The 70,962-nt window shown below is 35.0% G+C and overlaps 6 protein-coding genes and 1 long non-coding RNA gene across 10 annotated transcripts; 1 reads left to right on the plus strand and 6 right to left on the minus strand.

Moving 5' to 3' along the window:
* Positions 1-7,194: 7,194 nt before the first annotated feature.
* Positions 7,195-8,962, minus strand: LOC126719537 (uncharacterized). Its single transcript, XM_050422292.1, has 6 exons — positions 8,873-8,962; positions 8,449-8,502; positions 8,054-8,176; positions 7,757-7,897; positions 7,543-7,671; positions 7,195-7,278 (listed from the first exon to the last, which is right to left on the minus strand). The coding sequence occupies exons 1-6, from the start codon at positions 8,960-8,962 to the stop codon at positions 7,195-7,197; spliced, it is 621 nt and encodes a 206-aa protein (XP_050278249.1).
* Positions 8,963-9,086: 124 nt separating this feature from the next.
* On the minus strand, positions 9,087-10,103 carry LOC126717123 (uncharacterized). Its single transcript, XM_050418509.1, has 2 exons — positions 9,272-10,103; positions 9,087-9,177 (listed from the first exon to the last, which is right to left on the minus strand). The coding sequence occupies exons 1-2, from the start codon at positions 9,699-9,701 to the stop codon at positions 9,128-9,130; spliced, it is 480 nt and encodes a 159-aa protein (XP_050274466.1). The 5' UTR covers positions 9,702-10,103; the 3' UTR covers positions 9,087-9,127.
* LOC126720366 (serine/threonine-protein phosphatase 7 long form homolog) lies at positions 9,733-11,864 on the minus strand. The gene is made up of 5 exons (XM_050423145.1): positions 11,023-11,864; positions 10,827-10,914; positions 10,208-10,603; positions 9,878-10,115; positions 9,733-9,758 (listed from the first exon to the last, which is right to left on the minus strand). Exons 1-5 carry the CDS (start codon positions 11,670-11,672, stop codon positions 9,733-9,735), a joined length of 1,398 nt encoding a protein of 465 aa, XP_050279102.1. The 5' UTR covers positions 11,673-11,864.
* Positions 11,865-12,782: 918 nt separating this feature from the next.
* On the plus strand, positions 12,783-13,998 carry LOC126717129 (uncharacterized). The gene is made up of 2 exons (XR_007652438.1): positions 12,783-13,527; positions 13,858-13,998. It is a non-coding gene; the product is annotated as an uncharacterized LOC126717129 (long non-coding RNA).
* Positions 13,999-22,064: 8,066 nt separating this feature from the next.
* Positions 22,065-29,973, minus strand: LOC126717135 (uncharacterized). Of its 2 annotated transcripts, none has more exons than XM_050418519.1 (10): positions 29,025-29,973; positions 28,321-28,451; positions 28,144-28,206; positions 27,917-28,006; positions 27,489-27,651; positions 26,713-26,902; positions 25,032-25,867; positions 23,863-24,477; positions 23,715-23,780; positions 22,065-22,435 (listed from the first exon to the last, which is right to left on the minus strand). In XM_050418519.1, the coding sequence occupies exons 1-10, from the start codon at positions 29,580-29,582 to the stop codon at positions 22,328-22,330; spliced, it is 2,820 nt and encodes a 939-aa protein (XP_050274476.1). In that variant the 5' UTR covers positions 29,583-29,973; the 3' UTR covers positions 22,065-22,327. The 2 variants fall into 2 exon arrangements, with proteins under 2 accessions (XP_050274476.1, XP_050274485.1); XM_050418528.1 differs by having other exon boundaries at positions 28,144-28,203; positions 29,025-29,972.
* Positions 29,974-44,050: 14,077 nt separating this feature from the next.
* Positions 44,051-50,027, minus strand: LOC126717147 (exosome complex component RRP45A-like). 2 transcript variants are annotated; one of them, XM_050418540.1, is made up of 9 exons: positions 49,708-50,027; positions 49,391-49,600; positions 48,775-48,870; positions 48,570-48,684; positions 48,081-48,161; positions 47,766-47,954; positions 45,638-45,912; positions 45,328-45,386; positions 44,051-44,619 (listed from the first exon to the last, which is right to left on the minus strand). In XM_050418540.1, the coding sequence occupies exons 1-9, from the start codon at positions 49,842-49,844 to the stop codon at positions 44,402-44,404; spliced, it is 1,380 nt and encodes a 459-aa protein (XP_050274497.1). In that variant the 5' UTR covers positions 49,845-50,027; the 3' UTR covers positions 44,051-44,401. The 2 variants fall into 2 exon arrangements, with proteins under 2 accessions (XP_050274497.1, XP_050274506.1); XM_050418549.1 differs by lacking the exon at positions 45,328-45,386 and having other exon boundaries at positions 44,420-44,619.
* A 7,559-nt stretch (positions 50,028-57,586) lies between these two features.
* Positions 57,587-64,311, minus strand: LOC126717162 (transcription initiation factor IIB-like). 2 transcript variants are annotated; one of them, XR_007652447.1, is made up of 8 exons: positions 63,883-64,311; positions 62,198-62,222; positions 60,123-60,252; positions 59,907-60,037; positions 59,502-59,590; positions 58,265-58,341; positions 57,850-58,185; positions 57,587-57,791 (listed from the first exon to the last, which is right to left on the minus strand). XR_007652447.1 is itself a non-coding variant. In XM_050418558.1 (7 exons), the coding sequence occupies exons 1-7, from the start codon at positions 64,266-64,268 to the stop codon at positions 58,052-58,054; spliced, it is 972 nt and encodes a 323-aa protein (XP_050274515.1). In that variant the 5' UTR covers positions 64,269-64,311; the 3' UTR covers positions 57,587-58,051. The 2 variants fall into 2 exon arrangements, 1 of the variants encoding a protein (XP_050274515.1); XM_050418558.1 differs by having other exon boundaries at positions 57,587-58,185.
* Between the last annotated feature and the right edge of the window lie 6,651 nt (positions 64,312-70,962).

Raw genomic sequence — 70,962 nt, forward strand, 5'->3', positions numbered from 1 at the left:
GCAGTTGGTAGCACTTCCAACTCTTGGCATGCCGACATTTTCCCTCTTCGACTCTTCATCCACGGTGAAAGTTACACCACACACCTGACCAGAAATTTCCACCCTTGGCACAGGCTTCACCTCATTAAGGGGGTGTGCATAACTCCTCAAGCCTCCAGACGATGTGAAGAAGCATCCTTTGGAAAACAACAGAAACAGATAAATCAGCAACCTAGTAGTCATGCTCATGATGTAATATCAAACAAATAGACTATAGTATTAGTATCTGGAAGTTCATTCTAATAATTACACAAAATCAAAACAAGTCCTACTTTTTTGAACTTTTTTTAACAATGTGGTAGATAAATGACAGCACTTGATAAATGGGAAAATGAGTTGATTAGAATACCATCAATTGTTGAAATATTTTGCAAAAATAGGGACTTCAGCATGCTGAATTTGAATACTTATCACTTCATTCACATCATATCCTATTTTTTGTTTCAATCCAATGGATGATACGATTGAAAAACACTTGTAAGAAATGGGCATTAGCATTTTACACATAATGATCCAACACATACAAAATCAACACTAGAAATAATGCAGTCATCAACACCAAGCATAAGAAGAGAAAGTCTTAGTCCCAAAACTTTGGAATTGGAATGAACTACATGTACACAAGCAACGATGATATTTTAACGATATATGTCATAGTTGGTCCTTCAAATTTTTTCCAATCTTTCTTAAGTTATAAAAATACATAATTGAATGGCATATAGCATGCATTTTGTTTCAAGTTGCATTTAGAAGAATGCCACGGTTTAAAATTAGCGTACCTAGTCTGCGACACCACCACTTGTCGGTACCTCATTCCGCTTAGGGCATGTTCTTCGGTTATGCCCCTCTTGGTCACACAACCCGCATTGCACCTTCCTCCCCCCCTCCTTCCACGGTGTGGTTCTCCGCCGTCTCCCACCCTCGTCCATCTCATTCCTGATTCGTGTTGAGACAGGGCGGCCTTTCTCTCGAATCAATCGGGGGTTAGGGAGGACCCTTCGAGTTTCTTCAGGATCCGGCCATGATAATCTATCTTTCAACGCAGGGAAAACGGGAGCATAGCTCCGAAACAGTGCATCCACGCTATAGCATGGGTCAATGTATTGCTCTGCATCATGTCGATACCTAATACAAACTGCAATGACATGTGAACATGGTATCTTGTACAACTTCCATTTTTGACATGTGCAACTTCTTTGCAACAAATTAACTCCATGTGTGTGATCCCCATGTCCAGCACTCTCTGGATTATGCGGTGTATCTACTTGATATGATTGTTGTTGCGCGCTCAATCTTGTCACCCTATGACGCTCCGCCTTCGCCTTATTTCTCATGAAGATATCCAAGGCATATTTAGTCCATTTTTGTCCCGAATTTGACTGTGCTATGCTCTTATTGCGACGATCATCGAAGTAAGAATTCAATTTGAACCATGTGTATTTCACCATTGCCGTAATGGGCAAGCTACGAGCACCCTTTAGAACACCATTGAAGCACTCAGAGACGTTTGTCGTCATTGCCCCATAACGATAACCCTTGTCAAAACTTAGAGCCCATTTCTCTTTGGGCACATCCTTTAGATATTGGTGCGCATCCCGGTTGACATTCTCAATTAACTCGAAGGTGGCATTGAACTTTCGCTCTTGGGTAGCACTTGCTGCCCTCCATACTAGATTCTTTAAAGTTTCATTCTTCCATCTAGTGTTGACGTTACTACATAGATGACGAAGGCAGTAACGATGTTCTGTCATGGGAGGCCGCAGGGAAAAGTCTCGATTATTGTCTCTAAAAATAGCTTGTATCCCAGGGTGTCTGTCAGATATGACACACAGGTGTCTCCGGTCAGTAACATACGTTCTTATACAAGCCAAGAACCAACCCCAAGTCTCTGTGCTCTCGCTCTCGACAACGGCGAAGGCTACTGGATAAATTTTATTATTAGCATCTGTCGCCATTGCAATCATCAAATTCCCTTTATATTTTCCATAGAGGTGGGTTGCATCAATGCTAATCACAGGCCTACACTTCTTGAACCCAACAATACATGGACGAAACGCCCAAAATACGGACTTGAATGTACAGGTTCCCTGTTCATAATTATCGTCCACTATTAACTTATACTCTGTACCCGGACTTGCGTCCTTCAGTCCTGCCAAAAAACGCGGCAACTCCGCATAAGACTCCTTAAAATCCCCGTATATAGATGCAACGGCCTTTTGTTTGGCATCCCATACCTTGTATGTGAACCATAATGATTACGTTAGAAATGAATACAAGTTAAATAAAGAAACTTGAAGAAAACAAATCAAGACTTGTAAGACTATATTATTTCTTCGCTCCGCATTCCTTTTTTTCTTTTCTTTTTTCAATTTCAATTTTCATAATATAAAGTATTCATGGGTTTTGGGAAAAAAAATATCATGATTATACTTCCCAAAAGACTGATGTCTCTATGTTGTATTGAAAATATAATGCAAGTTAAAGAATAGAATACCTTGTAATAAGATATTTCGTGTTTTAACTCTGCCAAAGCAACGTGGCGTAAGTTCTTTATCTTATACGCAGGGTCTTCTCGTATATAGCGCTCAAGTACATATGATAAGAACACCGAATCAATCATCCGACCATCATGAGCATTCTGAATTTTGTCGCACGTGTGGGGGCCCTTGCATTTTGCGATCTTCCAGATATTGTCTCCCTTGCAACATATCGCACGGACTGACCATGGACAGGAATCATCCTCGCAACTCACCATAAGCCTCTCTGAGTCTGAATGCTCAGTTTTGAAGCTAAAATTATCTCGCACTGCGTACCAAGTCAACGCACGTCGCACCGCCAATTTAGTTGCGAATACCATCCCTTTAATTGGCTGCTCCCCAGGCGTCCATGGTAATACTTCCGCTTGCATAACCGGTGATGGATCAAACATATTATCCCAAGTGTTTTGGGTGAACCATTCCGGCGTAGGATCGGGACCGGGGCATGTCTCTCTATTTTCTTCTACAACCACATCTTCGATATGATCAACATCCTCATGTTCACCCATGGTATCTAGGAGCTCCTCGAAGTCATCCCTAGTAACATCGATATGGGTTGCATCATCACCAACTCCGTGATCATTAGGGTTATTGTCGGATGTGCCCCTATGGAGCTCATCATCAGGTAAATGCTCTCCTTCATGCACTTGCTGGGGCCCTTCCTCCTCCTCAATCGAGTTCCCATGGGCAAATGTCTGCCACGATTCATTGCCATACCCATCTCCTGTGTTCTCTACACACCCTTCATAAGATCTTTCTGGTATTGACTCGATGTGCTCATCTACTCTTCCATCCAAAACAGTATGTTCTGAACCCTCTCCAGCCTCTACTGTGGCGGGCTCAACAGTGACATAGAGATCCGAAGCAATGAATCCTCGAGCCACCATTTGTGCAACCATTTCCCACATCATCTTCACTTCGGTGCCACCCGATAATTGTAGTGAATTGTAGAAAACCTGTGTGTCTACAACCCGTTGAGGTGCTCGATACACGATGGAAATCTTATGCCTAGAGTGGTCTAACCCCATCGCCTTCAATATTCTTCGTTGCAAGTTCATAAGCCCTATCCCACGTTTCACCTTAACGTATTTTTGCTGTTGGTTCGAGCCTTGGTATGACAACCCATGCAAGTCATGATAATACATCTCCCCGTCGTAGTACACATAGAAAAAGTGAAAATCCATCACCGACCTATTATTAACAATATAAAAGTTGTCATCATCTATAACCACTTAAATAAAGATGACGTATGATAAAAACAAATTATATTCAAACTCAACCTCCTAAACTTTCTGTATAGAGATATAAATAATTTTCAATCGTTTTAACCACATATCTATAATTTATAATATATTTAATTACAATACTTGGCTGCCTGCAAATTGTAAACAAAAACTGTGTTTTATTTAATATTTAGATAACTTGTAAATTATAGAATAAACAATATACAATGACATAGTATTCTTTTACATCTAAATAAATAAAATACATAGAAAAATAAAATATTAAATTTAAGATTCAAAGCATAGGCAAATATAATGACAATGATACAAATTCTTTTACATCTAAATAACTAAATACATAGAAACATAAAATATAAAATGAATTCCCCAAAGCATAGGCAAATATAAGTTTTAATGATACGAATTTCTTTCTTCTTCTTGAGTTTTTTGTTATTTAGATATAGTTTATGTTAACTGTGGCTCCCCCCAAATGATTTTTGATATTGTATAGACGTTCATTTTCTTTACCAATATCACTATTCACATCACTTGCCTTTCTTGCTTATCTCATAAATGAATGTGAACAATTTCATCATATATGTATAAATTTTTTTACAATTTTAAATTCTGAATTTTTGTTATAAACTAAGTTTTTTAAATATTTAGAAGGATAGAGAAGTAAATGACGAATGGGGCATATTGTGAGAAGCAATCAGACAGCAAACAATATACACAACTTTACAAGTATTTGCTATATTTTTAATATTTTTAGATTTCACAATATACACAATTTTTAATATATCAGCAGTTGTACATGGACCTGCGGTGTTGCAAAAAACTGAACTCATGAACTGTGGTCATGCAAAATTAATGTCATACGAACCACACATGCACACACAATCAGACAAAACATTTAACTTACCTCTATGTATACAATAGGCAGGACCCAAAGGTGAAATGCTTTGCCTGCAATGGAAAAAACTGACACACTTCACACTTCAGCTGCAGATGGTGACCCAACTGTAAATAGCTTCAGGAATATTTCACACGGCAACAACAGACTCTTCACATGGACTTGTGATGTTAGTGCAAGAGTCATTATGGTCATAAAGTGTACAAGTAAGCTGGTGAGGGAGAGTCAGAAGGTACCATTTGCCTTAACTTAGTGGTTGGCGTCAGACAAGTGGGCAGGGAAAAAAAAAAGGTGAATTTCACTTAAATTTGGAAGATCAAATGCTCATTTATAGCTCTTTTTTTTTCATTTTTGTTTGAAGATTAGAATAAGTGTTTGTAGATTGTAAGTGTCACTCTATCATAAATTTATATTACAGTAATGTTACAACCATAATTAACAATTTGTACAAAATGTTGATGTGGCCAACTTGTTATTGGTTTTTTATTTAGGCCTACCACTAATATGCATTTTTTCATAATAGCTTAATCACTCACCACAACAGCAGTTTGTAAAAAAATTTGATTGACAGTTTGTCGTCTCTAGCATTATTATTTATATTATATGTGTATGAGAGTATATGTAATATTGATTGTGTGCATTATTTTTTGTTATAATATTATTTGTGTAAATAATAATGTGTGTGGAAGTTTGTGTGTACAATATAAAAATAATACTTATGTGGCTAATGAAAAGGTGACATGACATTTATAATTTATTTATTCTCATGACAAAAATAAAGAAAAAAAAAAAACGTTGGCTTCATTACACATTGATTTATCGTCAATAAAAAAAAAATAATAATTAACGCCAACCAAGTTCGCGTAACTTGGTAGCGGTCTTTGTGAAGTACCCGAGCCCACCATGCTCGGGTACTAGGCAGACTTCATATTTAAAAAAAAAAAAAAGAAAATGCCAATTTGCAAGGTACCACGAGCTTGACAATTTGGAAGTTGGCAGGTTGGTACCCGAGCTTGGTACACTCGGGTACTTCACAAAGTACCCGAGTTCACCAAGCTCGGGTACCAACCTGCCAACTTCCAAATTGTCAAGCTCTCGCATGTTCAAAATTTGCAGGTTGGTACCCGAGTATGGTAGTCTCGGGTACTTCACAAGGTACCCGAGTCTAGAAATCTCGGGTACCCACCTGCAAATTTTGAAAATGCCACTAGCAGAGTACCCGAGTTTGGTGGACTCGGGTACTTCACAAAGTACCCGAGTCCACCATGCTCGGGTACCAACCAGCCCAATTTCGAAATAGTCAAACTCTCGTATTTTCAAAATTGGCAGGTGGGTACCCGAGCTTGGTGAACTCGGGTACTTCACAAGGTACCCGAGTCTTGAAAGCTCGGGTACCCACCTGCCAATTTTGGAAATTCCACTAGCAGAGTACCCGAGTTTGGTGGACTCGGGTACTTTGCAAAGTTCCCAGGTGTGGCCCAGCGCTATTACACACAGCTCCCCCTAAAAAAAGTTTTTTTCCTACCTCTAGTTTGTAAGCTCTTTGCACCACCAATGGCTTCCGTACGAACAATTACAGTATAATTACAAGAATATTCAAATGATATTCGAATTTATTTAGTGACAATTGAAATGCTATTGGATTTTGCTGTATTACTTTTAAAAATCTTGTTGAAAAGTAGTTCAGGAAAGTAGACCTACTCCATTTTCCCACATTATAAAACATTATACTTTGGGGTTTCTTTCCTTATTTTGCCTGCTCCTTGTTTGTATAAAAATAAAAAATAAAAGAAGAAGAAAGAAAGAAATTAAGAAAGAAAAGGAAAAAAGAAAACCATTTTGTTTTATTTCTTTCACGTCTCTATGCTGGGCTAGGGGTGTATTATTCTTCTTTACAATAACTCACACTCTGGAATATACGTAAAAGATTGAGAAATCTTAGATACTTCAAAAATTCGTGGAACAAGCTACCTGAATTGGGGAGACTGAAAAAGTACAAGAAATTGCTTGTTTATGGTCATGAGTTCATTAAAACCATCTTTTTACATTTTTGCTAGCCCTGAGCTTCATCACAAGTTCCTCACGCTGAGCTTCTACCTCAGCGTATCTGAGGCTCATGTGGAGGTATCGCTCGCGAATGTCTATTAACTCTGCCTCTAGTGATGATTTGGTGCGTCCATTACTTTCTTTTGCCACTATGTCATCTTCTGCTATTGATTTTTTAGGAGAGTGTGCATGGTTGTTTCGGCTTTTAGACAACCTGCAGCAAAGATGCAGAAAATTCTGTTCAGAATGAAAAGTAGAACTAAAAAAATTAAGTAGAGTTTTGCATGCTTAAGGCCTATGCTAGTTTCCTGTAATAAACAAAATTACAGTTCTTTTATTTGCTATTTATTGTTGAGTAATAAGATTAAAAATCAGACTCCTAGACTATGATGATTGTGGTTAAGAAGTTTGTTTTTTATCACTATTTCAGAAAAAGTCAAGGAATCAACTGAATCTTTGAAGCAGGATCGACTCCAACAGCAAGAGGACTTTCATCAAGAATCTCATTGCCACTACCATCCTTTAAGAATTAAACAACAGAGTCATATGTTGTGAAAAAAAGTTTAAGATGAGATCATCCAAACTAAAGGATTCCTTTGCAATTCAATATTCTCATGCAGATATAACAAGAGATATATGCATGATGAAAGAGATGAGAAAATGTTCTTTTGGTGACAATCAGCAGATTTTCCACCATCCGTTTAGCCCTATGTAAATAAGTTGAGTCTAATGTACAATAGCTATGGGGCAATATTTGAATAAACCAAATATTCGGATACCCTACCTCTCTTTGATATTGGTTGCTACAAAGCTTCTGATGATCTTTTGCAAGTTCTTGTACTTGAGCATTCTTCAAGGATTGCTTATTTTTATTATCACGTTGCTGACTAGTGTTTTTCACCACTTCATTCTTCTAAACCAATGTACAAGTAAAAAGGCTATTTAGTTAGTGTTGACACTGAATATTACCATGCAATTGCAGAACAAATGAAACTGACCTTTGAGGGCTTCATATCTTCATGGACAGGAGTAACTTTAGCATGGGTTTTAGACAAACTAGGAACCTTCATAGTGCTGGACTCCCTCTGGTTCTGCTTCCCGTCCTTCATCAGCTTTAATTCTTCTTCAAGGGCTTGAACCTTTCATAATAAAGACATAAAATATCTCTCCCAAAAGGGGGAAAAAGAATCAGATAGGTATAAGAAGAAGGTCCTAATTTTTTTTCTAATGATGTGTAACGTGGCAAAGTCTAAACAAACACCAAGAAACAAATAGCATACAATTGTACAACTCACTTGTAAAATTGTCCCATGATTGCACTTTTTCAATCTTAGTGAAACTGGAACAGGAGCAGGTGAACTCATATAGCCTATCATATTGACTGTAGCCTCTCCAAGGATGCCAGATGGGGCTGAACCCTACAGTAAGAAAGTCATCCAAAATTATTTAGATAACCAGAATGTTTAAACAGATGGAGCTGATGACTACAAGTCTATAACACACACATTCTAATAGATAAACTGAAATAAAAAAGAAGTACAAGAAGCACAAGGTATGTTTTTATTTAGAGGCTGGAAAATTGGCAAAGAGATAATGTCATGAATCATATCTCATTTAGCAGGAAAGAAAAAAGGAAGATGAACAAAGGTTAATGACCAAAAGAAAGAGTATGTGGTAGAAACAACAATACCATGGAGACAACAAGCTTGAAGAAACAATCCTGTAGCTCCTTTGAAGAGTCATCCTGAAAAAAACATATAGTTTCTGAAATAGAATCCGTCCACTGACAATATGGCAGTAGCTGACCTTTACAATAAAGGGTTCCTCATAATTTGCAAAGGTGAAAAATTTGATAAATATACAAGTACACAGTTTCAATTCCAGCCCTTGGCAGGTGAGATTTGAAAGGTTTGGGTTGCCAAATCCACTCTACATTGGACCTAAATCTAAACAATGTTAATAATTCCACTTCGTAGACCCTTTCTAGAGGCTGAACACACAATTAATAATAAAATTCACAGTTATAATTGCATCTACATTCGCTACGCCCAACTTCAACAAAAAGTTTCCTTCTATTGCATTTCTAAACATCCCACATTCATCTCTACAATTACCAAATACCCATTAATAGAAACATCCCATAACAACTGATTGTTGCCACAATGCTTACTAAAGCATGCACAATGCTTATCAACCACTACCATGAAATCATCTATATAAGAATGCCTATAACATTCCAGTCTATATCTTGTAATCCATGTGGATTGCATAATAGTGGCTCATCATATAAAATATATACAAGAAGATCTTATACATGACAAAAAGATCCTATACCATTACAAACCCAAAGCACAAATTCTGCCCTTGAATCATTCTCGTTTTCTTCTCCTCACCGGTTCCTTGACTGGTCTCACCTTGCCTGAAAAGAACACAACACAAACAAATATTAATAAGCAAATGATTTAACTATAAAGCGATGTATATGTAATCGGTATCGAATCAAACTATAGTACCATGTCCAGTCCCACAGTCAGGAGGATGTGTCCGTGTGCGTTGCGGCCTTCGTGGCCGATCCTCGATGTGCGAAGGCTCTGATGGGGGGGTGGGTATCTGTGTCTGGATAAACTCGGTATGCACAAACTCAGGGGGGACAGCAACAGGGGTGGGTCGCCCAGGAGTGGGCATGAACCTCATCTCATCTCTACCATCTAAAACTGCGGGGGCAAGGCCGGCAGTCAGTGGGGGAGACGTACAGGTGGTGGGCAACAGAGATGTACTAGGGGGTGTGGGTGGGCAAGTACCATCGCTCCTCATGGATGGGGACCCAAATGTGTCTCTATGGGCAAACGTATGGGATGGACCCGTATCATCGTGTGCCATGGAGCCTACGTCATAAGCGGTGTCGTCTGACATCTCATCTGTTGTCTGACTTGCTTCCTCCATGGTGTGGTCATGCACGGGTGTGTGGCGCCGACTAGATGTGGGCACGGGTGTGTGACGCTGACCAGATGTGGACACGGGTGTGTGACGTGAACCAGATGTAGGACGCCGAGCAGATGTGGGACGTCGAGCAGATGTGGGACGTCGACTAGATGTGGGCACGGGTGTGTGACGCTGACCAGATGTGGGAGGCCGACTAGATGTATGACGCTGGCTAGATTGACAGCCTCCACGCCCTTGACGTCCACTTGCTTGCCGACCACGTCGTACAGCTGGTTCACTTGTGTTGCCCACGTCACGTGCATGGTCCAAGGATAACCGACCGATCTCTTCAACAGCTTGCAAGGTATTAATACAATCGGTGTAGATCTCAGACCCTGGTTCGCACTTCGTTATAATGCGCAACTGTGATTCAACCTGTCAGAAATATACAAGAGTAATGTTAGTAGGTTTAACTAAACTATGCGAAGCAAAGTACATTTATAATGAAACAGTCTTTGTAAATTTACCATAGTGTCCCAGTACGAAGTCTCTTTTGTAATATGGCGAATAGTGCGGGGACGAAACCAAACCAAATACTCGTCATTGTAATTCATCTCCCCGTGAAAGGCCGGTGCATCGGCAATTTTGGCGTGCGCAGCCCATTTAGCAATATGCGGGGCATGTATTTGGGCCCAATCTTTTTCGTGCTTGCCCTGGAGGGTGATCTTGTGCAGTTCAATTGAAGTATCAACATTTTCTGGTATGCCTTGCTTCATCCCAAACTGTCGGAGAACACGTTCGGGATGATGGCCTTCAACCACCCAAAAATGTATCAGCGGCACAATAGACCTCCATATACGTTGGCCTGCCGTACAATATGCGGGTAGAGAACGCAAATAATTTCTGTACGGCTCCCAAACAATCTGCAATGATTCATCAGATGCAAACAACCATATTAACAATATAATTAGAAAAAATGTGTAACGAATGTGAACAATACATGTAACTCTGAAATTAAGAATGTTTTTTTTTTTTTTTTTTGATAAGTAAGAAAGATATATAATTAAGAATGTTTATTCACTCCAAAGTGAATTGTAAGTACAAAAACTACATGCCAAAGCGGTTTCCACTTATAAGACACGATACCTGATTTGGCCGCAGTGAAGTAAACGACACACGATAGGCACGTAGGACGTGCATCGAATGTTCAATTGTTATCTTAGCCCCTTTCCATCTAGCAAACAACACAGACATAACCTTCATATTAGTTACTTACATAATTCTCATGCGAACAAAGTGATTGAGGAAATGTAAAACGATAACTATCTAAGATGCTACATACCTGACAGCAAGTGGACCTGGAGGCAGTGCCTGGTGTGGATGCCTCATCACAGGACATATGTGGGGAAACCTCGCCCACGCCCACAACTGCACCAATAGTAGTGCACCCCCAATCTGCTTGGCTGTCTTCTCTGATGCGTTACAGAGGTGTCTATAGAGCCAACTTAGTGCTGCACTACCCCAACTATACTTCTTTCCATTGCTGATTGGATCGAAATATTGCAAATACCTAACTGAGATCCGTTCTCCAGACTTATCCATAAATAGCGTACCACCTAACAACTCCAATATGTAAAAACGAGCATACTCCTGCACAAACGCCTCAGGGGCGTCAACCGGGAGAGGGTCGCGAAACTGATCCTCAAGCCATTTGGCTTTTATGCTCGCCCCTTCCAGCACTCCAGTGTTCTTTCTTGGGTTTCTAAGTTCTCTACTTGGCGGATTACGCCCTAGCAATCTTCTGCAGACTTCACGCCAACTGCCCGTCGAGGGTATAGATTCCACCAACGGCAAGCCATCTACAGGTACCCCCATTATAACCTCCATATCTTGTAGTGTGATGGTCATCTCACCGTGGGGCAAGTGAAATGAGTGCGTCTCCGGCCGCCATCTCTCCACCAACGCTGTGATCAATGCGTGGTCAATGTCCATATGTGGGACCCGAAGCAGCCCATCTAACCCCGCATCAGTGATATAAGCGAGAATTCGTGGATCTAACCCATCTACCCCTCCTTCAAGCAGACCTTTGTCTCGGTGACGACAAGTCAATACACCTGGCACTTCCTGCAAATAGAGCAGCGTAGTATTAATAATAATTACAGTACCACATAATAAGTACGCTTCAAAGTTAAATTCCGCCCATCTTTCGACTACATATATTGAACAAGTGCATACCTCGCCTTCCAAAGGAGCATCGAAAAGCAAACTTGAACGATGCTTATCCTGCCTCGTGCACAAAGTCTGTATAGCTCCATGTGGGTCCATATCTGGCATTTGGAAACAACATCAACACAGTCTTATTTATTTATTTTTAATTATAAACAAATTTGTCTGAAAATGGCAACATTATTCATCTAATATAGTCTTTCACTGATTTAATAAATTATTTTAGAAAAGTTAGTTATCAAAGCATGTGTTTCGACAATTGATTCATTTAACAAATTAACATTTCTTTTGATAAATTAACATAGTATCAAAGCATGTGTTTCTACAATTCAAACTTATCTCTACACTACTAAAATAAATTATAAATAACATAAAAACGTGTTAAAATAATAATTACATTAACTATTTTTTAACATGAGACAGAACTTTTTATCTTGCAATGTGTGCATGTGCGTGAGTGCGTGAAAAGATTTGTGCAGCTCATGGGTCCGGGATACAATTATAATTTTCCGATTAACATTGGAAAGATATACATTTGGACCACAATACCAAGTTCCCATTCACATTGGCAATCAGTATTCTCAAAACCATATCAGTTTCCTTAAAGAATAAGAGATTGCAGTCATTAATAAATTTTAATTTATTTAATTAGTACAAAATCTTGAAATAAATTTTGATGCTGTCACTTTTCGCCATTTGGGTTATTTACATACCAATCACACCCAAAAAATGCCAAAAATGTAAGCGCATCATGGGTAGTTCAATTTTCTTCTCAAATATAGAGTTTCAATGGCTTATTGACTTGAATAAAATGAATTACAAAAAAAATTTGAGTACGCGATTGTGTGGTGCAATAACATTCTTCACAATACAAATTGCATAAATTCTCTTTTTAATAAATCTAAAATATTCAAATAAACTTGCATATTCACATTTGCATTAACCTAGTACGCTGAAAAAAATATTGGAGACAAAAGCCACTGCCATTCTTGAACAGAAACAAGCAGCAGAAAGAATGAAAGAAAACAAAATCAAACAGAAAATGAAGAAACAATAAAATTCCAGCAATTATGAAATAATAGCACCACAAGTATGGACTGAGGTGTGAGCCTTGTCTTCCTTAACTATATTTAGCAGAAAGAATAACATCTTCCATGATATGCGTATTGAACAATGCGTATTCAAATCCAATTGCAAGAATTTTTGAAGAAAAAAAATGTTTGGAAGTTGGAACCAGCAATGCTACAAAATATGTTTTATGGATTTGTATTATATATTTCTCATTATAAAATTAAGTGCCAACAATGGTCAATCTTGCACACATAGAATTGATAGGTTGGCTTAAACCTGGGCATAGTAAACTAAACAAAGCTGAAAGTGTGCTTATATTCAGGCAGATTGTGGAGTTAGTGGATTCTGCACACTCTCAAGGAGTTGTCTTAAATGACTTACGGCCATCTTGTTTCTTTTTACTGCAATCAAGTAGAGTTAAATACACCGGTTCTTCTACTTGATGTGAGAGAATTAGAGGGTGTGATGTGTCAAGAATCATTTCGGAAAAGGCCATTGGAACAAAATGAGCATGCCTACCTTAGTTTGGGTGCAAAGCAGCGAAGAATATGTGAGGAAATGAATTCTATTAAACAACAGCCTTACTTCATGAGTAATGGTGGCTTCAGTACTAAATCAATGAAAGAGACTGAAATTTCAATCACTGGTCCAGAAGATTCAGGACAAACTGAACTTCAGTCTCAAAACAATTCCAGCTGCCAAAATAAATCACTGGCTGCACAGCAGACTAGATTTTTATGATTCATGTTGTTACTTTCAAAAATTGAAAATAACCCAGCTGCTAAAGTACAGTTGAATAAAGTTTTTTTTATTTTAATTTTATGTCTTGGCCTTTTCAAGTTCCAATGAATGACAATTCCTTGTTCATTTCTTTTCTCAGAACCCCAAGTTCTGGTAATGAAATTTTAGGACGATTTGAAATTCTGGGTTTTGTGAATTTTTCAAGAAAGCAGTGTGTGAGGCGGCTCCAACTAAGAAAGCAGACTCAGCTGCAAAGAGGGCTCGTCAAGCTGAGAAAAGGCGCATCTACAACAAATCCCGCAAATTTGAAATCAAGACCCGCATGAAGAAGGTGCTTATTATACATTCTTGTAAAGAGGACTATGTTTAATTCTATTTTTGTTGTGGGCTCGCACTTTATCTGGTTTTAGGATAGTTTTTATGTTCGATTGTTCAATAAAAGGCTTCTAGATATCAGTGATGATATAATGATATTAGAGCTAATGAGCTCTGGCTCGAATGGCTTCTTCCCTTGTAAGAGCAAGGTAGGGGGTGTGGTTGTGGGTTCAAGACCCATACAAGGTGTGTGTGTAAATTACCAATATATAGAAAAATTAATGGTATAATGATGTTTTATATATTATTTCAAACTGAAATTTTCCTTTTAGATTATGAAGCTATGTATCAAATCATCTTGATATGAAACTTCTCTTTTTGTTTAAGAATCATTAACAGGGTCACGATAAAGATCAAAGATCTGCTTTTCTTCAAATTAGTGTGATCTATCTACTATAACATGAAAGGCACTTCCTCCTATCAACATTGGTAGCCTGACGATTCTCAGCACAACTTTGGAGACCTAAATTCTTATGTTTTTTATTTCTTGTTTTTGTTGTTGTTCTTCTTCTATATTTCATGTGTGGTTAAACTAAATCAAATAAAAGGGTAAAGTTTATGCACAATATGTTAGGTGCTTAGGTGCAATATATGTTTCCCAATTATGTTCAAACACAGCTGCATTGAAGTTACTTGTCTTTGGAAATATAATATTGTTTGTGTTTCATTGGTCAATGCAACCATGTGTTTGTATTAATTTGGGGAACTAATGTACAAAACTTATTTTTGCCTAAATTTTGTCCCAAATTAAAATATCCTTTCTAATTTTTAATTTTATGTTTGGTCCATATCTGAATGAAACATCCATGTCGATATCTAGATTGGTATCATTCCTATATCTTTAAATTATTCAGGTAGAATTTGGGGTTTCAATCCGTAGGCCTCATTATTTGCTGACTTTCATGGACAGAACCTTTCATGAGTGAATCCAGAATTGAACCCAAAAGACAAGCACAACAAGACCAACATTCTAGTAATCACCGAAAAATATAAATTAACTAACTAACTAAATGATGCCCCTCTGTTTGAAATACCCATAAAAATACCCACAAAAATACCCATAAAAATACCCACAAAAATACCCACAATATGGCTTAGTAAGTTTAACATTTCTATGCATAAAAATAACAAATTTACAAACAAAAATACCCACAAGCTAAACATGCAAGCTGAGCGAGACATACCTTGTGAGAGGGAGACCGAGAGCGAGACGGAGACGGAGAATGAAGCAGATCGCGAGATTGAGAGGGAGAATGGGAGTATTTGCGAGATTGAGAGGCAGAATGAGAGTATTTGTGTGGAAATAGCTTTAGATTGAGAGGGAGATAGCGAGATTGAGAGAGGGAGATAGCGAGATTGAGAGGTTTGGTTTGTGGGTATGTTTTGCTCTGTTCTTGGTTGGGTATTGTGGGTAACAGAAGGTTTAAGTGTGGGGTAATAGGGAGAGATGGCTGAGCAGTACTCGAGCTTCATGAGCTCGGGTACCAAGTTTATTTTTTAAATTTTTCTGTTCCAACGTTCCAACGTCAGGTGCGACGCTGGAACAGAAATATGGGGTACTCGAGCTCTCCAAGCTCGAGTACGCCCAAAAGTGGTACTTCCCTAAATATTTCCCAAACAGTGTTTCGGGCCTAAATATTTTAAAAAACAATGCTAATGGGCCAAAATCGCCCAATACTACAATTGTCAGAAAAAAGCCCGGTCCAATACAATTGAGACCCTTGGGTAGTTCACCAGACTCGTGAGCCAGACAGTGGGCTGATCACTATGTTTAAGGTATCTATTGGGTCGGCCCGTTAACTCAAATTTATGAGAAAATTACTTAGCAAAGGGATTTAACTTGTGAAATGAGAAAGGGGGACTTTGAGAGACTGTGAACCTAAGGCTGTGTTTGGTAGAGTGGATTTTAAGGAGGATAAAAAAATAAAAAATAAAAAATGAGGGAGGAAATTTTTTTTGAAGGTGTTTGGTTGGAAGGGCGAGAGGGAAAACACTCGTGCCTTACCAAAAAGTTTCTCCCCAAAATGGGGAGAAAATTGGGGATGGGAGCGGGAGGGAGGGGGAAGGGGCCAGGGGAGAGAAAATGAAGCACTTGGGCTAACAAAAATGCCCATGTGCACTTTTACATGAGTTTCATCCATGCCCATTTGCGTTTTTTTGTTTGTTTGTTTTGTCCAATTGCTCTCTTTTTTTTCTTTTTTTGTCCACTTGCACATACATAATTTTTATGCTAAAAAAATTTGTTACTTTTTTGTTTGCACATAGTCACATACACAATTTATTTGCTAAAAAAATGTGTTGCTTTTTGTTTTATTTAATGAGGACATAATTGTAAATTTATACCAACTTCATTTTTCCATCCTCTTATAGTCTCATTTTTCTTCTCAATTAAATAAATAAGTTTTCCATCTTTCAACTTTTCCATCCTCCCCCCCAAACACAAATAGGAGAAAACTAAATCTCTTCTATATATCCTTCCACTTTTCTATCTCCTTCCCATTTTCTATCCTCTCACTTTTCCACTCTTCCAACCATACGGACCCTAATTTCTAAGATATTTAAGTAATTGTGTTTAAGCTATGATGAACTGTTGTTTGAGTTAATTTAATAGCACAATTTAATATTCCATGTTTTGTGATATGTAAGATCGTTTGGTTAAGCGTTATAGGAGATTAAAAGAAACGTTTTTAAAATTCAAAATTTTGTTTTACAATCACAACTTCTAATAACTTTTTTACAAACGCTTATTTTTAACTCAAAACATAATTTTCTAATAGCTTATACAAATAAACCCTTAATGTTTTTATAATTTATATATTTAATTTTTTTTTATAAACCCATTAAAGGTTTGTTAAAATCTCATGAACAACCTATTAAAAACCCATTATGCCCACTAAAAGGAAATTTAAATCTCAAATATTTTCATTGGAAATACAAGAATATAAAACACGATTTTATCTTTTATAATATCATATCATATATACTATATAATAAAAGTTGGGCTTAAAAATTGTGGTTGCATTAAGTGGCTTCACCAAATTGCAGAAATTTTTTAGATTAAAAAAAAAAGATTTTACATATACATAATCATTTTTATTGCGAGATAAAATAAGTGAAAGAAATATGTTAACGGGTATTCGATTACACTTGATAAGGAAGAGGGTAACCATTATCCATCTTTTTAAAGCAAGGAAAGATAGAAGGAACTAGAGTAAAAAAAAAAATCATTACATACTATATTTGTCACATATGCTCTTTTGGTAGAACTTAATACTTCAAAGATATGGCTTAGTTTTAGTGCATTGGACTTGTTGGGATGATGATACATAATCAATTGTGAACACTTCTTTGTTGGGATGATGACACATAATCAAAAGTGAATACATGTTACTATGATGATGGGTCCAATGCATTTGGATTTTGAACCCAATCAATCAATATATTACTAAAAGCTGAAGCGTAGCATTTAATGTTGCTACGCTTCCATTGAGCCACGTCAACAGCCATGTCATTATCAATTTTTTTATACAATTTTTTAACATTTAAAGTGAATTAAAAACTCTATTATATTACAATCAAAATATCATATTTAATTTATCTTATTTTTAATTATTCTTATTTATTATTAAATTTTCAATTCTATTTTAACTTTTCATATCCCCACTACTCTCTACCTTAACTTTCTTCAACCTTTCTCATTCCATTTCAACTTTTCATATCCCCACTACTCTCAATATTAATATTATTCTATCTTTTTATCTTCCTTTATTTTTGACTCTTCTTATTCTTATCCTCATGCTATAAAATTGTCATTCTCCCTCTTATTCCATGCATAATTTCTATTTTTTCACACACAAAACCCCCCGCCCCTCTCTCTCTCTCTCTCTATATATATATATATATTTTTTTTTTTTCCTTCAATTTTTGGTATATATATATATATATATATATATTTTTTTTTTTTTTTAAATTTAGTGTAACAGGTTGACCATCAAAACATACTGATGCAGTATTGAATGCTCCACCAAATGCATCGCAAAAATCAGTTTTAGACTACTAGAAGTCAGTTAGTTTGCTAAAATTGGAATTGACAGGTAATCCAGCTTGATACGATTTAGTTTTATATTTTATGTTGTTATCTTTTTTATTCACATTGGTTGTTAAATGTTATATTATTGCATTATAAAGATAGTATATAAAAATATAATATTATTTTATTACATAGCATAACTAAAATAATATGGTGTTTATTGCTATACATTTCATTATTTTATTCTCATCTTATTTTATTCAACATTTAAATTTAGCAACATCCTTCATATCATAATTATTTATATTTTGTCTCATTTTTTTTTTAAATTAAACGTATAATATTTTATTCAATAAATAAAAATTGTTTTTATAAAGTCTTCCCATAAAATGTTACAATGCATCAATGGAAAAATGAAATACAAAACAAATATCAATTTAGAAACACTCAATTTTAAAAAAAAAAAAACAAAAAAAAAAAATTTCTTATAAAATATTCCCATAAAAAGTTACAATTCATTAATAGAAAAAGAGAATACAAAACACATGCTATTTTAGAAACACTAAATTTATAATAATAATAATAATAATAATAATAATAATAATATCTAACCAAACATATCATAAAATAATAAACTAATAGTTATGGATGTACTAACTTCATGGTAGCAAAATGGAGTAAAATAAAAATAAAAATAAACGTTACAATATGCATATTTAGTACATTAGAATTATCATCAAATTTGGAAAAACAATAGGATGTTAACAAAGAGGGAGAGAAAGAGATTAGTAAAATAAATCAAACGTCAATTAAATAAATTAATTAGTAACCGTTAATTGGAAAACAAAGAGACCGACGGCTAAAGGAGTAAAAAATTAATTAGAGATGACCCAACGAATATTATTATAAACTTTACAATGCAAATAAATAAATCGTTAAATTCACTTAATTAAATCATATAATCAACAATTAAATAAAATCATACAAAATTTAAACTTGAAACTAATCAAACTCTAATCTAGAAAATCATATTTACTATCAAAACTAAAAGGAAAACGTTCTTCAGTAATAATAGAAATATATAAGAAATAAAAATGAAAATTTTCAAAATATTTTTTTTTTGACATTTCATTTAACATTATTTATAAATAATAAAATATATAAAAAAGTCCTTAAATGCTTATATTCTTCACACACCATGGCTTTTAAAATCTAATGAAAGGTTCGAAGAATTTAACTCTCATTTAATGCCTCTATTATGAAAATCAACAGCCAGTAAAATATGATAATAGTAAGAAACGTTATAAATGAGAACATGAAAAAACTAATTAGCCACTATTATTATGGAATAGATGTCTTTTTTTTATGCATCTAAGAAAATGAAATGTATAGGGTTTACTTATTAAGGTATGTGTAAAGATTCACGTTAAAAAAATACGTAAAGGTTTTTTGAAAAAAAAAAATAGATGTAAGGTTTTTATTAACTTAAAAGACAATGAAAACCACTTTTAATTACTACAACCATGGCTACTCTATAAATCACACACAATACTATATTCAATATCCTAAACAACATAATTAGATTCTTTTGGATATACACCACCATATTCAACTTATAAATTACAACCCAAATCAATCATACAATTACACAATCAAAGCATGAACATGTAACATGTATTACCTTCTGAATTATTGCTTGGAATTTTCACAATTATTGAAAGAGAATCTCCAAATTTAATTTTTAGAAAACATCAAGACAAGGTGAATTTTATTCTTTTTAACTTCCATAGAAAAAAAAATATTACGCACATTATTTCGACCCTTATGGAAAAGAAGGTTTACATGTAGCATGCAAAACGTGTTTAATTGACTTAGAGATGTAAAAATTAGTCAACTAACTATGGTAGAATTAAGGTTTCAAATTTTAAATAAAACAATTCTACAATAATAAAAAATTATTTTGTGATAAATATGATTATGAAATGCATTACTTTTCATTAAATTAGTTCAAATTACAAAATAATAATAATAATGAGATCACCATAAAAAATAATTACGCGCAACGCGCGGGTATGTGATTAGTTTGTTATTACATATCATGCATTGAACTCATTGGATTTGTTTGGTCTTTTAATTGATGGTTTATATAAATAGTTTAATTATTGCATATTTGTGTACTTTGATAACTCACAATGTTGTTCCTATTAGGATCCTCATTAATCACTTGTAGTGATCTTTGTTTTACCGACTCCAATGCTATTCCTGTTAGCATTATATTTATATTCTGAAATGCTGGTTGGAATGTGGCTTAGTTATAATATGTTTTTATTCTCTTTGGTGAGATTTTAGTGACTGGGTATGGACAAACTGATGTTTTATGGAATTTGAAATCAGAAGGGGAAAAGAAAGGATTCGTCTTTTACCTGTTATCACTTGTTTCTCTGGATCAAACTCTAACTCGGCTTTTCTCATTTTTTGTCCCTTTTGCTGCAAAGAGAATATTTTTTCTAACATATGCATGTAACACTCTCCTTTCATGTGTACATGAATCTATGCGTGAAGACCACCATTCCCGAATCTATGCATGAAACCACCATTCCCGTTATGCCAAACTACCTCTGTTTGTTGGTTGTGAACTTGTAAATATGCTTGGGTTGAATAGCCCAGCCCAGTGAATACTTTCTTGCAAAGCTTGCCATTTATATATGCTCATATCTTCTTCCATGTTATGGAAGACCATTTCTTCTGTTTTATCTTTCAGGTTTTTAGCTATCTTATGAGACGATATCTCACGAGGTCACCTCACAGAGAATGTGTGGATATTACATGTGAGAGGTAGTCTAATAAGACTATCTCATAAGATTCATTTTTGTTCTAGTAGGTAAGTCGAATATACGAACATCTTAAATAGAGAAGAAAGTCTGCTCGAAATGGTATCTCATGATATGATTTTATAAGATCATGCTCATATAGAATGTGTGGATTTCACATGTTAGAAAATTTGTCTCATAAGATAATTTTATGCTTGAACAGATATCTCAACTACAAACAACATAACTAGAGAGGAAGGATTTTGGTAAACTAGTTTGAGGCATCTTAATTAATTAGTAGATTGAAAGATGGACTTAAGATCAAAGGAAAACCAATTTCTCAATGTACATATCTATTAGAGCTAGCAGCAAGGTTGCAAACAAAACAGATCTTTGACAGTAAGTTATATGCATTAGGTTTATTTTCGTCGTGAATTTCAACCAGACTTTCTTTTCATCCATCTTTGGCTGGATGGAGGTTTTTGACTAGCTCACTTGGATACCTCATTTGCCTACTGGACATCTTTTAGTTGCATGCAACGGAATTTAATCATTTTAATAGATATTGTATTGTAGTGCCATCCAAGCTGGTATATATATATATATATCAATATATGCAGTAAATTACTAAATTTGGAGTCTCAAATAAAATAAAATAAAAGAGTAGTAACTTTGGATGGTTTCATTATGAGGTGTTGTACAAACTCCAAATGGGCCAAGAGTTCCAAAAAAATTTATAGTTACTTCATAAGCTAGCTAAAACAAAGGATAAAATGTATAACAATGTAATAGTATAATCTCATCTAATTGATTAAATAATAAAGATATAAAGCGATGTCTGAATATAATCAATAAGGAACCATCAGGAAAAATATTAAATATTGAATTAATTATTAATTTGAAAATTAAAAAATTATCTTAAAAAATGTGATAAAAAAAAAGCAGAAAAATTAGGAAAGGAATTTTTAGAAAAAAAAAATTGTAAAAAGAAAATCAAGCATATGCTGCCATCTTGGGATATTCAAATTCAATTATATCTATGTTCACTCTTTTTGAGACGTTTTTGATTGAGTTTGGAAACGTTGATCATGTTACTAAAACTAGTTTTCACTCAGTACCTTGTCATGATAATTACCACAAAAAAAAAATGCCATTATTTTTTTAACAAGGGCATTATTTTGATTGTTGATGTAATCAAGAAAAGTTTACATCATTATGCTTTTTCACTTTGTATAAGTGGTTGAATCCTACTTTCTCCATGTAATGAAAAAAAAGGGTATACTGCTTGTTCAGAATGACTCCTCTGTGCTAACTGAAGAATGCTGTAGATGTGTAGTTTGTACCATGACTACCATCATGTTCTTTCTAAGTAAAAAAAAAGATTGTGTTTTGTTTCATGATGCTGGAGCAGTCCAATAATTTTCCATGCAGAAGCTTGTTGGTGTGCCAATGGTACGAGACCATACCCAATGCGTGCCCTCCATTCGTTGCATTTCTGCTAGCTGCCATGACATAACAATATTAGCAATAGTCTGATTCTCATCTGTTGTTTTCAGGTTGTGGTTTCAGTTGTTCCTATTAGTGATGCATTCCATGAAAACTCTTTTCAAAATTTAGAAGCTGTAAATGACTAAAAGAAGCATGAAATGTTCATAGAAGGAATAGATGTTTAAATAAGACATAATATTTGAAATAAAATTTCAATATAACTTGGCACCAAAATAAAAATTGATGACATTTTGGGAAGCTTCCATATGGAAGAGATTGAATAGGTTGAATGAAGTGGAAATGGATATCCTATAAATCTTTGAGAAGAAATTTTAGGCCACCACTGCTCTATGGTGCAGAATGTTGGGCAGCAAAGACAGAACAACCTCAAACAAAGAGTGTAGCCAAAACAAGACTGACTGGTAATGAAAAGATAGAAATAGAACCAAAGGAAACTAGATGAGGGAGAATCACCTATGTGGTAAGCAACTTTCAGGACTTGTAAATGCATCATTTAGAAGTGACTTAAGTCAGGTTGGAAGTGCTCACAATAAACAAGAAAAATACCAAAAGTTGGTGGCTGAGGCAGTGAGAAAAGACATAATAGCTAAGAATATAAATGAGGATATGCAACTAGGTAAATCAAAATGGTTTAAAAGGATTCATTTAGTTGACCTTAGTTGAACATATTAAACTACCACTTTGTCCCAAAAGCTTAAGTTTTTTTTGGAAATGGTGAATTTAAAACATGGGATTTTTAATTTTTTACATGGAAGGAAGGGTGAAGATATGGTTCAAACTTAGGACCACTTGCTCGTTAAACTATCTATTGTCCCAAAAGCTTTTGGAAAATGGTGAATTTATCAGTTAACCATTCTTCTAACAGTGCAAGTGGTCATTGGACCAAATAGCTATCTCCTCCCACCAGTAAACAAGGGGTAGAATGTCATGGTTGAATCCCCTATAGGTGCAGTTGTGTTTAACTGTGAATAAAGAAACTCTGGATAAAATATGAACCAAAGTAGTTGTCATTAGGGCTCATTTGATTTGATTTGAATGTTAATTAAGAAAATTTAGATTTCTCTTCACAAGATTTATGTGATTTTATAAAGTTCATCTTTGTTGGATAATATCGCATAGCTTTGTACTAAAATCCATCTCAATTTGTATAAACTGTATGTCTATGTACAGAGCTTGAGACCTATCAGGAAGGAGTTGGATTTAACTAATGTTGCTTGGATTCGCTATTAGGAAATGAAATATAGTAATCAATATAAGATAATGATTGCTTACTCTGCCATCTCTTAGCTCAAAGATTACTGAATCTTCAGTAAAAAGAATTGGTCGAGTAGATGCCATCTGCATATGTTGACAATCCTCACCATTAATATTAGTTCAATGATATACTAGCAATTAGTGCAGTTTGATATTAACAACTTACCTTTGGGTCACAGTAACTGCTAAGATCATTCAGGGTTTCTGAATTCATCTCCAAGCTAGCTGCAAAATCTTCGTCAACACAAATTTCTTCCTTCCTGTCATTGCCTTCCTCTTGTCTTTGATTCTCAACAACATTATTTCCCATATATGGAAATCCAAGACTTTTCCATTTCCATGTCATTTGATCCATATACCTCAGATATACTTTTCCATCTGAACCAATTAAAAACAGTTGATTACCTTCAAAGCATGGGCCAGGTGTGCCAACCAAGGTCACACCTCTATATGGAGTTCCATGCTCCACCCAATTCCAGCCATCGAATGTATTCCAATGATATTCAACTAGTCCACCATCTTCTGAAAGCATGAAAAGTGAGCCTGCAAGTGATAGTGACGATGACCTCATAGCAGTTCCGGGAAATCTTGATAGAGTCAAATGCTGAGACTGGTAATGATCATGCCACAATTCAGTCACTTTGTTATACTGATATAGCCGACCGTTCCTTCCAACTACAAACACTATATTTTCCCTGAACATTTCCTGATCTACTATAGATGCAACTTTGGTGTTTGGAGGGTTTCGGCAATCTTTCCATTTAAATTTCCTCAGGGCAACCTACAGAATGATTTTGGTTATCAGTCAGTCATCTCCATTTGTAATATCATTTGAGAAGCCTTGTCAATATTTTTGGCTTATGTAGCATTTAGCACTGTTTCTGTAGTTTGAAGAATAGTTCTCCAGTTACTTGTACGATTCTACATTTTCTATCAAGGTCACTGCTAATACTTGTTTGCCCTGATCTTATACAGTATCATATATATGGATGATGATTTAATTGATACTGACTATAAGTTATTTTCAAATGTGATACTAACATTGGTAAAATAACTACGCGGCACTTGCAATGTTAATTATGGTGAAGGATTGCTCTAGATGTCATGGATATGTATGTGATGTGGTCAAAATGGGATGAGAAAAGTGAATTAAATAATAAATTGATATCCTTGTATATTTCTTGGATTTATTTTAATGTTCTGAAAAGCTGTCTACCAAAATAGGGGAAGAATTGTCAAAATTTTATTTACCATTATGATAATTATTATATTTTCAATGGTTTTAAGTAATTGAATCGATATATGCACTCATATGGTGTGGTTCTTTTAACTTACTGTGAACTGTAATAATCTTCCTGTTTTGCTCACAAAGAACAGTGCATCTTCTGCTGTTACTCTCATAGTTCTACCTGGCATTACATCCCATGGAGGGCCTCCAATAACTTGCCTTCCTTTCCTCAAAGCAGTACAATTTATCCACGCCAAGTCATTGCTGCTCCTTTCCCTAATAAGCAAACTGCCGTATGTGTCAACAACATATAAACTTCCATTGTAATTTCCTAGTGCACCTTTGATAGCTGTTGTGTGATCATGTCTCAGCCACAGCCATACATTTTCAGTATAAAGATATTCGAAAGTCAAACCACCATCTGTTATGAGGAAAAATGATCTGCCTCCATGCATCACTCTTAGACGGAAGTTTGTGTTGATCCAATTGACTGGGAAAGTATATTCATCAATAGCTTTTATTGGCTCACTGACTGATGCACCTGAAGGTAAGTAAGCTTGTTCTTGGGTTCCCTTCCGCCTTCTCGTCATTGGTCTCATAAATCCTATACCATTTGAATCATCTTTTACACCTGTGATGCAATTTGTTGGTCCACGATGTTCTGTGCAATACTCAGCATTCCATCCTTCAGTCTCTGGGGCATCAATTATTGACCATATATATTTAGTTGATGCTTTTCTTCGAAAATTAACTTGATATGTTGGCCCTGAATTTTCACCACCTAGGCCTGGTAGATGCAATTCTGCAAGTCTTCCATCATCCAGTGGGAACAGTATCTTGCCAGGATAAAATTGTAGGCCAGCAATACCTCTTGCAGCCTTTGCATGTAGGGGATGCATATGACTAACCCATGCATCTGGAATTTGATTCTCTTGAGCAATACCTGTATTCATGTGAGGCATTTTACATTTAGGATGAATTCCTAAGTTTTCTATCAATAAAAATTTGTTGGATTCTCCTGTAGCTACCCATAACTCATGTACATTATGACAAGAGAATTATGACTTCATTTTTAGATTTAAAAAGGATAGCTGATCATTGAATGGGAATGAAAAAAATTATGATACTTTGACTATATTTATGACATGGTGTAGGAATTTAATTTGATTATATTATGAAAAATGAGGCTAACGAAGTTTTTTCCAAAGTAAGAACTGAGTTACTCCTTTTCTGTCAAAAACATTGTGAAACTGAATTGTGGTTACTTCAAACTGCTTTCCTCCCTACACAATTTTTTCTAGTCAAGCAAAAAAAATGATTAAATATAATCTGTGTATAAAAAGCTACTTCAATGTATATTGCTTTAGTTTTTTCCACTCAAATTACTTTACTTTGGGACTGATATATACTGTACTGCCTCCTTGCAACCTCTAGTGGACCATTTTAGCTTTTCTAAAGGGGCAGACTGCACCTGCTTTGCCTACTAATTACTTCAAGAATATCCATTAATTTTGTGAGAAAAAATTAGAAGACTATTCCTAAACTTCTTTCAGATGTGACCTTAATGGAGGGTAATTGTTTTTAATGTTTTGGTGTGTGTGAAAATGTTGAAATATGCAATTTGGATTCTCAAATCATCATTTTCAATTAAGGCTATAGATGGTGAACAAAGGCTTTAGCAGGTAAGATGCTTGTTCCTGTAAAATTCAAATTGGGAAACTGCTTCCAAAGTTATATAATTAACTGAAATTAAACAATTAGTTTCCTCATAATGCCTGCTTGACTCACCTGATTGTTTTGGTATTTGATATTCATAAATGGATCCAGAAGATGTGGTGAGAAACAATGAGAAGAACTTATCATTTAGCTCATCTTGCAGAACTGGTGTGATAGATGTCAGGTGCTGACCTTTTGGACTTCCATGGACTACCCATTTCCACTTCCTTTGATTTAGTCGTCTCTCTACCAAACTACCACCCTGTATATGCAAAATCTTGTCAATGGATTCTGTTAAGTTTTGAAAAGAAAATGTAACTTTAGGTCTACAAGGAGATCCATGCATGTAAAAATAGCCTTTATTGATATATATAACACAATTAGACAGAATTCGCTAGCCATGGCAAACAGAGGACTCTTGTAGCTTATAGTATAGTGGATGCAGTTCATTGTATAACATGTTCTTTATATGAACCTTGAAAAATTCAAGGAGGCTGCAAATTTTGTCCCAGGACACAAAATTCATGCGGCATCAGTCATAACTTTAATACTAACTGCATGGATCTTAAGTTATTCCCTTTTTTTTTAATTTATATTATTCACTTCATCAGCCTAGATATTATCTCTACCACTGGCTGCTGAATTTTGTCTCCTGATGTATTTTTGTTTGTGCGCGTGTGCACATGCATGTCTTTTCCTTCTGTGGGGGGTGGGGGCGGGATCAGGGGTTGTTCTTTTTTATCATTCTTCCAATCATAATAACACTTTTCATCCTTTTGGTATGCTCTAATGCTGAATATAGATTATCACTATTTGCTTCAGTTAACAGATGCTTGCAGAAAAAGTACCTTGGTTAAGAGAAACAAGGATATTGAATAATCTCCACTCAAGCCATATAAAGTATACCCCATTGATGGAATTAGAGAAGCATCTTGAGCTGCTCCTCTCCATATATGCTTCTTCCATGATGGTTTTGAGTTCCTATCATATTCATAAAGATCTCCTATGGAACTGCATTGTACAATTACATGTTTAGCTTAATATGATAATAAAGCTCTCTAGCAATGTAAACGGTTACTTGTAACACCAGTAGTTAACAATTTCCAAGTTAGCCTAATTTCATATAGTAATTATTTGAATATTGATTTTCACTTTGGTAATTCTTTGAATTGGCTAAGAACATGAATTGGGATTAAGATATTTGTTGATTTGATGTTGTGTTGATACTTTATCTATATATGGAGATGCACCCGGGTGAGGGAGTCAGAGATCACACCTTATGGTATACACTACTTCTGTTCTCACAGTAGCAGCATCAGCTATTGCTGCAACATTTGCGCCAGGTGGTTGACCATGATTAACCCATCTGTTCTCCGTTTATAGCACAAACGTCCAAGTGAAATTAGAGTCTCCCCATCGGAATCTACATTATAAATAGAGACTAAAATTTAAGGCACTATCATTAGCTATATAGCTTCAATCATATACGTATGTAACTCTTACCTTGGAGGCTCAACCTCACTAAGTTCTAACAGTGTCCCATTCCTTGTGCAGAAATAAACACTGCTGACAGGAAGCAATCAAAACCAAGGAGTTATTTGGAGGATCGACTTGACAAGTTTCTTGCAGTGACAAAATTTATGTACAATCTACTCATAAAATATAAGTTGATGCACTTACACTCCATCATATGACACAGCACCAGACTTTATTAATATCTCAGAACTTTGTTCCCCTTCTCTATCTATGCTTTGATTTACTATAGGTGTGAACTCTACCCAAACTGGCTGTGAGTTCTCACTGAGTTGCATCTGAAAACGACAAAAGAATAAATTAGCTTATACAATCAACAAGGATACTCTAGCTGCTCCAGAAAAAGATAGGTAATTCCATTTCCATCTATCAAACTGTTTTAATCTGAGTCAAAAAGTGCCAAAATTTTATTTGTTTAAATTTTTGTTTTAAAAATGTTTATTTTTATTTTTTATGAAATGTCCTGGTTTAACTCTGTTCTGATTTGAAACCTTACACTGATATGAAAACTTTAATATAACATAGCTAGAAAATCTGATGGTCTCTGATAATAAGTCTGTCTACCTATCAAACTGAAAACACTAATAGAAGAGGAAATTTCTGCTTCCAAGTATCATCTGATCAAGGTTTACTACTCTACATGTCTGGAAATGCACTCCTCTCCCACCCAACAATAATATGAGAAAGTTTATTGAGAAGAACTAGGAAATAAATATTTGTGTATATTTAAAAATTATGAATCAACCCTACAAAACCAACCCAGAAAAGAGAGAGAGAATCGATACAATGATGTTGATATGTTATCTGCTATAAATTTTTGAGACAACTGATGCATTATAAATTTAAAATACCTGATACAGAATTCCTGCTTCAGATAGAGCAAGAATTGTCTGATTGACAATAAACACACAGACTGCATGACCTGCAAATACTGGTAAATCGTGGGGAGCAATCACCCACTGCACTCCATTCCAAAACCTCTCGTAGATAGAGCCACTTTCACCAGTGACCCAAACGGATGTCTCAGACATTCTAGTCAATGAAATTCTCTTTCTCAGAGGCAGAACCATATCAGAGTTCTCCTCATCCTTCTTTTTCAAACTGTCCCTTTGTTCAGGAACATCATGCTTTTTTTCTAAGTGATTATTGTTCTTCTTTGTTGTTGAACTAATCGACCCCACTTTAGTACAGTTATCATTTACACAAGAGACTAGATCATGAGGCAGTTCTACTTCAACCCAATTGTTGGTTTGCTCATTAAACTCCCAGAACCTATCAGTTTTCTGCTCAAACTGTTGATTGGTTTGTTGAACAAAATGATATGGACACCATGAAGCATAAGCAAGAACCACAAAACAGGTCACTGACAAAAGGACCTGGATGAAAAACATGAAAGGGAATATGGACATGGTGGCACTGGAGAACCTGGTGAAGACCAGACATATCAGAAACTCTTAAAGAAAAAAAAGAAAAAAACTAGGACATGTTTACATGTAGATTTTGTCAGGTACAAAGTTTGGTTGGGTTTGTATATACGTGACCTTTTGTGGTGCCCCATATCATATGGACCATAGCAGAAAAGAGGTAGTACAATAAGGCTCAAATTTCAAAGAACTATTTACTATCGCATTTAGAAAAACAAAGTTCTCTTTCTCAGGGCCATGAGAGAGATTGAGAGGATGCTATGGCCTATTGGGGGTCCATATGGGGAAGGCTGAAGGTGGGTAGTTAGTGCAGGTACAGGTTTTTAGATAATAACTAATTTTGTGGCAGAGCCTATGAGTTTGTCAACTCCAACTGTAAGAATACCTGAGTAGTGAAAGACTTCTTGATAGGGCAGTTTAACACCTTTATTTACTATAACATCGTTTTTCCTTCTTTTTCTGAATGCTGGTTGTGATTTACCTAATTCTAATGACTTTATGTCAATTATCTATTTATTATTTATTACGTATTTCTCTGGTATTCTAGATTGAGAGTCATCTTTTTATTGAAATTCTTGCATTGTCTCCATCAAGAGGTAAAGCTTCCCAGTTTCAATGTGTTGCATTCAGGTGAAATCCTATTGATACATAGAATGTATTGATGATTGCAGCCATTAGATCATTGGGAGGCTTATCAAAGGTGTGGGCCCTTGGCAACTTAACTCCATGTTTTGTGTTGACTAATTAATATTAGGAACATTTTATTTAAACTTGAAAATTTCAAAATATTTCATTTAAACCTCAAAGTTTCAAGAAATGTTTAACTCATACCTTCTATCACATTTTTTTTTTTTTTGGTTAACCTATTAAACATCACATGACCAACTAGTTTAAATGAAATTTATTTCAAACTGTGAAGTTTAAATGAAACTTATCAAAAACTGTAACGTTTAAATGAATTTTTTTATAGAAATTTTGATATTTAAATGAAATATTTTAAAAGTTTATGGTTTAAATGAAACACATTAAAAACTCTATGGTTTAAAAAGTAATTTACACTAAAGATTATTATGATGTAAATAGAGTTTATACTTAAAAGAAAAAACACGTATAAAATAGATGGAATGAGATTCTAACGATTAAAGTTTTTACTTAGATTCTTCTAAAAAAAAGTTTTTACTTAGATAAATTACTTTAAGAATTTGGAATGAGTTTTATGTTTTAAAATAGGGCTAATGAAGTAGATTTATTCCCAACTTATTTAGATGATAAGTTTAATTAATGGACGATAAAATCGATGGTTCCATAAATCCAAAATTATTGTCCACCTATCACAACTTTCTCTCTCGTTAAATAATAAGAGATTGCGTCAGTAACATATCACTCTTTCGTCACTCTTTTCTTCTCTCCTTGTAAATTTACTTAGCAAAATAATTTTTTACTTTAAAACAAAATATTTAGTCAGTCAGGTGATTGACTTTGCGGTTTGCTTTGAAAAATATCAGCTGAGGTAAGATGTCACCGGTTACCTTTTTATAAAGTCATTAATAAATGAGAGAGATATCACTAGTGGGGGATGATATTCATTTTTATATTGTATTTTATGCTTAATTTATTGGAACGTATATAATTTATGTTGTATTTTTATGGATCCACCATATACCATGGCCCACATATGACCATAAATATATGCTTAATAATCAATTTGATTTTGATTTATTGACTTTTTTTTTTTTTTTTTGAGAATGTAAAATGGGGGCCTTTATGGCTATATTTTACCCCCGGACAGGGAGCCGTACGCATGCCCACCCAGCTGAAGGGCCACGCATGCGAGCCGTGTGAGAGTCACCTCATTTGAGTACACCCCTCACTAAGTATGCCCACCAATGGAAACCTGCAAGCAACGGGACTCGAACCTAAGTGTGGTTGCACGAAGTGTCCGAGCCTTACCCACTCAACCAAGCCCCCGTTGATCCAATTAATCAGTGTCTTAGAGTATTTGTTAAAGTTAAATTCTATAATATAGACAATCGATATGTATCGATTAGTCTATAGGTTTCCTGTTTATTAGTTTTTACTGCTTCTTAATACATGTAAAATATTTGAAGATTTCTTAACTAGTACACGAGGACATCTTTCTATAAATCAATCTTCGATCGGCTCCATCCCACATCAAAGTAGGACCCATATGCTTGATAGGACAAAAATGGGGGGCCTTGGAATCTTGAGTTCATGCACATCGATCAGCTAAAAGAATCTTGAGGTAAGGCATGTAAGTCGGCTGAAAGAATCTTGCTTTTATTTTTTTATGTGGCTCTCAAGATTCTAATTTCTTCTTATAATTGGTACAGACTAATAATTGGCCTCATGTGTCTTTCAGAGTTCATACTAAACGTATTAGTGAAGGTAGCTATTTTATATATATGTTGAAAGTATTTTATAAAAGAAAGGGTATTTTATATTTTGTCCCCTCAATTATTGTTTTACCCTGAAACTAGTTAATTTTATATAAACACTTCAAGTCTTCAAGCTTTAATTTATTTTATACAAGTTGAAAATAAATAAATAAATAAATAAATAAATATATATAAACAAAGTTTAGATGCAATACCTTAAGTGATGTTCCTTAACTAAAAAATACACTTCCATTTCATGAGAAAAAATTCACATAGCAAAATCTTAAAAGGTAAATCTAAGAATAGTACTTGAGAGCATCCACAGCAGTAGAGCTAAAAATATAGCTATTTAGCACCACAAAAAGTTACTTTATTTATTTTACCTACTCACATGTTGCAGCAGTGGATCTATTTTAGCTTTTAACACAATAAAATAATATAAATATCACAATAAAATAATATATATACTATAATAAAATAATATATCCACTATAATAAAATAATATATCTACTACAATAAACAACAATCACAACCACCTACAATCGCTACCGCTGTCACTATCGCTGCCACTACCGCCACCGCCACCAACTCTTCCATCGCAATCGCTACCGCTGCCACTACCACCACCACCGCCACTGACTCTTCCGCTCCCAATGCCACCACCGCCACTGCCGACTCTTCTACCTCCTTTGCCGCCGCCGCCGCCACATGATAGAATAATATATTCTTTACAATAAACAACAATCACAACCACAACCACAACCACCATCGCAACTGCCACCATCAAAATAATTATTTTTTTTCTCACCAATATTAGATTGTAATAACCTACCACTAAAAATTTATTGCAAAAATATTATGATAACATTTCTTAATTTTAATTTCTTATTATTCTTTATCTTATTTTTCCCATTATCTTATTTTTTCATCCAAATACACGTTTCTTTCTTCTCCCTTTTTTTTCCTCTTTGTTTTTCTCCTCCACACACGTACTCCTCTTATCTCATCCACACATTTTAACTTTCAACCATTTCTTATTTTTTATTGTTTTATCTTTTTGTTACTTTTTCTCCTCATCTCCTTCTCCATTTTCCAACTGTTCTCTCTTTATTTCTCTGTCCAACCAAGCTTCAGTTCTGCTCAGCCCAACTAAAGCAACACCACTAGGTCCACCACCACGCCTCTATCAACCTCTGGTTCATGGTTTTTTTTTTTGTTCGAAGGAAAAAATTGCAGAAGAAACCATTTTGGCTGTGGGTTTTGTCGATGTTTGCTTCTTTTTTTTTTCCTGGTAGTGGTGGGTTTGATGAGTGTGGGTGTGGTTGGGTTTGTGACTAATGTGGTGGTGGTGGGGGTTGCCGTGGTGGTGGAGGTGGTGATTGATATTGGTGATGGTGGGTTTGATGAGTGTGGGTGTGATTGGATTTGTGACTGATGAGGTGGTGGGGGTGGTGGGGGTTACCGTGGTCGAAGCTGGGTCTGTGGTGGCGTGTGTCGGCGGCGTGAGAGGTCTGAAAGTTGAGAGAGAGAGTTGAGAGACAGTGAGAGTTCTGAGAAGAAAAGAAAAGAAAAAATAATAATATTTTAATCCGACTGGAGGAATAAAAAAATTATTATTATTTTTAGCTCTTAACTACAGTGCACATTTATAAATAGATGTGCACTGTAGCAATGAAGCTAAAAAAAATAAGTTTAGCTCCACTGCTGTGTGGCTATTTTTGGTGTTTTGGTGGAGCTAAAATAGCTATTTAGCTCCACTGCTGTGAGTACTCTAAGTATTGTACTTTTATAAATTTAGATGTAGTACCTTAAGTGATGTTTCTTAACTAAAAAATACACTTCTATCTCATAAGAAAAAATTCACATAACAAAATCTTAAAAGGCAAATCTAAGAACAGTACTTAAGTACTATACTTTTATATATATATATATACACACACCTCCGTATGCAACGCCACAAATTTCAATGTGACATGGCAAATGAATCTCCACTAATCCAATCAAATTATATCTGTACCTACAAGTTAAATTGGAATTATGTCAATGTGAATCTCCATGAGACACATGCATGAAGTTCTATGCTACGTAAATTGTCTTCAAATGTAAGTTCAACGGCCTGTCCGAGTTAAAAGGATTGAGAATTATTGGCTTCTTTTGTCCTTGATAATTGTTACTCTTAGAGCAATTATTAATAAACTATTGTAAAAAAGTGGTATCACTTATATAAAAAAAATTAAATTTTTTTTTCATAAAAATTTTCTAAAAATATTTTTTAACCTAATGCGATTAAGACATCTATTAACTTTCACTTTTTAGTTTTTTGGTAGCTGAGAAAGAAATGATTGGTTTAATAAAAAAGAGATAAGGACATTTTTTTTTGTTTTGTTATGTAATGCTTTTGAAAGAATAGCCCTAGTGAAATCGTGAAAGCAAAGAAAACGTTAGTTTATGTGTCCACTTTTCCTAAGTTCAAGGGCACGTTATGACTAATTGACTATCAAAAAAGGGCACGTTATGACTTATGAATATAAAACAAAGGCAAGTGTGATACGCAATAATAGATTCATGAATGGAACCATTGCTTTATAATTGCTATTCATTTGTTTTGTTAAGTTCTCATTTCTTTAAAATGAGAAATAGTTATTTCTTACTAAAAGGTCCGTAAGAGCATTTTCTTAAGTAAGGTAAATCAACTTATATTATAGTATAAAATTAATAATAATAAAAAATAAATTACAAACTCATGTTTTATGTATTAATTTTAATTTAAAAGATGTATTAAATTAAAAAAAAAAAAAACATGTATGATTTTTTTTATTGTATTAAGAAATCCAGCTTGTTTTATATATTATCATTTTTCTCAAGAAGGTGAATTTGTTATTTATTAGAGTTTATTCTTTAGGGCAGATGCTGTTGGTTTTTCATTTAATATTTATAGAGAGCAATTTTGAACAAAAGAAAATAATTTAAATATATAATTTTTTTGAGAAGAATAATTTATATATAATTGATTGTTAAACAAGACCCATAGAAAGTAAAAATATTATTCTATAAAGGGTATTTTAGGATATTTGAATGAAATAGAACTCCTTTTGATAATGAAATCATGTTACGTGAAATAGAAATTTAGGATTCTATTCTTGTTTAGTATATTCCTAACAAATCACAATATACTAAACATATCAGATTTTTAGAGCTATTTTTATTTTTTTTAAAAATAATTATAATTGGATAGTTATTAGACAATACTGTTAAAAGCTATTAGGGATAAAGGATTGAGAATTTTTTTTTCCATATTAAGTTGAGGGTGGGGGGATTGAGCCCTAGACATTGGGATTTAAGATACCATGAGGTACCAATTAAACTAATAGTTCATTGGTGTCCCATGAATGTTTTATTTTATTACCTATTGTGCCTTTATATATAGAGCATAGGTATATAAAATGTTTTTCCTATTATCCAATATTTGGTGAAATCAAATAAATTCAGGTTAATGAAAAATGTTTTTAAAGTCAATGAAAAATCAATCAATCTATATATAAAAACAAAAATTTTATGTAGGAGTATATGAGATTCTGCCAAGTGACATATTCTTCATTTAGGCTTCCACCTCAACAAGGATTATATTTATGTCAAAATATTAGTTCATTGAATGTGTCAATGGGTTAAATGCACATATCAATTATTTATAGGCGTGCACTAATTATATATAAATAGTTTTTTTTAGAAACTATAGGAGGACTTTCGTCTCGGCCCCCAATTAGGTATTGTTCGCTTTGGGATGGGCAACGATCAACCTATGTCCCACCCACACGAATTTGCTCAATCCCACATCGGGGAGAGATGCCTCCCACCCTTGCCTTATAAGTCTTTGGCCTAAGAAAGGGTGTACTGTAGTGTGTGTGATCAGGAGACGTCTCTCCCCGATGTGGGATTGAGCAAATTCGTGCAGGTGGGACGTAGGTCGATCCTTACCCATCCCAAAGCGAACAATACCTGATTGGGGCCCGAGACGAAAGTCCTCCCGCAGAAACTATAAATTGTTAAATAAAAAAACAAAAACTAAAATAACAAAACAAAAATCTCGTGTGGAATACCATAAGGTTCTGCCATGTGGCACAATTACACCATAAAATAAACATCAATAATATGAAATTGATTAAAATACTTTTATCATTATTCAAATTACAATATTTTTACATTGTTCTTTAATCCTTTAATTTCTCTTTACTTTAAGTTAAAAATTGTAATGGACATATGTGTACAATTTTAAATTTTCACTTTTCATGATAAAATCATTACTTCAACTAATTTCTATGGCATACTCTATTTCTTTATCCTCTTGAGATTAAAAAAAAATTATTTATTCCCTTAATTTCGTATTACTTTAATTCAATAAAAACTTATTCATGTTTTCGCGACATTACTTCATGTTATTTCTTTAACATATTTGGAACATTTTATATAATCTTTCACATGGCAATTAAAGCATTATCCGTGCATCGCGTGGTCCCTATGCTAGTTATACTAAAATGGTAGAAAATGAATATCCTTTGTGCCCTCCCCCTCCCTCGCCCCAATGATTTTTGCTCAGCCATCATCTTTCTCCCAGCTCCTCTATCCCACCACTATGTATTGTATTGATCAAAAAGCATTTTTATTTATTTGGTATAATTCTTTATGTGTTGTAATTGAACAAAAATTAGATATAATTTCTTATATGTTGTGCCTTAAGTTCTTTAAATAAATTCAATCATATAACTATAATGATGAATGAGCCACATATGCATATTGAGTAACGAGCAAATTCACTATAAATAAGATGCGTGTTCAATCTTCAAACTGTCATTGAATATGTTATATATTAACAAAGTACTCCCTTGGAGATAATGACTTTTAGGCACTAATGACTTTTCAGCTTGGAATGAAAAGAGTTCTTATTTTTTTAGAACAAGCTATTCTTCATAATATATTTACGACTTTTATTTAGAATGAATTTCATAGTCTTTTAATAAAAAAAGAAAAAGAAAAGGTAATCCCTTTGAGATAAGTTTAGCACTTATATATGCTTTTTTATTTATGATAAACTTAAATATGTTGGGTATACACATGTGAGTGAAGTCTCACATTGGGTAATCATCCCACATTGCTTAAGAGAGAGTGCTGTGTGTAGTATAACTTGATCCACCCTCCCTTAAAAGTTACCATGGCTTTTGAGGGGAGTTGTGGTGTGCCTTTGTGTTAGAACTCCTTTTCCTCTCCCTTGTGTGTGTGTGTGTGTGTTTGTTTCTCAAAAAAAGAATGGGTAATTGTCCCATGTTGCTTAAGAGAGTGTGTTGTGTGTAGTATAACTTGCCTCACCTTCCCTTAAAAGTTACTATGACTTTTGAGTGGAGTTGTGGTGTATTTTTGTATTAGAACCCCTTTCCCTCTCCCTTGTGTGTGTGTGTGTGTGTGTGTTTGTTTCTCAAAAAAAGAATGGGTAATTGTCCCACATTGCTTAAGAGAGTGTGTTGTGTGTAGTATAACTTGTCCCACCTTCCCTTAAAAGTTACCATGACTTTAATTTGAGTGGAGTTGTAGTGTGCTTTTGTGTTAAAACCCTTTCCCTCTCCCTTGTGTGTGTGTGTATTTGTTTCTCAAAAAAAAAAAAAAAAGACTACATACCCAATGGGGCTTAGGCCTTTTGAATTAAAATGTATTTCTATATATTATATTAATTATTCAAGGAAATTTCCCAAGGTATTTATCTCCCTGACAAAATATAGTACTCCTTAGATACTATATATTAGATTATCCAATTAAATTCAGCCATATGATTTTCTTGCATTAAATAATGCAGCATAAAATGTATTGTCTTCTACTTCTACCTAAGTTTTGTTCTTTATTGGGTTTGTCTCAGTCGTGCTCAGTTAAAAATGAGAACAAAATAAGGCGTGGAACCTAGAATTGGAAAGCATCATTGACAACATGTTCTAAAGAATTGATTTTTTTTTGTCAATTTGTATTAAATAAATAATAAATCAAAATCATGTTTAGCTCTTTTTGAATTTCAGTACAACTCCAAGTAGAGTTTAGCCATGTTAATAGCTGAAATTAGGTCAATAATATCATACTTATTTTTTTTTTCTTAATTAATAAAAAGCAAGTAATTTTGGTATAAAACTAAAATCTCATCATGATAATTCAACATGTATTTACCTTTTATGATCTAAGATTGGCCAAACTCATTATTAGCTTCCCATCTTGAAGTCCAGAGGAGTCAAATCCAAGAAAGTAATCATACATGGCACATGGCATACGTTCTAGCCCTATACTTCTTTGTCATACAGAGTGTGATCTTTATCATATTTTAAAAAAAATAAAAAATTGAAGTTTAAGCAAACTGCTAATTAATTAAGAAAATGACATGGGTTATGGTGTGATTCATGTGGCTATCCTGATCCATCAATGATTGACCGCCTAGATCTTGCCACATCAACAGGATGACAAATCCTTTTCATCTAGTGAAAAACTAAGTGCATATATTATAAATGTATTTAATGCATCCATATTTCTCCAAATCAAAACATGCATCTACATGTTGAGTATATGGTCTAATCATTCCACTAAAATTCAAGGACTAAAGTACCTTTTGACTGTGATTGTTTGAAGATTATTTATATATGGGATCAATTATAGCCATGTCATGGAGGACTTATCACTAATTGTATAACCCCTTGGAAATCCCATCTTGTCCTTGTGTGCTTGTATCTTTGTAAGGAAGACTCTCTAGTTTTACTACATGGGGGCATATTTTAGTGGTAATATGATGTTATCCACTTTGCTTTCACACAACTAACAAGTAGCTTCTGATTTGGAAAGGCCACCCCCAATAACAAACCCAAGCACTCATGCATAATTGCATCAAAATTCAAATATTCATTATAATTAATCCTACTAAAATCCAAATCACAACACAGCTCACACGTTGAAGTGGTCTTTATTGAATAATGTATATGGTTCTTTTGATTTGAGTAATGACCCTCCCTGTGTTGTATCTGTAATCAGATTGGAAACCAATTTATTTTTCTTGTAATTTATTTTGTTTTTGAATAAAATTTTTCGATTCATAAAAAAAAAAAAAAAATCCTACTAAAATCCAAATGTAATGGGTCGTTCATAGCATAAATGCTTGGGATACCTCTAATAGATTATTTTAAATGGATTTCATGAAGTTTGAGATTTTTTTTTTCTTAAGGTAGGGTTGGTGATCATTATAGAGGGACCAAAGGGGTGTTAATCCTTTTGGAAGATCATGTGGACCAACATCAAAGGGTGATGATTCACTTCACCATCTACAATAGTAACATGTGTCTAAGACCCACTGGAGCATCTCTCAATATTCTTCTTAGACAAAGGGTAGGTCACTTGAAACCATCTATTTTACCAAAAAGTTGGTGGCCAACTTGAACATCAGCGTAGGAGAATTGTATAGGGAAAAGGACATATGCCCTAATTAATGGTTGGCTAGGTTTATAGGAATAAGGATATCTTCTTCTTTCCTTTCTCTCTCTCTCTCTTTCTTTTGGTATGAGAGGGCCTTGTCTCTAATTTTGACACCTCACTTTTACCAAGTGGAAAGCTGACACATTCAATCCTGCCTCCATAATTTGTGATAACAATGTTACCATTTTTTTTCCCACAACTTATCGAGGTGTCAAATTGTGATAAGTATAATATCTTTTATTTTATTTTATTTTTATTAAGACCACTTACATAATTTTTATTTTATACCAATCATAATATGTTATTTTAATATCTATAAAAAATATTGCAAATTTTAACGAGTCTTTAGACTTATTGTTTTTATAATTGATCTCATCAATTGCCATTTCATATTGAGGATGGGATTCATTCACCATTATGATAGGTATTTGGATTTTCAAGGATTTAGTGTCTTCAAAAGTCTCTCAAACAAGTTTGGAATGTTTCTGATCAAAATATATGTAGAAATTATATATAATCAAAATCTTTATTTATTTATTTCTTTATTTTGACAGGGCATGTGAGATTCTTTGACCGTTAATACAACTTAGTTTAGTAATTCTATCTTCTCAAGTAAGTACAAGATAATTATCAAAATTAAATTCCAAGGACAGCCATTGAAATAGTTTTATTTATTTTCGTTGATTAATTTAATAAAATTTATAGGTTAAGATGATATTGTGATATTAGTTATACACTTTAATAAGTTTTAAAAAATAAAAACAAAGTCAAAGTAATTCTTATGAGGTATAAAATTATGAGTTGCAATATAGAATCCTTAGGTGATAATTCAAGAGTCAAATTATAAAATGAGATTTCCATTTATAAAACAATATTTCATCTATATTATATATTTAAAAATTGAAGCATAGCATTTATTGTTACTACGCTCCTGTTAAGCCATATCAGTAGTCACATCATCGGTGCCACTAACTATTTCTTTTTCTTTTTCTTTTCCTTCCTTTTGCAAATTAACATTTTCCCAATCACATAAAATAAAATAAAATAAAAACTCCATCTCTTAATTAATGTTTCCTAACTTTTCATTTATTATTCCATCAAGCCTGATTTGATAATAATTCAAACTTCCTTCAACTTTATGACTCTACCTCTCCCCAATCAAGCAGTTATGAAAACTGTTCAATTGCCACTCTATTAGAATTCCCAAAAAAAAAAAAAAAAAAAAACTATTGATTTTTTGTCTATATATATTTGCAATTGCTCTATCTCACTCCTGCAAATTTGGAAAGTCCCTCTAAAGTGAAGGTTTTTTTTTTTTTTTTTTTTTTTTTTTTTGTTCTCACCCATATTCTTCATGTTTTCTGAATTAATTTTGTTAGTGATGCACCGTCGGAGATCTCAGGTGCCAACAACATTGGTTCTCATAAACTAACCAAAAAAATTTCAAAGCCATGGTGAAGAATATATTAAAAGAATCGCAATGGGGTCTTACTACTATAGTTTATGTGATCGTTAATCATGGATGAATTTTTTTTTTTTCCACTGATGTTATACCTTTTATGTGAATTTGTGTAATGCATTCTCCATTATGGATAAATGATTCTCTTTGTATATGCGTAGCATAAATCAGTTCTATTGTACGTACATATTAGTTGTGATATGAATGTAGATGCCTAACTTAGTACAAGATATGTTACTTTTTTCTTTTTTTCTTTTTGTATTGTAACAAATTTAGATATTATTATGGAATGCCTTTGCTGTAAGACTTTTTGCCAAAATTGTTGAATTTGATGTCAATAGAAAGAAAATGAAATCAAAGGACGTGTATAAAACTATATAAGGTAGCAATAGACAACCAAAAGAAAGACTAGGGTGAAAGATTATCCAAGTTTGGACAAAGTTTCAAAATCCACGAAGACCAATTGGATGTGAGAAATTCCAAAAAGATGTATGCTTGGCTATATGAAGAAACTGAATTTGGATAAAATATGAAGAAGACCAATTGAATTGAATTGAGTTTTCTATCATAAGTCCTCTCTCTCCTTCTTATTGTTTTGATTTTATTTTTGTTTTAGCTAATACTTAGTTAAAAAGTTTAGTTGTATTCTAGATATTCAAGAGGAGAAAATTCTAAAAGGAAAATCAAGTTGTTGAAGAAAATAGAATAATCCAAAATCTAAAACTAAAAACCCAAATTAGGAAAACATAACGCACTACATCATAATTTAAAGGAATATGAACCACCTAAAAAATGGATAAATATCAATCAAATACACCCAAAAATAATAGAATGATATATTTGTATTGGTAGAGATATTGAGATGAAAAATAATTTTAGAAATTATTTAATTTTTGTAAAGTGCTACGTCTATAACATTTTCACAACAAGTCATAGTTGGTAAGTTGTTATTGGTTTTAATTTAAACCTATCACTAAAATTACTTTTATCTATTCCCACGCATTGTGTGAGTTTGCGACTAATTATTTAATAATGATTAACCTCAACTAATCGAATTGGTATTCCTCTCTCTCTCAAGTGGGTGTGCAGAATTTGAACCCAACTAGACAATAATATATATATATATATATATATATATATATAAAATTCAATGATTGGCTGTAGGTGAGTTTGAACTCTAGACATTTATATTGAAAATTTTAGAATATGTCAATTGAGCTATAATACTGTTCCCGAATTCTCCCCTCTTTCCAGAAGATTGAGAACTTTAGTATTAATGCAAATATTGGGAATGATACTTCTCTTAAATTTCTGATGACAAGAGATCACCGGCTAAATAACTGACACCTATTAACTGCAACTGCAAGACTAGGAAACCTCCTATAAAAGTCGCAAAAATTAAATATGAGTTAAAGCGTTTCTTAAATCCACTTTGACTTTGTTAGCAAAGCAACCAACCAAACCTATTGATAATTCAACAAGCCACAGGCTGAAAGTCTGGTCCATCTGCAGGCTAGGTACAGATGTCCACTCTTGAGGTGTGCGAGACAATTTTAACCCCTGCAACCCGTTCAGACCCAAGAGAAAAGAGAGATAAGTTTGGTGAGTAGTAATGACTAGAGAAACAAATTATTTTCAAATAAGTAAAAGCTTTCAACTGGAATAACAATTTCTTTACCACGTTTTCTCAGTCTACATACAGAACCAAATGAAATGGATAACCTCTAGTTGAAAATGGTAACCAAACAGAAAGGAGGGAGGTAAAATTAATTATTTTTTCCACATTTTTTTAAGGCCTAGAGCTTTAGGATATTTTACTTTTTTGTAGTTGTTGTTGAGATTATTCCATAGTTGGGAGAAGGAAGAATTTATACCTAAACATCTAGGTTGAAAACACCATAAGAAGCCAATTGAGCTACAAAGCTCTTGGCACCTTATTTTCAAAAAAGATCGGATTCCCAAATCACAGATAATTAGATGCACGCTTTTTGTTGAATTGAGTGAGTACTCATCTATCATTTCCACACACAAGAAACCATAATAATAAAATAAGACAATTATTCAACGAAAACAACATTTAATATCTTTTGGTAAGTTAGAAAACCATGCGCACACGTAAAAGGAAAAAAGTAAATGAGACAATTTTGATGATGTTTATCTAATCACATGTCCTATGCTCTCATGTGATGGTGGTCAGATTTGTAGGCCTATGAGGCTTCATCGTATGTAGGGGCACCGCTAGGGTGAGATGCATACCATTGGTGACTGGCAACCAAATTGCCTTTACCTAAAAGGCACAAGATGCAACTTTAGCGGGGAAATGGGCTTTTATCCTTATTTTTTTAAAAAAAATCTAGCACAATATCTCAGTTTTAAAACTATTAAGTATTGTGTCCCTATTTTTGAAACTCGATTTTGTCAATCGAGTTCTATATAAAAACTCGATATCCTTAAAATCGAGTTATATGTAAATTTTTAATTGAAACTCGACTTTAGCGAAGTCAAGTTTCACTTTTTTTTTTTTTTTTTTTTTTTTTTTTTTTTTTTTTTAATTAAATGGCAAAATATGCATAGAACTCAACATTGTTAACGTCAAATTCCACCTATAACTCGATTTTTTTTTTTAAATCGAGTTTCAAACAAGGACGTGGTGCTTAATAATTTCAAAACAAGGATATCGTGCTAGATTTTTTACAAAATAAGGGCAAAAGCCCATTTGCCCCCAACTTTAGCAATATCAGTTTGGCTAACAATGAGAGGATGAAGGAATGCATCAACTTAGCAAAACTCATATCACACTAAATAGTCAAGCCAAGGATTTGGTGCAGAGCATAAATCCTTCTATTGTTTGTGATTTCAATTTCAATCTACTGCTTGATTATATTGATCCCATCAAGTGACCTCAAAGTCTGAAAACTTTACAGTTGACCTCTGTAAGTTCTAAAGAGAAGTATGCTAACCCAGTATCTGCAGAGTAACATCAACTAAATGCAAGGTGGAGAAAAAAGAATAAAATAAAAAATAAAAAAGAAGAAGAAGAAGAAGTTACACCCTTTTAATTTTTGTGATAATCTAAACACTAGTTCAGTAAAACCAAGAGGAAGTTAGATAAGATCACGAATTCGCATAGGGCAGATTCTAATCTGCAATTCTCATTACAATGAAGACTATGGAAAGTTTACAACATCTTGAAGAGAGATTTCTATACATACTACAAAATACTACCACAACCGCTTCAAAAGTACAAAAACTACTCAGGTCAGCCACCATTTAAACATAATGGATTTCATGAATGTTACCCTATATTGTGGCAAGATTTCAAAACTAAAACATGAAAAAAATTTCACATGATAATGAGGAATTCAAAATTTAGCTGTCTGCATTCAAAACTAAAAAGATGGTCTGAAGAATTAGGTCGTCAACATACATGGTAGACGAAGATATTCCTATCGGCAAAATTTCATCTCTCACTAGTGGAGGACGACTTCATTTTTCTCTTGTTCTTGGGCTTCACAGCATCCTTTAAAGTTTTCTCTCCATTTGTCCGCAACACAGTTTCTGACGCCTCAATATTTGAGGAAGATACATTAATATCTTCAGGTGGTTCCACTGGCTTGGCTTCACCTGACATATTTTCTCCCCTTGAGTCCTGTTCTTTCCTACTTGGCATTGTTGTTCCTGCATGTTCATTAGCCATGCAGGTAAATTTACTTTAGAGAAAATACAAAGTAAAATAAAAAGAGGCAAGATGGAGCATCTCTCACTCCCTTTCTCATCACAGAGTTACTCATGGACACCAGTATCATATGCAGGGTAAAGCTTAGTTAAAATTCAGGACTGAACAATGAAGTCCTTGAATTTTCCAAATATTGATAAGTTTTTGTTGTAAAAAAATCTACTTTTGAAAAGAATTTCCAAACCCTGAATCAGTAAAAATTTGGGAGGGAATATGGTATATGGTAATTTTACAAAAGATAAGTCAGAAAATTTAAAAGGGCATTATTGGATGAAAGCCATGTGAGAATAATTTGAATTTATTTATTGGTAAGCACATACACCCTGTAGGTTTTGAACCCACAATCTAACCACCTCCTTCCTCACACAAGGGGACCTGCCATCTGAATCAGAGCTAATCCGGCCATGTGAAGGAAGAAGAATAAAGGTTAAGAAAGACAGACAGTGAGAAATATCAATGAGAATAAAATGTTGAGCACATAGAGAAGAACAGGACTAAAAAGCAGCTGAGATGTCCATCATTGGTATAACGTATGTTTTATCTCATGTAGATTGGAAGTTTAAAATGATGGTTAAGCATTTTCCAGAAAAATGAATCACAGAAACAAGACTTAAAAGTTATTCAGTAAGAAATAAACTTTAATTAAGTACCACGTGAAGCTAGAGAGGCTTTCAGGAAATCTGAATTAACGCCTGCAGAGTAAGGGTCCCTGAAGAGGAACAAAAAGAGAAACTCAAAAAAATTAGATTTGAATTAAAAAAAAGGGCTCTCCCCCAATCTTCTCCTCCCCCCCCCCCCCCCCCCACCCCTCTGGATGAATGTGGGTGTGGCCAATGTACTAGAATAATGATTATCCAAAAAAAAAAAAAAAAAAAAAAACCTAGAATAATTTAATCACTTGTTATTAAGAGAAGGTTATCAGAAGCAATGTCATAAAGCTTTGGACAGAATGAGACATACCAACTTGAGGGGCCTCCAACGAAGTTCTTAGCATCTCCATCTATTTTGTTAGTTTGCTGTTGTTCAGATGATTTGGCTTCACCTTCTATGTCCATACTTTGATCAGCCACGCTCTTCTCAGATGTCAGATTTGATCTCTCACTGTCACCCTTCTGGGGAACAGGTTTGTTTTGGTTCTTCCCTATATTAACACCAGCTCCACTTATGTCCAAAGCAACCGAAGAAGGGTGGCGCTTTATCTTCCGTAATGCTCTTTCTGTGTTGTATGATTCAACCTACATCAATTTGAAGAAGAAAAATAAGAAGTAGAGCAAAGAAACATACACTTAACAGGAAAGCTGCTACTTGAAACAGAAAGAATAAATAAATAAATTTAATATTCTGCATCAAGAGGACACCAGTTCTCAGTTTCACAAGCACAATAAACAGTTCTAAAAAGTGAAGTTTGGTGCATTAAGAGGTTCATAATGGTGGCTGGCAGATGTTCACTTCAAGATGCTCGTTGCCTGTGTTGCAGAAGTAGCGTTTGACAATTATTTCCAACACACTATCTCCTACTTGCACTTAATCACAAATTTTTTCCTCTTTTTTTCTCTTCACAATTTTGCACTCAACTGTGCCAAGGGATATTGTGTCATGCCTCAAAATCAAACTCATGAGTCAGCGGGTGACACATGGCAACCAGCAACCAGAACCACGAAATTGTAGATGACTGCAAAATTTAAAATTTTATATATTAATAACCTGACTTATGAATCAACCAGGCCGGTATTCTATTCTTCATTGGAAACATGATCAAATCAACACCACCAATGGTTCCTGCTGAAGTAGTACCACTTCTACCCTGTGTCACACATTAAATTCCAAAAAACAGGTGGGACCATGCAACAACATTTAACTCTAAAACAGCCTCAATTTCTTTTGACCTAAGCATAATACCTCGCATTAGCTCCAGCCATTATCATGAACTCAAACATATCCAAACAACATTAGCTAAAGTCTCTGACAACCCAAATTAACAGAAACACCAATTCTAAGCCCAGTCTGTCACAAAATTCCTGGATTTGCACAACACTTGAGCTTCAAGGGGAAACTTCCCCCAATTTTGGCCAGTCAATCCTAATAGCATTAATTCTGGAGCTAGTCTCAGTCATGCATCATGCTTATAGCATAATCGATCCATGAACTAAACCTAAAACTAAAATCAACCCTTTGAGGCTTTGGAAGCTTGCAGTAAATTAAGATGCTCCTGAAAAGACATCAAATAGCCCTTATTGGTCATCAAAACCTCAGCAATTTGGTGTCATATCTGAAATGCCATGGCCTTGAGCTTGTTCTTTTTATTTTTATTTAAAGATTGGTATGTCACACACACACACACACACAATCCCAGTGAGTCTTGAACCCAATAACTGACCCTTCACATAGCACTTGCAAGGGAAGGAAGTGCCAGTTGAGCTAGTGCTCATTTACTTCAACTCAATAATTCTCAATTATACATTATCAGGAAATGGAAACATTAGTGAACCAGTTCACTAGTGCAAAATCTTCAAAGGAAACATACCATTGATTATTCAACCCAGATCACAGATAACTAACACCACTTAACCTGACAACAATGAATAGTTAATCAAACCTAATTTAAAATTCTTTAATATTTACATTGCTAAAGATGTACCAGAATGCAATATGACTGACAATATCATAAATAAATCATGCCTTCACTTTTTCTTAGTCTCTCCTGATCATGAGTATTTTTATAAACTTTTTTTTATTATTGGTAAATTACACAGGCACCCAATGGATCTTAAACCGACGTCCTCACCCTCTACCTAGACTAATAAGGGTAGAAGGCGCCAGTTGAGCTAGAACTCATTGGAAGACTTTTAAGAGGACTTGCCCGGATAAACTGACATCGGATGGTGTTTATGAGTATATAGGGACACAAATGAAATTCTCCACAGGTTGCCTTTCACCATAGCCAATAATAAGCACAAAATCAGTCCATATATTTAAGTTTAGCATCTTGTCCAAAAAGTTATCATGTTACTCAACTGATATATTGGTTATAAAGAAGCACAATAGATACAGCAGTGCCAAAAGGATTATTTTGGACAGGAAAACTCACTGCATTTTTTATTTTGGTAGTGATATCATAAGCCTTCTGACCAGCAATTCGCAAACATTGCATAATTACACTCTGCAAAACACCCTCACCTCCAGCTTTTTGAATAGCACAAATATCATTATTTGCATTAAGTGTGGCAGTCATTCGTCCCCCCATAACAGCCTCTTCATAGTGGGTTGGGTCTACGACCTGCATGGTACCCACATCAGATTGGAATGAGAGCCTAATTAATGAAGCTATGCTCCAAATTGTTTGTGAACTTTTTATTATATAAAAAAATTGTTTCTGCATTATCAACAGAGAGCATTTGCATACCACAGTGCTCTCATTACTGAAAAAGGCAAAGGTTACTGCTATAGGTAGGTGATGTATTATCAAAGGAAGTGGCTCCCGAACCTGTCAAAAAGCAAAGATGAGACGAGCAACTGATTAAAATGATAGATTCAAGGGACTGAAGTATATATTGATCAGAAAATAAGTATGGACACTAAATTCCCGGAATTACATAACTACTTATTAAAAAGAAAAAAGATTCCTAGAATGACATAACCAAAGTTCTAGCTAGCAACCATTATTCCAAATTTTTCCTTTTAGCTTCTTTCTCTTACTTTTGAGTACATCATTTATAACTGGGGCTTGTGCTTTCTGTCCAAAGGGAGAGATGTTTCAAAATTGATGATGTATCTCCCATGTTTTTTCTGGACGTGTTTACCACGTTTATAATACCATAAATCAACATAAATGTTTTCAGTTTTACACAACAACAGTTCTTCAAATAATTTTCAAGAAATTCGCAAAGCTAACCTCAGGTGGGTGCACTATCACTTGCTGACCATCTTCTCCTCCTAATGAACACTCTGGCCTCCGAAATGTCAAGAGAGCAGCCAAAGCAGCAATATTAGCAGCATCAACAAGGTTTCTGCTTAAAAAATAAATGAATAAATATCACACATTAGCCTCAACAAAAAACACTTTATAGTTCTTATTGTAGGAAATACCCTTAGCTTACCCCCCATTATCAAGAATATGAAGATCAACGCGGACTGCCCATACTGACTTCCCAGAAAGAACGCACAGTGATTCTGTATCCACAGCTCTGCTTTCCCTGCACAGACACTTTAAACCTTCAAATGAATCATTCCAACTCAAAAAACTTCCACGGCATTTTATATATTTTTTTGCTTCTCTAGAAAGGCAAACATATGCCTACATAAGAAGGGACAAGCATAGAATATTATCACTTCTACAGCCAATTCCAACCTATTCCTGTGGTATAAGGAAATGTCTTTTGAGCCAAAACTCATTTTTCTTCTAAAAAAATATGCAAAGTTTTAAATTTTACCGAATTAGCAAGAAGAAACATACTGAAAAAAAAAAATGGTCAAATTCATATAAATAAGTATATGTGATTTTACAATGAAAACAATGTCATCATTAATAAAATGACATAGCATTTTAGGCACAAAAACCGGCTTCTTCTTACTTCTTAGTCTTACTTAACACACTATGGAAATTCACATAACTACACCTGAACAAGAATAACACATTACAAAAAAAGTATCAAAATTTAACACTACCAACAAAAACCCAATGCTGAAAAAACTAAGCTTGAACGAGAAATTCACCTAAGACCACGGTCAATTACGCGTCCCAACTCCACAGCAGCCTCACTAGGACGGCCAGGCTCGAACGAAGGATCGGCCATGGGCGAAAACTCAGTGAACATCGAAAGCGTGCCCTCGTTGGGCCTGTCCTTGTAGGGCTGCGTCAATTGGGCAGTCACAAAGGCCATCACATGGGTCTGACCCAACTGCACCTCCGCAGACCCCTCTTCTCTGCAAAAATAAAAAATAAAACACATCAAAAATAGAAACCCTAAAAAAGCAAAAGCATAAAAACATACAAAAAGGAGTGAAATTGAAAGAGAGGAAAAACGCAATGCCTGGAGAATTTGATGGAAATGTTGCGAAAATCGAAGGGACGACGACCGTCGATTCGGAGATCGGATTGCAATGCGGTTTCGATGAATTTCTTCTCGTTCACTGTTAAACGCCATATATTGGCTAATCTGGTCTCCATTTTTCTTGGGTTTTCTGAGAGAGAAGGAAAAAGGGGTTTAGGGTTTAGTGGGCTTGGGACTGAGAGAAAGAGAGAGAGAGTCAGAGTGAAAATGTGAAAGTATAAACCCCAGCTAGCTAGAATCCGTTGGGTTTTTCTTTCATTAAACCCTAAAAAACTTCTTTAGGCGCGTTTGGCTACTATTGTTTGTATTTTTTTTTTTGGCTAAATTACTATTGTTTGTATTCAACTATTTATACAACGTTACTTTTAGGAATAAAAAATAGAAATTTTTTATTTTTTTTGAATCAATAAAAATTTAATTTTAAGTGTAATAACTTATAGTAGTAACTTTTGAAGATTATATTAAATATTTTCACTTTGTTAAATGCCACACTGCGGTTAAAAAACAAATGAAAATCAATAGTTCAAGTTTAAAATAAAAAGACTTTTTGTTAGATGAAGCAAAGGTGCATTACTTATGTTTCTACCATATTATATATTTTCATAAAAACAATTGACAAACATTCATGAGGAAGTACATGACAAACAATTTGACCGAATTTGACCAAATAAACCAAGTTGGACCGAATAGAACTGAATGGATTGAAGTGGACAAAATATGATTGAGTGGACCAAATAGGACTAAAGTGGACCAAATAAGACTGAAAAGGACCAAAGTGAACAGATGGAACGAATAGAACTAAAATAGACCAAATTGACCGAATAGGACCAATGTGGACAGAATAGAACATAATGAACTAAATAGGACCAAAGTGCACTGAATAGGACCGAAGTGGGCAGAATGAACTAAATAGAACCAAAGTGGACTGAATAAGACCAAATGGACCAAATAAAACTAAAGTGGAAAGAATGGATTGAATAGAACTGAAGTGGAAAGAATGGATTGAATAGGACTGAAGTGGAAAAAATGGATTGAATAGAACCATATAGGATCGAATAGGACTGAAGTCGACAAAATGGACCAAATAGAACCAAAGTGGACCGAAGTGAACCGAATAAGGCTGAATAGAATCAAAGTGGACCGAATAAGACTAATGTGGACCAAATAGGACAAAGGAAATAATGGGACTAAATGGACTGGATTGGACCAAATTATACCAATGTGGACCAAATAACACAATAAAAATATAAGAGAAACACGTCACAGTAATGGTAAATTTTAGTTTAATAATCAAATAAATAAAATAATGATGTTATGAAACCTTCAAAGTGAGGTAGAAAATATAGGTATAAAATATATATGATGTTCAGTTTTATTTATTAATTCTTATTTTACCATGCAATTCATGCATCATAAACAAATATCGGACATTCAATGTTTGACACCTTATTGTCAATTTAGATTTCGATGTATTTGGCATGATAAAAAAGAGTGCGCATAGTTGTTATTGTAGTTGAATTTTTGGATTGATTCCATGGACTTTATGCATATTTGGCATGTGAAGATTAGATGATCTTCATGTACTTGGTCATGGTGTATTTCTTCTTCAATATGTCTCATGGATATTTCCAAGGTGGGTTTCCATGGCTTGAAAGTTGAAAATGTTGTTTTATTTTTCTATGAGGGTTCTTGTTTCTTATATAGATGTAGGGGTTGAGTTTAGCCTAGGTTTTATAACCCTATATGATTTTTAGGAGAGTAAGTCAGTTACACATCCTTTATTGTGAAGAAATTTGTGTTGCATACAAACATGCTTTGGAAGCTAGTCAAAGACTTGCACGCCACTCTAAGAAAAACAATTCCTAATGGGAGTCTAAATACAAGTTACGTATTGGGTATTAAAAGGAATTGTTGACATTTGATTAGTTTTTTGTCAAATAAATAAGGAATTAAAAAAAATTATGTGCCAAATAAATAAAGAATTAAAAAAATAAAAATTATGTGAAAAATTGTAAGGCTATCAAAACTTATATAGCATAATATGAAAGAGTTTTAAAAAATTCAAATATCATCGACTATTACATTATATATGATGATGCATGAAAATCGGTACACCGGAATGCTTCGGACTATGATGATGGCTGTAAATCCTGAAAAGAAAGAAAGAACTATCAAAGGTGACCGGTGTGACCTGGCCAAGGACCCTCCGATGGTTAAGTCAATGTTCTCTCTAGGACACAAGGATGGAAAATAGTGAATTGTTGGAACTTACCTTGGGAGAATGGAATTTATTCTTTTTATAGAGAGTTAAACGTCGGTCTACTTGTTTGAACCCATCACCATCATGGGTAATATTGGCAGTTGACAATGAGGTGTCGTATGTGGATGCAACATGTCGTATTTTGCTCATGTGAGTCCAATGGATGATTTTCTACAAAACTCACCAAGTATGATTCATTCATCTATGTACATGTCGCTTGTAGATTTACTCGTCTATGAAGAGTTCCTTTTATTGCATTACTTGGTCGTTCATGTATGTGTCTTTATGTCTTCTCGTTCTTGGACAAGCTAATATAATTTTCTCTTGCATTTTGGACGGCGACACAAGGATGAGTAACACTTGTATTTATCCTTATCAATATATATTACAAATATTATAGATAAAGAAAAACAAAAAGTACAATGCTATTTTTTAAATAAGACATTATTAAAATTAGGGGTTTCCACGGGTCGGGTTTGTGCCCAACCCCGATTTGACCTGAATTATTCGGGTGGAGAAAAATATGGCCCGAAAACGACCCGGATGATTTGGTTGGATTTTCCAATTCAGGTCTCGTCGATTTGAGGTTGTATTGGTTCGAGTATCGGGTTTCATTGCCCGGAACGATTTTTGGCCAGATCCGACGAGATTTGGCCGAAATCTGGCCGGATCCATGGAGATCTGGTTAGATCTAGCCTAGATTTCGTTGGATAACGGCGAGATCTCGTTGAATTTGGTCTAGGATGCTTAATATTTCGCCGGAAACATTAAAGGTATCAGAGATTTGGTCTGGGATGCTTAATATTTCGCCAAAAACGTTAAAGGTATCGATTTGGGTCGGGCCTCACAGGTTTTGAAATGCAAAACCGACAACCGACCAGCTAGGGTCGGGTTTGACAATTCTGAACCCGCGTCCAACTGCCAGAGTCTTCGAATCGGGTGGTGGCCGATCGGACTCGAACGGGTTGGCCAAGTTGAGCGGTTCGGCGGATCTCCTGGACAGCCCTAATTAAAATACTTCTCTTATGAAAAATCTATTATATAAAAAAATTAAGAAAATTACAGAAGTTTTTTTTAAAAAAAATTATTTACTACTGTTTATTTTATTTTGGTAAAAAGCAAAAACTTAGTCTACACAATTTGCTCAATAAATTTTCTTTTATTTTCTCTTATCTACTTTATTGTAGAATTTTAACAAAATCAGTGAAATTTATTATTTAGTTATTCAGTGCTTAAAAAAGAAGATGTATTACCATTTTTGAAGAAAACAAATAATACTTTAAATTGGGAGGTGTGACATTTAAGAACCGCCAAGACTTCAAAGATTTTAAGAAGTATTACAAATAATACTTGCAGTCCGATGTGAGGTAGTTTTGATCTTTATTTCTCATCTTATTAAACAAGAGGAAACACCTAGAGTAGAGTCAAATTTGACCTCTCATTTGAGAATAGGACTCGGTGCAGTCCCATCAAGAATTGATCATGGTTCATGGATCATTTGCATTGCACAACAAGAAAAACTTGGTTAAGAACACTATTTAATGAGTTCCTCCCAATGACTCTGCAATTATTCAAAATAAGAACTCACAGATGACTGATTTTGACATATTGATGTAAATTACACTAGCCACGATATCTTTAGCTACTGAATCAGGATCTAAGAAAGAAACATATTCTTACATCTTGAAAAGTAGCATTTAGATATGATAGTAGAATTGAATCATCAATGAATACCACTTTGTTCTTGGCAGTGATTGACATAAACATGGATTGACTCTATATTGGATAATCGTCTCCAGTTAATAACTGCGTGACCAACACAAATCTAGAATTTTCTCATTATGAAAAAAAGATGGGCTGAAAGGGTCATAATAAAGATTTGGATTGAATGAAAAAGAAGAGGTACAAGTCATTAAAATCCAAAAAAGAAAAAGAAATTATATATGATACCATGATTGATAATTAGTATAAGTTTAGGCAAATTCAGGAATTTTCATTGATCTTTCATTTATTTGAAGAAAAATAGGCCTCCAAGGTTAAGAGATTATAGAGTAGAGAAGAAGAAGAATAAGAGGAAGAGAAAGAGGAAAATCCAAGGTAAAGAGATTATAGAGTAGAGAAGAAGAAGAATAAGAGGAAGAGAAAGAGGAAAATCACAGAGAATGTATTATTAGTTAAAAGATACCATTACAATCCTGTCATTGTTACATTTAGTTCGTACAATACTCACAGTAACTAACTAATTAATTCTTGCCTCAAATTCAGTAACTACTCTAACTAATTCTGGCTCAGCAACTGTTTTAACTAACTTCAGCCCCAATAGCTCCAGCTCTCCAGCTCAAGACACATTATTACCAAACTAACGAAAACTGACTATAACCTCGTTTAATATTTCTCCAATATCTTACTAGAAACATAGTTTCCTTTACCATGTTTAATAAAATTAAACTATAATTATTAAACCCTAAAATATAATTAAAAAAATAATGAGAGAATTAGTGTTTTATGTTATTCCCATATATGTAGATTGACATTATTGCTATGACATTACATATGCAGGAGATTACTTTCAAATTCATCTCTTCATTTTTGCAACATTGTTCATATTATTGGCAAGTAAGAATCACTCATTCAAAAATTGTGAATGTAACGGCCCTAATAGCTCCAGCTCTCCAGCTCAAGACACATCATTACCAAACAAACTAAAGCTATATGACTATAACCTCGTTTAATATTTCTCCAATATCTCACTAGAAACATAGTTTCCTTTACCATGTTTATTAAAATTAAACTATAATTATTAAACCCTAAAATATAATTAAAAAATAATGAGAGAATTAGTGTTTTATGTTATTCCCATATATGTAGATTGACATTATTGCTATTGTGGGGACTATGGCCCAAAATAACAGGTTGGGCCTTGAACCCGTCCGAGGACACCAACCCATCCGAGGAGTCAACGTGACTCAAGCAATCCATATTCAAACACCACTGGGACAAAGAAAACATGTCTGAGGAGGAATTTCTCCTCGGACACTGAAAATCCGGAGCGAAAGTACATCCCAACCACTGAAGCCTCTCTCCTAAATACGTGAAAAGGAAGGAAACTCGAAATATCTAAGCAAAGGTTGCCACCACCACATTGAATGCACTACAGCTACTCTCCTAGCCGCATTAATGTGGAGAAGACCCCTGAACAGTGCTACCTTAGCTACCGCAACTCACAAAGAACTGAGAGAGGTGTCTGATGGGACAGGTGCTCAAGTGGGGGTTTAGATGATCGACAAGTGTAAAGCCCAAATGACAAGAAAATGCCTATATAATGTGTAGAAGTCCCCGTAAGTAAAGAAAGGAAAAGGAAAAAGAAAAGGAGAAAGGGAGGGATATACTGTAGCATGCAAAGGAATCCTACTGCACTAATCTGTATCCATAAATCAAGCTTAAGCCCTATCATTCCGGGTGATCTTTCAATACCATGGCTTTTGTTCTTGTTCGTGTGTTCCCTTACCCCATGCAATATTCTGTTTAACTTACTTAAACCGAGTTCTTCAATCCATACTCTACAAGAATTCATTGTGTTGGGCTTTTTGGACCAAGACTTGTAACAATAAGGATTTGGCTACCAAATTGTGCTCCTACAGCTATGTATTACATTACATAGGTAGGAGATTACTTTCAAATTCATCTCTTCATTTTTGCAGCATTGTTCATATTATTGGCAAATAAGAATCACTCATTCCAAAATTGTGAATGTAACGGAAGTACATGCAAATAGGTGTTTAGTTATCATTTTAAAAAAATGTATTGCATTTCACGGAGTTCAATATGCAAATAACTTAGACAAAATTACTATTTTGGTCCATATATTTTTGAGGTTGTAGTCAATTTTCTCCCCACATTTTGGTAGTACTAAATTTGGTTCCTGTTATTTTCAACTAACAGTCAATTTGGTACCCTACTGTCAACCTACTATCAGAATTTGACTATAAGTTGAAAATAACAGAAACCAAATTGATTATTACCAAAATATAGGGACCAAATTGGTAGCCACCCTAAGATGGTATTTTCACCAATAACTTATTTGTGTATTTCACCAAACAAAGCAAGTGTCCAAGTAAAAAAGGAATCACCGTAAAAAATTGGGCTGAATGTGAAAGGCCTTATATAGTTTTCTATTTTCCTAATATTGGGCTTCTGAATTTCCATAAACTCTAGGCCCAATATGTAAATTCATCCCTGAGCAAAACACTTGTGACTTGAACATTCCAATGTTCTATTTTATTTGGTCAGGCAACAAATGCAATGACGCTTGAGCTTATTGGATCACATTGAACAAGCAAAGAGCAAAATAAGGGGCTTTAGTTATTTACAATTTCTACAGTTGTGTTGAAATGTTCACATCTACATGAGACTGATGGTACTAACTAATACTAATAAATAAAGTGGGGAGGATCAGAGGAATAGTTTCTCAAAAAAAAAAAAAAAAAAAAAAAGAGGATCAGAGGAATATGCATGGTTAGCTAGCGTCAGGCTTTGCATACATTCAAACTCCTGAGTACTACTTGTGGATTAGATGGAGAGAAGTACAAGTTACATACTACAAATAAGTAGGTAAGACTAATACAGACAATCTTAGAATTAAGATGGTTTTTGTTTTTATCTTTTCAGCAAGGAGTATAGTACCTGAGATTAACCAATCTTAACATAGTACAAGCAAACAAATGTATGAAAATACTGAAATTAAAATAACACAAAGCATCTTGATCTGGTAAGAACCTTGGATTCAATCCCAACTAGGAGTGTGCAGGAAACCCACTGACCCGCCAAACCCGACCCAACCCAACCCGACCCACCGGGTTGGGTCGGTTTTTAAGGCTTGGTGGGTTGGGTTGGGTTACAAAAAATAATTTTATAGTGGGTCGGGTTGGGTTTGGGTCATAAAATTACAAACCCGCCAAACCCGACCCGACCCACCATATTTAACATATATTTAAAATATATTTTATATTTAATAATTTTTTTTAAATCAATTGTAGGGAACTTATATATATAAATATATATATATATATATATATATATATATTATATTTAATAATTTAAAAAAAAAAACCAGTTGTAGAGCAACATTTCCTCAATTCCTCCTACTAATACTAATTCAATATATATAAAAAATATATTATATAATTAATAAATTTTTTTAAATAACAAATTATTCCTATCCTATATAAAAGCCAATTAGTTTACATAAATCCTAATAAATTACTATTGTTGTTTAATCATTAGTGTTGAGCCTTTAAGGAGTTACATTGATACTAATCTTTAGGTTTTTTTAATATATTAATATTTATATTTTTTTCTACTCAATTTAATAATAATAATAATAAAATTTTGTCAAACCCATGGGTTCAACCCGACCCAACCCAACCCATGTGAGTTGGGTTGGGTTGGGTTGGACTTATGTGATGGGTTGGGTTGGGTTGAAATTTTTTTGACCCACCATGGTGGGTTGGGTCAAAAAGTCCCTTCAACCCGACCCAACCCGACCCATGCACACCCCTAATCCCAACGTTTGACACAAAATTAAAAAGCTGCTTAAAGTGGCTATAAATTTGTACAATGATATGCAGCATTGCATAATTTACAACAAAAGGAAAACTAACACAACGGTTAGGCTCTAAGTTTTTCCCTACCCATCAAATAACAAGAACAGAAGATCTAGATACAAATGTCACACTCTTTTAAACTTCCACCAACAATACTACTTTCACACACCAACTTGCTACATCAGTGTTTCATGCTGACCCTCCATAGTCCAACAAAACAAAATGAACAAGGGTTAGAGGAATCTTGCCACAACAGACAAAGCAGTTTATTGGTTGTTGGCTTGCCACTAATTTGAATGAGACTACACATCATTGAAAAATACAAGTTAGAATCCAGACAATTTAGAAGGAACAAAAAAGGTGAACTAGGATAGAAATAGAAGTTCTTCCAAGTCCAAAATAACAGAAGCAGCATCTAACAAAAAATGCTGCAAATCAGTGCACCAGTCGTTAAAATATTTTATGGGCTGCAGAGGTTCCCAAGATCTTCCTCCTTCGCATACCAACTTGGTATTAGCCTTACAGCATAGGGATAAAGATCCTTGTAGGAATTCCTGATGGTCCCTTCAGCCACTCCAGTGGAAAGAGATATGTCTGCACCCACAAGGCTTAGTAATTGTTAGCTTTATCAAGTTCATAATTAGGAACAGTAACATCAATCTATCTTTCTAACCTTTGAGAAGCTTCTTGTCATCTGATAGCTGAGTTATCATATAAATTACAGCTGCTGCTACTGATATTGGGCTCCTCCTGCACGTATATAAACCCAAAGTGGCAGTAATGTGAGTTTGGATGAATTTATTTTGTTTTAAAAGTAAGCTGCGTAGAAGTATAAGCTGGCATTTTAAGCAAAAACAAATCATCTCAGAGTTCTAGTCATCCAGAAGACACCCCCCCCCCCCCCCCCCCCCCCTTTCTCTTGAAGAATGAATACATGAGAATCCTATCTAAAATCCGGAGTGTCACAGGGATGTAGTGAACAATTTCACTATTCAAGCCATTGTCAAGTTAACCAAAGTTGTGTTTGAAAGAACTGGGCTTATAATCTCCCTCACCACCATTATAAAGAAGTGACAAGACTTCCAGAATTACTGCTTCCTATTCCTCAGTTTTTTGTTTCTAAGTTTAAAAAGACTTCTTAGCAAAAGAAAACTTTTAAGAGGACTGTTGAGCAAGCTGTGTCACAGTCAGATGCAATATTAACATCTATTTATAAAATAAGCAAAAAATATATATATATATATATACCACAAAACTATGATATTGAACTTGGTAGAGATAGCACTCAGCTGTGAGACAGGTATTTGAATACTTATAGTTCCATGGACAATATCAATCAATCTCCAAAAACACATTCAGACTTAAGTATACTGTAATCTTTTAATTCTTGTTACAAGAGTTTCTTTCTTATGTTACACTGGAAACTTCATCTTCTTCTAAAAGCATGTCCCATCTGCTAAAATATGAGTGTCAATAATTCGGCAGAGCACATATATAGGCTTTGTATTAGTAAAACACCTATAAGCAATATATGGAATAACAACAGTGGTCATCCGAATTGTGGATAGCTCTAACCTCCTCAGATACTCACATATTGTAGACGTCAATTCACTAATTTCGACAAATACTCCCTCTGTTCCATATTGTTAGTCTTTCTTAGAAAATTAATTTTTTTAAGGGAACATTATTCAATGCAATGTTTTTCAAACAAGAATGTAGCAGTTTCCCAAATTACCTTCTTAAATTAAACTTTAAAAAAAATTAATGGAAAAAAATATAATTAATTTTTCAAATAAAGTAAAAGGTAAGTTTGGAAGGGCGTTAATGTTATCCATTGACTTTTCAAAGAGAAATAATGGAATAGAGAACCAACAATATGGACAGGGGAGGAAAAAGAAAAAAAGAACTACCTTATATCAAGTTCTTCAGATTTCTGTACAGCTTCTTGAGCAGCCTTTACTGCTTGATTAGTCATGCCAAGGTGGGAACAAAAACGTCTCTGAAAATTAGTTCAAGGTGAAAAAGTCATCCCTTATTCAAGACAAATCCATAATGAGACATGTTCAAAAATAAAAAGTCATTCAATAGATAAAACCAATGCTATGGATATGCTAGGAAAAAGGACAATGCAAGCGACAGTTGCCAAGTCAGTGACTGTCCCTCGCTCACCAATCAGTGGGCAAGATGCAGTATACACAGGGCCCACCCCATGCATATGTTGTGCAGAGCATGATGCCTGGCCACCATTAAGGAGACATTGCATGAAAGATTGGTGTTTAGCAAACTACAGAGTATGACTACACCATCAAACTCACCAAAAAATCCCCAGCATGTATGGTTCCCATTTCCATAGACTGACCCATCTCTACTTCCAGTTGTTTTACAATAAACTCTTTTGCACGACCAATTTCCTTCTTTGTGGCTCCATTAGCAACAGAACAAATTTCTGATTTAAGAAACATGTTCAGCGATCCTCAAACACTCACAGAAAGATAATGTCACAAAATACAAATTTGTCAAGAGAATTTCACCTTTCACAGTGCGGGGCTTGTCTTCTTGACGACAAGCAATGTAGAGGCAAGCAGCCAAAATTGCATCCTGATTTCGTCCTCGGAGAGGTTTTTGATCTTCTACTTTCTTATATATTTCATTGGCTCGATCCTGAAAGTATAAAATTACGCATCCAAAAACAGATAAGCATTCCAAATCAAAAGGCTCACAAAATATATCAAGAAAGAACCAAAACCACTTTAATATTAGAAATATCACTAGCCATTCTAAAAACATGCTAAATATGTGTTATATATATATATATATATATATATGAGCTTAGAACAACAAAGAGAAGATAAGAGTACTTTAAATAAATATTCCTAAATTATTGTATAAACTGATAAACTAGTAAAACTACTAAACTATTAGCTATTATAGATGCCAATGCACTTGTTAGCAAGTAGTCTTGAATTCAAACCCTGTTTCTGCCCTACCTTCCATTTTAAAAGTTAAAAATCTCACCTGTTGGGCACACTTATTAATGGGGAGTTTGGTCCCACACATGAGGGAAGTGTTCAAATAATTGTCAAATGATTAAATCCACCCTTCTTAACAGCTTGAACTTTTGAAAAACAACTAGTAATTTGTCAATGCTAATAGCCCAAGAGCAATACTTGCTTAGTGGTGGCTCTTCTTCGTAGGTTCATTCTTGCTTGTGCGTGGGTGCGTGATTGAATTTAACAGAGGAAAAAAGAGTTAAAATACTACTGACACCCTCTAAGTTTGAGTTTGCTTTTAAATCAATCCTTTAACTATGAAAACTTGTAATTTAAACCATCGAGTATTACAACAATGCTAATGTAACCCTTCTGTCAAAATGCATCAGATCTTGTCATTAATCCACACAAAAAGATGTTGTTTTGGACACACAGACACACACACAAAAAAACAATGTCATTTTTAGGCAGGGTATCAGTGAAGATGTGACAGACCTAATGTAAGGGACATATTGATATCATTGTAATAGTTGGGGGTGTAAATTGCAAGTTTTGAAAGTAAATGGGCCAATTTAGAAGAAACCTCAAGGTGAAGAGTGCATTTTAGCCAAAAATAAATAAATAAAAGTGAGAAGCAATTATAAACCAAAAATCTGCAACAACATTGCAATGATGACTTCCACATCAAAAAACGGTGATCAACAACTTTCCGACCAACAGGTTTTCAACAACTACCTTTGTTAGCATCAAAATACAAACAAAATCAGATAAGAAAGGATACTTCAACTAACATCATCAACCATTAGAAAATGAAAATAGTTTTCATCACATTACAGAATATTTCACTGTGTCAACTACTGCCAATCAGTATGAGGGGGTCGGAAAAATTATTAACATTTTGCTGCACTTATGTCAAGATACCATATCTCCTTCTTTTTTCTTTTCTATCTACTTATAATTTTTAATGAAAATTGATAAATGATAGGTTAAAAATTAAATTTGACAAGTTTAATCATGTATCGAGCTCCAAGAGGGTGAAATGAGAAGAGGGGGGGGGGGGGGGGTGTTTCCTTGTGGTTTTAGCTTCAGAGAAACAGGTCCATCTTATACATTTCCCCATTCAATAAGACAATCTAGAACAAAAATCCTATTAGGCGCTTAGACGTGTCTATGATGAGTTCAAGGTCCATATTATCCCCTCTTGATTGTTTGCAATTAACTGCTGAACTGAACTATGAACAAGGATTGATAACATAATAATAAGGGGCATGCTTTCAGTTGATATGGCACTCATTCAACCAGTTATGAGTGATATTCATACAAATGCAACGTATCACTGCTGGGCCATTCAAATTCTTAAAATTTTATTAAGAACGTGCATTCTAAAATACGCAACCGACAATGTTGGATGTATCAAGCTTTTGAAATATCCATTGAAATCAAAAGTACAGGTTAGAGAGAGAGAGAGGACATCACACATATATAAGAAAGTAGAGCAATAACCACGCATCAACAAATTCAGATGGAGCAATTCGAATATTTAGACACGCATAATCAGAAAGTAACAAGTATGGAAGACTTTAAAAACAGATAAATGATTTTTTAAATTATCATACCTTTATTGTTGCAACAAGGCCCAACCTGAAATATCCAATGATTGAATCAGCTTTTCTAAATTTTTGGTTATTTTATTTTTTCTTTTAAGGGAGGGGATGTTGAAGAATAGCACTATAACAAAATGAAAAGTTCAACAAGAACATGACAAATTAAAAATGTATTATGCATACTTATTCTCTGTACAAAATCTACTTCTCTAATAACTAAAATTCACCAAATTAAGCCAATGAAAGGAGCATATATTGAAATTACATTGCACTGCTTTTAGCAAATCATTAGAATCTTTGAGGGTAGAAAAACAAAGAGACAGAAAATCCAGTTGCTCGAATTACAAACAAGAAAAAAGACTAAACTTTGACCAATATTTTCCTAACCATAATTAGTATAAAAAGAAAAAGAAAAGGAAAAAGAAAAAGTAATACTGTAGACTAAACTTTCATACAAGATTAAGAAAACCACTTAAAGTAAATCCCACGCAATCATCCCCATTAGATAACGTGTCCAACTTGAATAGTAGTATAGGACTCAGTCTCACTATCCAAAAAGACAAAAAGATTAATAAAAAAGACAAAACACAAAGGACCTACCAATTTTCAGTTCTCTCCTACTACTTTCTCACTCAGCAAACAGAGAGGGACCTGAGCATAATTCAAAATCTGAAATTGGTTCCTTGGAAAACCAAAAAGTCAGCTTCACTTATCCAAATAGATAGGAAAGCCAGTCCAACTCAATAACTTGGTCCCATCATATACAGTAATTTCAATTTTTTGGGAAAACCAAAACAACCCAAAACAAAACACTAACAGCCCTTTCCATTTCTAATTTTCTCACCAACCAAACGGGAAATTAAGAGGCCCAAGTTTGAATTTTTCTTTCTCCTCAGTAAAGTTTATATTTTTCAATTTCAGGAAACAGAGACAACGCATAACTAAACATTTCAGAACTGTCCCCAGCTTCCCCTCTCACTTTCTCACCAACCAAACAGAAACAGACTCTAACTCTTTTAGAACTGCAAATTTTTTCTTTTTTCAAAACTTAGTTCAATAACTGAAATTCAAGAATTTTTTTTATAAACCAAAAAGAAAACAGAGGAATTTAAACGTTTTCGAAGAGATTCTCTAATTTTCCTTCATAACCGAACAAAGTTAACCGTTAACACTCACACAGAGAGAGAGAGAGAGAGAGAGCATAAATACCTAAAAGTTGCATAAAATTTTAAAATTTGATCAAACAAGGAAAACAAAAACGACCGCAATTCCTAAACTTTCCCAAGCTTTCTCACCAACCAAACAGAGTATGGATACCTAAACCTAAAAGTTACATAGAAAATTCAAATTCAATAAAAGTAGAAAACAAAGACTGCGAATTTCCAAAGTTTCTCTCATTTTCTCATACTTCCTCACCGAGTATATGATTATCTAAAAGTTGCATGTAACTTTTCAAATTCAATCAAACATGAAAAAAGAAAAGAAAAACGCAATGCTAAAGTTTCTCTCATTTCTCACTAACCAAACAAACAGAGAGAGAATATAAACTATAACCAGCTAAAACTTGCATGTAAAAACTACAAAATTCGACAAAACAAGCAAAAACGAAAGAAATCCTAACCAAACTTCCCCAACTTTTTTCTCAGCAACCAAGCAAAGAACAACATAAAAAAAAGCGCGAACCAAACGAAACGAACCTCTCAGACATGGAGGCAATGGCTTTAAAAGCCTGAAGAAGCGAGTGATCCGGGTTAGACCCACGGCTCTGCCACCGGCCCAAACCCGAACCCAAGAAGTCACTCCCACCGTTCGCATTATTGGGTCTTGAAGATATCACGGTGGAGAGGCCGCCGTCGGAAAGCAGAGGGTTGGAGGGCCCACCGACGCGAACGGGGTCGCTGTCACCGGACTCGTTGGTGAAGGTGCGCCACTCTGAGGTCTCGTCGATGGAGTGAGCCTCGAGAACGAGGCCACACTCGGAGCACACGGTGTCGCCTGCTGAGTGGTCTAGCACCACCTCCGTTGCTCGCTTGCACTCTGGACATAACCACTCTGACGATAATGATGATGCTGACGATGCCATTATCTTCCACAAGTGGATAAGTCTTTTTCTATTCTTCTGTTTCTATTTATGGGGTTCGGTCTGTGTTGTTTTTAGTATGTTTCGTGGGTCCCATGTTTATTATGTCGAAATTTTGTGCACATGGGTTACGTATAGGCGGTTAAAAAGTAATTTAAGCAGGGAGTTTAAATGAAAATCAACGATAATTTAATATTTATGATTTATTGTAAAAGTGTTATAAAAATACTGTGCATGTAATATTACTTTATGTTTAATATTTCTTGCAAGAGTTTTATAATTCAAACTACACATGTAGGTTTCAAATCCATAATCTCTCGTTATAACTGCTAAATTATCTTTAAAAAGGATAATGTTTACTATATCTAGTTTAACAAAGTTTTTTCACAACTTAGGGTCCATTTAGTAACAGTTTATTTAACTGAAATTGAAAACTTTTTGTTGAAAGTATTGTAGATAAAAGTAATAGTTAGCTGAATAGTACAGTGGGATCCATGAAGAATAGCAAAAAAAACAGTGAGACCCATAAATATATTGAATAATAGTAAAAATAAGCTGAAATTTACAAATAATTTGAAATTTTCAACTTGTCACAAACAGACACTTAGTATAACTTAAGGACAACAATGAGGTGCAACGAAAATAAGATCATAAGTGTTTTGTTTTCATCTTATCTCCTCTTTGAAGCGTGAAAGCCTACATAGGACAAGAGTGGAACAAATTGAAGGCAAGACTTAATTAGGTGGCTTCAATCTTTGACATTGGTTAGAGAGGAAAAATGAGAAATGGTTGAGAGAGGGGGGCGAGAAAAACTCGTTTTCATCGCGTTCTCTCTTCTAGGCAAAGCATAATAAGGCAGGGGTATGGGGGGCTTTTTCTTTTTCGTGATAAATGTATAATAAAAGTGGTATCGATAACTTAATTCATGTGAAGTGATGTTCAAAATCACAATTTGCCTATAATTTCTCTAGCATTGTTGCTTTGCATTAGTATCCATTTGATGTTGTTGTTGTCAGATGTAACTATTTCTTAGTACTAGTATTTTTAAGATTTTCCTAAGCTTATTGGAGAGGGAGTAAACTTCATCTACCCTCTGAAAAATCAACAACCTAACGACTTAGATTGGTCACCTGACACCCAAATTAACCAGCAACGCGGACCACAAATGAGCTACAATAAGTGACAAAATACAAATGCTTTGTGAAGAAAGAAAGGGGTGTTGGGATTTAGGATAGAGGGGGGTTTAGAATAAAAATATTTAAAAATATTGGACATAAGATTCTACAATGATTAGCCACAAAAGAATGAGTCCCTATAGCAATTTTATTTGTTCAAGATATTATAGCTCCAATAGGGATTAGGATCCGATCCAGGTGCAATTCACCTATTTCCTTCACAAAATTTTTTACTTTTTTTTTTTTTACCTGAACTTTTTACTTTTCTTAACTTATTTCTTAATGTTTTTTTTAATCAATAGTTGAGATTGAAAGTTGCTTTTTGCAACTATCAATCTCAACCATTGATAGTAATTACATCAGGTGCTGATCTTAATCCCTCCAATAGGTTCAAATCTATAATAGGCTCATATATTTCTAACATAGCCTTAGAGCATCACCATCAATTGTTTCATAAAAAATGTCATTTTGACACACCAAAAGCCAATTTTATTATTTTAGCATATTATTTTACAACATACCATTTATTAGATGTTCTATTTTTCAATCCCATACATTAAAATAATATATACATCACATTAAAATATCATTAAAACAAACTTCAAACAGTAATATATACTACACAGCCCACCACCACTGCTCATAGTAGCCCACCCCTACAACCACCGCAATCCACCACCGCTGACAGCCATAACCAAAACCCAAAATCAACCAACCAACCCACTACCACCGACCATCATAGCTAAAATCCAGAATCAACCAAAACCCAAAATCAGCCCACACCCACCGCCATAACCCACCAACATCAGCCCATCACAACCCATGAAACCCACCAACATCAACCCATTACAACCCATGAAACTCAACTCGCATCCACCAAAAAAAAAAAAAAAAACCAAGGCGATCTGAGATGGACGGCGCTGCGTGGTGGATGGCGATCTACCCAGCCGAACCCACCCATCAAAAAAAAAAAAAAAAAAAAAGACAGAAAAACCACAACTAGAGAGAGATCGGCATGGAAGTGAGGCGTCGGTGTGGAAGAGAATTGATGGTGAAAGAAGAAAATATGAGAATATGAGAGAGCTATATGATCGGCGTTTGAGAGAAAAAAAAAATGAGTAAGAGACTGACAGAGAGAGAGAGAAAAGAATAAAAAATTCATTAAAATTTTGAGAAACCAGACCCAAAACTCGAGCGGGGCTTTATTGAAATCAAAAGAAAAATTAGGATACTTCGGCCATAACCAAATGGGCTATGTCCTCAGGACAGTCTTCCAACCAAACTTGAAATTCAGGACCTGTTCGAGCCCGTTTAGCTAAGGCATTAGCTACTCTATTACATGAACGAGGAACAAAACAAAATTCAGAAAAAGCTAAAAGAGAAACATGGTCTTGGATGTCACCAACTATGTGACCATGCGCTGACTGGTCTGCTTCTCTGTTTTTAACTGCTCTGCTTCTCTGTTTTTAACTGCTTGGATGACCACTGCGGCATCTCCTTCAAATATCACTTCATGGAGACCGATCTCGACTGCGAACTGGACTGCACGTCTGCAAGCTAGTGCCTCCACTATTGCCACTGATTAAGGGAGCGGGATATGCATGGAAAGTGCACCAATGACTGCACCTACATTGTCACGTATGACCACGCCCAATCCGGCTGCGTCAGTGGAGGAAAACAGAGCGCCATCAAAGTTGGCCTTGTACCGAGTCTGTGTCGGGGCACTCCAGTGAGGCTGAGTTGAAGCTTGAGATGTCACTGAGGCGTCTTCCTGGGCTTCGAGGAAGTCTTATAGCATCTCACTCGCTATGGACAGCACTGGTTCAGTGGGTGAGTTGGGCGATCAAGGCGAATCGCATTTCGTCTGTTCCAGAGCAAACAAGATATGATTGCAAAAAACTCCACCCCATAGTCATCCCTAACCTGCAAAAAACTAGAGAAAAGGTTAGTGAAATCCCTCGGTGGGGGGGGGAGACCGCATGTTGAGCTAAGGTGAGTGCTTTCCAAAGGTTGGCCACCTCTGTACAGCCCCACGCTACATGCAGAATGTCTTCAGGGTGGGTTTTACAGATGTTGCAGCGGTCAGAGGCCACAATTTGGCGGCGGAAAAGGTTGTCCATTGTTGGAAGTGAGTTGTTGCAGGCTCGCCAAATAAAATGCTTCACCCTATTGGGAGATCGTAGCGTCCAAACACCTCTCCAAAGCAAACGCTGAGGGTTCGGATTTGAGCTACCAGGACTGCTAGCTGAAGCATCACTAGCTAGCAGTTGATATGCACTTTGAGTAGAGAAAACACCCGAAGGATTTTTAGACCAGATGATACTGTCTTGGGGCAGTCTAGTGCTTAGGGGGATACTCGATATATTTTTGGCTTCGTGGGGTAGAAACATGTGTCTGACCTCGTCCTCTTTCCAGGCTCCAATCTCAGTATCAATTAACATACTCACCTCATCAGGGGGAATAAAAGGGATCGGTGAGCTCACTGTTCTATAAACTTTGTCAGGCAGCCACTTATCCTCCTTTATACTCACCATTTTACCATCCCCAATCCTCCAAACCATGCCTTTCCGTACCACATCTCGTGCACTTAAAATACTCTTACATGCATAAGAGCCATTAGTCGACCTAGTGGCTTCAAGAATAGAGCAATCTAGAAAAAATCTAGCTTTAAATACTCTATGGCAAAGCGACTCCGGGTATTTTAACATCTGCCATACTTGCTTGGCTAGTAAAGCTTTGTTAAATTTCTCAATCTCCTTGAAACCCATGCCTCCGACTTCCTTAGCTTGACAAAGACGCTCCCACTTTACCCAATGGACTTTCCTACCATCACCACTATAGCCCCACCAGAATTTACGGATCATAGACTCAATTTCCTTTATCAAACCTTTAGGGAGTTTAAAGCAACTCATAGAATAGATTGGGATGGCTTAGATCACGGATTTTATTAGCACCTCTCTCCCTGCTTGTGATAGGAGTTTTTTCTTCCATCCTTGAAGCCTCTTCCATATTCTTTCCTTGATATAAACAAAATTTTGTCTCTTTGCTCTACCCACAATAGCCGGTAGCCCCAAGTATTTCTCATATTGTCTAATAGATGATACTCCTAAAAGGTGTTGGATTCTTGCTTGAAGATCATGGTTGGTGTTGGAGCTAAAGAAAATGTTGGTCTTGTCTTTATTAATTTTCTACCCCGACCCCTTTTCATAAATTGATAGGATATCAAGGATGACCTGACATTCCAATTCTTTTGCACGGCAGAAAAGAACACTATCGTCTGCAAAGAAAAGGTGGGATACACGTGGACCATTTCTGCAGATAGACACTCCCCTAATCAAACCTTCAGATTCAGCCTTGTGAAGCAAACCTTGGAGACCCATAGCACACACCAAAAACAAATACGGCAACAAAGGGTCACCCTGTCTCAGACCCCTACTTGGCTTGATAGTACTACCTGGAACCCCATTAAGTAAAACCGAGTATGAAATTGACTTCACACAAGACATAATGGTTGCTACAAACCTCCCAGAAAAACCCAAGTGCAACATCGCCCTCTCCAAGAACTCCCACTCCACTCTATCATAAGCTTTGCTCATGTCAAGCTTTAGAGCCATATACCCTGTCTTCCCTTGTGTTTTACACTTTAGATAATGTAGAGTCTCAAAAGCCACTAGAACATTGTCAGTTATGAGCCTACCCGAGAGGAAAGCACTCTGCGAATCAGAAACTACATAGGGCAAAATCATTTTCAGACGATTAACTAAGACTTTAGCAATGAGTTTATAAACTACATTACAAAGACTAATAGGCCTGAAATCTGAGACTTTTTTTGGATCTTTTATTTTAGGTATAAGAGCAATGAAAGTAGAGTTTAGAGATTCTGGAATAACACCGGAATTTAAAGCAGATAAGACTACCTTAACCACATCTTTACCAACAATGTGCCAGGAAGATTTATAAAAAATGGGAGACATACCATCCGGGCTAGGAGCTGTAAGTGGTGCCATTTGGTTGAGAGCTCTTTGGACTTCTTCAGCAACAAAAGGCTTGTTCAAACTCATGTTCATCTCATCTGTGACTGTAGGAGGTATACTACTCAAAATCTCATTAAAGCCATCTGGGTTCAAGGTGGCAAACAAGTTACTGAAATAGGTACTAGCCAAACTGCCCATTTGCACATCATCCTCAGTCCAATTGCCGACCTCATCTTCTAAACCAATAATGTAATTGCTCTTGTTACGTTGGTTTGCTTTACAATGAAAGTACCTAGTGTTTCGGTCACCCTCTTTTAACCACTCAAGATGGGAACGCTGCTTCCACATTGTTTCTTCTCTAACCTTTAGCACTGAAATGTCATCACGGAGCCTCTTCATACGGATTGGATCTGTTCTGTACAGATCAGCTTCCTCAGCAAAGCTCAGCTCCTTCAACTTCCTAACTAAAGTGGTCCTTACATGCCCAAAAGCCTCCCGGTTCCAAACTCTAAGATTGTCTTGGTAACTTATGAGTTTTTTTAATAGTACATTCATTGGATCAGTATTAGCAACATCAACCCATGAATTTTTTATCACATCCTCACAAGACTTCTCTTTGATCCACATTGCCTCAAACTGAAATGGGCGCCCTTTCTTGTAAAATCTTTTGTGTTCAGCATCTAAAATGAGAAGGATAGGCCTATGGTCCGAATGGAAGCATTCCAAGTGATGAATACGAAAAGTAGGGAAACGTAGGAACCAATCCACTGTTGCTACACCACGATCTAACCGGATCCATACATTGTGATCACCCGGTCTTCTGTTGCACCAAGTAAAGCGGAAACCATTAAAATCAAGATCTTTAAACCCACAGTAATCCAAAGCATCCCGAAAACCTTGCATCTGTCTCTCTGGTCGGTCCAACCAACCCTGTTTCTCTTCAAGTCTTAGAATCTCATTAAAATCATCCACACAAACCCATGGTAGAGTCAATCTTTGGCTTAAGTCTCTGAGCATATTCCAGGAATTTTCCCGGCTGGCCATTTCAGGGTCTCCATAGAAACCTGTGAAACGCCAAGCATCATCCATTCCTTGATCCACCACTCCATCAATATGATTATCTGAAGAAGTCAAAACATCCAACAAAAAGTCATCTTTCCACAATAAAGCCAACCCCCCACCCCTATTATGGCGAGGAACAACAAAGTGTTTATTATACTGCATTTTACGACTTATTCTCTCAATAACTTCCCTATCAACTTTCATCTCCATTAGAAAGATTAGTTTGGGATCTTTACTGCTAACCAAAGCAGCGAGTTTGGCCTCTGTCTGTGGGTTCCCAAGCCCACAACAGTTCCAGCTTAGGCAACTCATTGTAGCTAGTGGTGCTGGCAACCAACATTCACCTGAATATTTTCACTATAAAAACCTCCAACTGCACATACTCGTTTTTTCTTTTGAACAGATTGCTCCGAGAGCTCCAACACTGGTCTCCTATTTTCTTGCACTTCCATATCAGTACTGTCATTATTTTCACCAACCTCTCGC

The sequence above is a fragment of the Quercus robur genome, chromosome 1 (assembly GCF_932294415.1).
Source record: "Quercus robur chromosome 1, dhQueRobu3.1, whole genome shotgun sequence".
Lineage (NCBI taxonomy): Eukaryota > Viridiplantae > Streptophyta > Magnoliopsida > Fagales > Fagaceae > Quercus > Quercus robur.

What these genes read in the sequence shown, in the direction of transcription:
- LOC126720366 (XM_050423145.1), bottom strand. Translation starts at nt 11,672, where the DNA reads ATGGACATTGACCACGCATTGATCACAGCGTTGGTGGAGAGATGGCGG. An exon ending in CTTCACTGCGGCCAAATCAG is followed by an intron (nt 10,604 to 10,826) that starts GTATCGTGTCTT and finishes GAATCATTGCAG; the next exon opens with ATTGTTTGGGAGCCGTACAG. An exon ending in TAGTCGGCCTCCCACATCTG is followed by an intron (nt 9,759 to 9,877) that starts GTCAGCGTCACA and finishes ACATCTGGTCAG; the next exon opens with CGTCACACACCCGTGCCCAC.
- LOC126717123 (XM_050418509.1), bottom strand. Translation starts at nt 9,701, where the DNA reads ATGGAGGAAGCAAGTCAGACAACAGATGAGATGTCAGACGACACCGCT. An exon ending in TGACTGTGGGACTGGACATG is followed by an intron (nt 9,178 to 9,271) that starts GTACTATAGTTT and finishes TGTTCTTTTCAG; the next exon opens with GCAAGGTGAGACCAGTCAAG.
- LOC126717147 (XM_050418540.1), bottom strand. Translation starts at nt 49,844, where the DNA reads ATGGAGACCAGATTAGCCAATATATGGCGTTTAACAGTGAACGAGAAG. An exon ending in ATTTCCATCAAATTCTCCAG is followed by an intron (nt 49,601 to 49,707) that starts GCATTGCGTTTT and finishes TTATTTTTGCAG; the next exon opens with AGAAGAGGGGTCTGCGGAGG. An exon ending in TGATAGTGCACCCACCTGAG is followed by an intron (nt 48,162 to 48,569) that starts GTTAGCTTTGCG and finishes GCTTTTTGACAG; the next exon opens with GTTCGGGAGCCACTTCCTTT.
- LOC126719537 (XM_050422292.1), bottom strand. Translation starts at nt 8,962, where the DNA reads ATGGTAGTGGTTGATAAGCATTGTGCATGCTTTAGTAAGCATTGTGGC. An exon ending in TTTCTATTAATGGGTATTTG is followed by an intron (nt 8,503 to 8,872) that starts GTAATTGTAGAG and finishes TGTTTTTTTCAG; the next exon opens with GATGACTCTTCAAAGGAGCT. An exon ending in GCAACCAATATCAAAGAGAG is followed by an intron (nt 7,279 to 7,542) that starts GTAGGGTATCCG and finishes TAATTCTTAAAG; the next exon opens with GATGGTAGTGGCAATGAGAT.
- LOC126717135 (XM_050418519.1), bottom strand. Translation starts at nt 29,582, where the DNA reads ATGTCCATATTCCCTTTCATGTTTTTCATCCAGGTCCTTTTGTCAGTG. An exon ending in AGTGAGGTTGAGCCTCCAAG is followed by an intron (nt 28,007 to 28,143) that starts GTAAGAGTTACA and finishes AACGGAGAACAG; the next exon opens with ATGGGTTAATCATGGTCAAC. An exon ending in TCAAATACCAAAACAATCAG is followed by an intron (nt 25,868 to 26,712) that starts GTGAGTCAAGCA and finishes ACATGAATACAG; the next exon opens with GTATTGCTCAAGAGAATCAA.
- LOC126717162 (XM_050418558.1), bottom strand. Translation starts at nt 64,268, where the DNA reads ATGGCATCGTCAGCATCATCATTATCGTCAGAGTGGTTATGTCCAGAG. An exon ending in ATTGCCTCCATGTCTGAGAG is followed by an intron (nt 62,223 to 63,882) that starts GTTCGTTTCGTT and finishes TGGATATTTCAG; the next exon opens with GTTGGGCCTTGTTGCAACAA. An exon ending in CAAGCCCCGCACTGTGAAAG is followed by an intron (nt 60,038 to 60,122) that starts GTGAAATTCTCT and finishes TTCTTAAATCAG; the next exon opens with AAATTTGTTCTGTTGCTAAT.